This window comes from Anastrepha obliqua, chromosome 4 (genome assembly GCF_027943255.1).
Source record: "Anastrepha obliqua isolate idAnaObli1 chromosome 4, idAnaObli1_1.0, whole genome shotgun sequence".
Taxonomy (NCBI): domain Eukaryota; kingdom Metazoa; phylum Arthropoda; class Insecta; order Diptera; family Tephritidae; genus Anastrepha; species Anastrepha obliqua.
The window spans coordinates 91,114,951-91,187,039 of record NC_072895.1 but is presented as its reverse complement, the minus strand read 5'-3'; the positions used below and the strand labels follow the sequence as shown (position 1 = coordinate 91,187,039).

Genomic DNA, 72,089 nt, shown 5'->3' with positions numbered 1-72,089 from the left:
CGATGCATGACAGCCAGTCGGTGCAGTTAGTCAGTTTGCGAACTGATGCTCATTCGTCTTGTCAACGCAATATGCAGCATGCAATATGCAATGTGCAACATGATGCCATCACTGCTGTTGGTTCTGTGAAAGTTGGCAATGAAAATGTTTGCGTTTTTCCTCTTTTTTTTCTTTCCATTGGATCAACTGTCAAACTAGAATGTGTGAAAGAAAGGGGGTAGAAGGGAGTAGAGTTGAAATTTGAACGGAATAAATTGGAAATGCAAAAATTGAGTAAAAAGAGCAAAGTGTTCATAATGCCGACTGAGTGAGAGGAAACCAAACAGGAAGTGAGCCAGCATGCGTTCCGTTTAGTTATGAACCAGTTGGCTGCGCAGCTTGCATAGTAAAATAAAAGAGAAACAAAAGCAATGGAAACGCAAAGGCAGTCATGTTCAATGACAGATGGTTAGCTGAAAATACATCTGTTACTTGTTGGCATGCAAATACAGGGTGTTGGAAATATAGATATACCCTTGCGTCCGCAATAATAGCAGCACTTTGCAATATAAATTTTGACTAATAATTTATTTTTTATTTAACTTTTCTGAATTTTTTTTATAAAAATATAGCTCATATTGCAATAATATCATCTAGCTTCAAGTTTTAAGCCTTGTAGAAAATTTAAAAAAAATTTAGTAAAAATTTTAATTTTTAGTCTGAATCTTTAGAACAACTTTTGGAAAAAGTTTTATAGCTCATTAAATTTTGGCACAATAAAGTGCCAGTTTACAATGGCTTAAAACTCGCGCTGATTTTTCATAAATTTTTTGTTGATGGTTTATGAATTTTCTTCCATATAACGAATGTTTTATTTTTTTAGATATGTGAAAGTGAACGAGGTCGCCAGCAAAAAAAGAAAAAAAAAAATTTCAAAAATAGATGCGATAGAAGCTTGCACTTTATGTGACCAAAATTTAATGCTTTCATTTCATAAGTATATTTTCTTAAAATTTTGAATGAAAATTTTGAAATCTTGATGAAAATAGCTCGAAATTCTGAATTTTAGTGGTTCCATTTATGAGTTTTCTAAAAATTTCGATTAAAAATTTTGAAATTTCGATGAAAGTAGATCAAAATTCTGAATTTTAGTGGCTCCATTTCATAAATTTTCTAAAAATTTTTAAAAAAATTCGAATAAAAATTTTGAAATTTTGATGAAAATAGCTCGAAATTCTGAAGTTTAGTGGTTCCATTTTATAAGGTTTCTAATACATTTTCTAAAAATTTTAAAATGTTGATGAGAATAGCAAAAAATTCTTAATTTTTATGTTTCCATTTTATAAGTTTTCAAAAAAGATTTCTAAAAATTCTTAAAAGAATTTGGAAACTTTGATGAAAATAGTTTGAAATTTTGAGTTTTAGTGGTTCCATTTTATAAATTTTCAAAAACAGTTTTTAAAAATTTCGAATAAAAATTTTGAAATTTTAATGAAAATAGCTCGAAATTCGGATTTTAGTGGTTTCATTTTATAAGTTTTATAAAAAAATTTCTAAAAATTCTAAAAAAAATTTAAAAATTTTGATGAAATTAGTTTGAAATTCTGAATTTTAGTAGTTCTATTTTATAAGTTTTCAAACAAATTTTCTAAAAATGCTTAATAAAAATTTTGAAATTTTGATGAAAATAGTTTGAAGTTTTGATTTCCAGTGGTTCCATTTTATAAATTTTCTAAAAATTTTTTAATAATTTCGAATAAAAATTTTGAAATTTTGATGAAAATAGCTCTAAATTTTGAATTTTAGTGGTTCCATTTATAAGTCTTTTAAAAAAATTTCTAAAAATTCTTAATAAAAATTTCGAAATTTTGATGAAATTAGTTTGAAATTTTGAATTATAGTGGTTCCATTTTATAAATTTTTTAATATTATAATATCGAATAAAAATTTTAAAATTTCGATGAAAATAGTTCCAAATTCTGAATTTTAGTGGTTTCATTTTATAAATTTTTGACAGACAGCGCATCTCCCCTCAAAATCTTAACTGGCTGTCAATATACAAATTTTCCGGAATGAAATCAGTGGCTGTGCATTTGGAAAATTATTTGAAAAGCTATATTAAATACATTTTTTTTTCAGTACTAATTCATATTTCATCCTGAAAAGATTTATGCCTCTACAACGTTTAGAAATCGTGCAACTGTATTACGAAAATTGACGCTCTGTGAAGACTGTGTTCACCATGCGCTCAGGCCAAGCTACGATAATCAGCGATGAGACCCATCTTTAGCTTAATGGTTATGTCAGTAAGCAAAATTACCATATTTGGGCTGAAGAGCAATCCGAAGCCATTCAAAAACAGCCAATGCCGTTTGGTGCGGCCAATGCGCTGGAGGAATCAGCGCTTCATATTTCCTAACGAGGCTGGCATCAATGAAACATTGAATAGTGAACGCTATCGCGCCTTTTTGATATCGGAAATTGAAGTCCGTGTTCTCCACAACACTTGATTATTCCTAGAAGACGGCGCTTCTTGCCATACAGCCAGTCGAACAATGGATTTACTGCGTCGCCGTTTGGGTGAGCAATTTATCTCCCGTCTCAGACCAGTGAATTGTCCATTAAAATCCTGTGATATCACATGTTTGGACTTTTATTTGTGGAGGTATGTAAAGTCTAAATGCTTTGTGGATAAATCAGCTTCGATTGAGTCATTGGAAGCCTAAGTTATTCACGAGTTAGCGGCTGAAGTTCTCCAGCGAGTCATTCGGAAAATTGGTGTTTGCGGGTGGCCGAATTACGGCGCAGTTGTGGCGCATTTGAAAGGGATTATCTTCAAAAGATAAAAAATAATAAAGATTCATTTATTAAGCTTTAAATTTATTTCGAATCTATTTGATTTTTTCTTATTTATTATTGAATTTTGAATTTATTTCCATTCAATTTGAATTTTGAATTTATTTCAACTTATCGACATCTCTAAATTGATCGTCCTTTACAAGAAGTATTTTGGTTTCCATGGCAATGTTAAGAAACGAAGTTAAAGCCTCTAGTTATCAAAGAACCTACATATTGCACATTTACGCCAACAGTGGCATAAGCCAAAAGAAAAAAAAATGTAGATAAGTATGCAAACATTTACTCCTGCTTTTATACAAAAAAATGCATGCTGATATCTACGAAAAGTAACTCATAACACAGAAATATGAGTAACTCATAACACAGGATTTAGTTTGTTGGATTATGACATTCTCGCAGTAAACAAGTGATACGATTATCGAAAGCCAAAGCATTTGCAGTGAGTAACAATTTGGTCAGAATTTCGGAGTGATGGCATCAGTGGCCTATTATCGCTTCAAAAAATATTACTTGGGACATTTCGGTCAGCGGTGAGCGCTACAAAGTGACGAATACACAAATTTTGTGTTCTGAAACTAAAGATTTAATCTTGAGCAATGTCTGACCTCAGCACTATGTAATAGCAAGACGCTCAACGATCGATCTTTTGCGCTTTAAGCTTGATATTCGTTTTAGCATCCTTTTTAGAGATGTTAATTGTTGAAATCGGTGCTGCGGTTTGAACCACTTGGATATTTTTTGTAGTGTCACTAAATACCTATGTACTCGCCTGATCCCGAAATGATTCAGCCACCTTCATAAGATGAATATTGTCTAAGCTACTCGTGATAAAGCGCCGGAAACCGTCCACAGAGTTTTGAAAAATTGAGTTGACAGTATTTGCTACTGTGAAATGGAATGGGCTCATTGTGCTTGCAAATAATGCCTCTGTAACATATGAGAGAAAAATCCTTGTTTTTTTAATTAAAACTTGGAAATTATTCTTTTACTTGGCACACCCTATACAAGCACACTTGATAGCTCAAAAGCAGCAGCACCAAAAAACAAGCAAATCTCTTTGCAGTGCCCACAAAAAGTGCTGCGAAAGTGTACAGCATAATTGGCAGATTCTGTCCGCGAAATTTTTTACATTCTTTTATTGTCACTTTTTCAACGCTCATCTTTCTGAACAGCTGCGGTGATAAATTAAAGCGATCAAGGATTGATAACACGAAAGGCAAATGAACTCAAAAAATTGCAGGAAAACAAGGGCGCAAATTAGTGCTTATAAAAAGCAAGAGAAGAGAAAGAAGGAAGGGAAAGAAGAAAAAGAGAAGAGAGTCAAAAAAGTGAAATAAGAAAAGGAAGACGGGAGAGAGAGAGAACAAGGATGTGAACAGGTTGGGAAGGGTGTACAGATTCGTGGTAGTAAGCCGCAAAAATTGTGTTTTCTTAATTTTTACGGTAATGAATTGATGTTGATTTATGTCCTACAATAGCGGGATCCCCAAATAGATGTATTTTTGTAGTAGCGAAAATCTTAGGATCAGTTGAAGTTAGGGAAGTGTAGGAATGACTTTACACACAATCTTATGGGAAGAAAGCTGAGAGGAGTTCAGTAATTCTCATCAAGTTGGTCTCATTGCCACGGGGAGGAGGCTTAAGTGGTGGTTTAACCCCCATCTCATGGCGGCTAATTCACCATGAGCTAAGAGGGAAGCTCCATATGGAGATTGACTAACCATCCATCCGCGGAACGGTGGAATTGATGGCCATTCGATCACAATGCGGAGAGTTCCGTACCAACGCCCTCTTGTTATTCCCAAGATCGACATACCGTCATGCCCTTTCTTTGTCCTTGCTTTATTTGCACGAGGTAACCCATCTTTGGAAAATCCTCCCGTCAAGCAATAAGAGGCTCAGGCATCGGATGTGCAGGCCCGAACTCTACATCCTTTTATTACCGGAACTGACACCTAGCAGTGAAAAATGGCACATTTTTTTGTGGTGGGTAAGGTAGGGTTCGAAATGCCTTCGCACTTTTGCGGGCTTCGTCTACTGCGTCAAGTGGCCACAAAAAGAATCCATCCTCTCCTTCTGGGGAGACACCCTTTCAGGGACTACTTTCTATATTATTTCGGGAAGGCCCAGAACGGCATCCATAAAAGACCAATTCTATTCACTCACGTCCACCACATTTGTAGCCTGCTTTCATGCTTTAGGCTCGTCTTTTTGTGTCTCTACTTGTGCGGCTTCACTTTGTTGCTCTGTCGAGGTCTATCTTTCTTTTCGTAGTACATTCTCGATGTACTTTTTTACCGCGTTCCAGCTGTCGCACATTGCCTATGCCAATGGAGAGCCGAATGAGTGAGAGCGACATCCGAAGCAACTGCTCAAGCTGTGGAGGATGTGGAGAAGGCGGAATATCTCACAATAGACTCAGAGGGATCGCTGATACCCAATAAGTCACTGACAACGGTTAAGCCTGCGAATCATGAGAGTACCGGAAAATAAGCTGAAGTTACTGGGAATTCGAATGCAGATGCAGGTCTATCCGAAACGCAGATAAAACGGAGAAGACAGATGGCACAGAAAGCCGAAGCATTAGCTTAGACAAGTACTCAAACTCCATTAGCTTCATTAACTTCACTAATATTAACGGGCAACGAGAAAGCGCGACAGAACTGATGATTTCTTTGTAATGTTACAATCTTCCAGAGCCAAAACGGGGTCTATGCCAACGACCGGGAACAGGAGAAAGTCAAAGGAGAGGAGAGTCGCTAGACTGAAGTAAGAAATGCCTGTATCATCGACCCAATCGGGGCAGATAAGCAGCGTTTCCATCGCTTTTGTTTCTCTTTTTTTACCCCCCAAGGAGGTAGATAAACCTGAAAAGGAAAAGGTTAAGGACTTAAAATGTCGAATTAGACTCTTCTGTCATCATCTGGCGCATCATCATTCGCGAGAGTGGCAGCCAAGGCAATGAGGGTAGAGATACATACCGACAAACAAGATGGTCTATTGTGCAAAGGTCAACAGGACTACAGTAACATCTATCTTTGGAAAGCTATCGATGATTCGAAAGATGAGAAAAACGCTGGGAAAGGTAATAGCAAGAATTCCAGACTGCGACAACAGCAAGTTCATTCTTGTTGAGATTCCGGGATTTATCTTTAGTCCAGCAGAACACCTCACACGCATCCGTGCACAGAACAAGGCTCTTGACACGACCCTTTGGGTAGTATACCCTTGCACTAGGTAGAAATCTTCTACCACTTCGGAAGTTGGTTCCCACCTAGTGCTGGGTATCGGTCTTGGGTCACTCAAGATTCTGAAGTCGCTGCATTCATAATATTTCCCATAAACTAGTCGTATTGTATTTGCAATAAAAATTTCGAAAAATTGTACTCTTAAAATTAAAAAACAAAAACCTTCACACCTTCAGGAGCAGCGGTGTCTTCGACAAAGTGAATACCAGAGATATGGTTTTTCATAGTTATTAGCTTTCGTTCGTGTTTAGTAACCAGTGTTCGAAATTGTTTTTTAGCGATTTTATATTAAATTTGGAAAAAACGTCTTTCGCATAAAAAAACCTGACTTTGCGGACCATTCAAAATTCATCAATCGATATAAAAAAAAATCCCTTTTCTTTTACAAAAAGAAACAATTCTATGGATAGTCATACTCAGTATTTTCTCCTTGTTTGTCGAGCATCCTAATGGGCAATTAAGGCGTTCAAGCCGATATTTCGCTTCACATTTTGTGTGAAATAGTACACAGCTGTCTCTTTTGCTCCTAAGAGCAGAGCTTGTCTGATATGTGGTGCAAAAACCTAGCATTGTTACGCGATTCAGCCTTTAACTTTCTTTATCTTAACAATAATTAATAGCTGTCCAAAAGACTATCACTTAATCAGAAGTTTCAGCAACATCATCAGCAACAATCGCTGCTCAGTTCAGATGATTCTATCATTGAGTGTCTTAAAGAATTTCTGAAAAATTCATTCATTAGAGACAAAATCGCTTATGAATTTCATATTAATCCATAGAATACGTTTCCACTTCTCTTTAGTTTGAGCTCACCTCCGTAAGGTAGTTGACTTAAATCGAAGTGCCATTGATGACTGGTGCTAAAAGCTGTCCGCGATTTTTTTTCTCTCTCTAACTATCATGTACGAAATAAGGGTAGAAATAGAGCCCTTTTGATTACTAGCCAATAAGTTTTCTGCTGGTTGGTTATGCCATCTATACCATTCACTCAGCACTTAACCTTTTATAATAAAAAATATGTCAGCTCTTTAGACATCTGTCAGCTAAAGCGCATAGAAGAAGTGTTTGTTTAAAAACTTGAATACAAACGAATATCAACACAAAATGACCCAAAAAATTAAAACAAAATAGGCCAGCACTGGACCCATATACATATACAAACATATTATTTGCAAACCCACACACAGTTGGGCTAGACAGATTGATGAGTTTTTGTGGGCATTTTTTTGATTGCTCTGATTGATGGCTTGATGGACGTAAGCATTCATACACTTGAAGAAATTTAATGGGAATTTTAAGAATTTACTACAATTTCAAGACATGATTTTGGTGTTTAAGGGGTCAGACAACTGAAGGGGAGATAAAAATTAACATACAGCTCGCGAAAAAACTTTAGTACTAAACCAAATATTTTTGGGGAGTTTTTGTTTTCAACAGAATAATGATTCCAATAAACTGTGTAGACTCTATTTTCCAGAGTAATATGAATGGAAATGGCAGCTGAAAAGCCTTTCTTTAGCAAAGGGATTGTGTTTGAAGGGCGCGCACCCAGTATAATTGCACTTGTAATTTATTTACGATGAACCAAATTTATTTTTATAATACATTATTGTTGTTGTGGATATGAATAACGACAAATACATAGCGCAGCGAATAAAGATCCAGCGGCTACGTTGGCTGGGTCATGTCGTCCAATTGGATACAAACGCTCCGGCTCTGAAAGTATTCGATTTGGTACCAGCTGGTGGTAGCAGAGGAAGAGGAAGACCTACTCTGCGTTGGAAAGATCAGATGGAGAAAGACTTGGCTTCACTTGGTGTGTCCAATACGAGAAAGAAACGACTGGTGCGCTTTGCTAAACTCGGCCAAAATCACGTAAGCGGTTATCGCGCCAATTAAGAAGAAGAAGAAGAAGATATAAATAACTATAGAAGAACAGTTTTTAAATTTTACAAAGATGGCTGCTTAAAAAATAGGAGGATGTAATAAATGGTAATAAATAAACTATGTTACCAATTATTATATTTATAAGAAAATATGAAGTCTAACAAAATCCATTGATACCCATTCATAAGCGCAAGTAAAATTGTGAATGTGAGTCACAAATTTTAAATTAAGCGGTGAAGATTTGTTCAAGCTATGAGTGAAACCGACCTGAAAATTGCCTGAAAAACTGTGATTGGAAGATAATGAATTTTAAAGTCTTCGGTCCGCTAGGCACCGAACTGAGTGAAACTGCGTCAAAATTGGCAAGAAAAGTACAGACCAGGAAAAAAATATTTTTTATTTATAAATTTCTTTATAATTCTAATAAAATTATGGCCCATCGTATGACAAAAACCATATACACTTTCCAACTTCTAAATCACGATTCCACAGTTTTTAATTAAAATATCTGAAAAAATTTTTGGTATGCCTCTTTATTGCTTTTTAAATTTCGACCATTTGTTATATGGAGAAAATGAGCTATATTGTTAAGGAAAAAAAAAATTAATGGCATTTTTAGTACCTTAAAATTTGTGCTCTATTACTATATTTACTAATCTTTATAGAAAAACTCCAAAAAATATATAAAAAATAATATAAAAAATAAACAAAATAGTCTTTGGTTTTCGGGCCGAATTTAGATATTTTTTTATCTTCAAGGCCCTTGATTATATTGTTTCTAAGATGCAAGGGCGTTTTCAATTTTTTGAAAATTACACTTCACTAAACTTATAACAGTTCAGCATCTCCGGGCAAATCCTTGCCGAATTTTGTGGAAGAATAAAGAAAAATCAGCTTAAAGTGTAGAAGTACAAGCCATGAGCTCTTCACAGACTGTACCGGCGCTTTCCTTGTTGTTTGTCAAGTGGTGTTAGATCAACCACCAACTTAATAGACAATTCTTGTACCGGACGATAATTGTTTTTTATCTAAGGTGAAGCCTTTATTAAAAAGAAAATACTTAAGTCCTTTGTAGCTGTAAAAAAGGAGCGGCATATGTCAGAAGCTGAAGCTGACAGAAAAATACTTCCTAATAAAGTTTTTATTTTGTTCACCCTATTTCGAGCAGCCAGGGCGTATGAGCTACGAGCACCTGCACACTTGTTTAATGCTCAATATTAGAGAATTTTTGAGCTTGAGTTCGAGTATAACGATGCTTTTCAGGTAATTTGAGATATGCTTGTTTTTATTATTTTAATTTTTTTTCTGTTCCTTTTAAACACTAGCGTGGTTGAAAAGCTAACGAAATGCCGCCCAATAAAATTGACAAGTTTTGCCTAGCTGCTCAAATTGTTCAAAAGCTCGAAAATTCTAACAAACAATTCAACAGTTGAGCAACGACCAAAATTCGAGCGAGCATAGATCTACTTGCACTGCTCGATATCCAGAGTGAAACCACTGATCAGTCAAAGCATATGGAAATGATCGAAACGAATGATCTCGTGGGAATCAGGAGGACCGTATCGAGACTACAACGCACTGTGGCCATCTGTTGCACCGGAACTTTTCCAACTACTTCATTCCCGGCATTAGATGCTCTGGTCGATCTAGCACCACTTGATGTTTTCATTCAGGGAGAGGCATTGAAGTCATTGTACAACATAGAAGGCACGGACTTCTCTCCAACGTTCCTCTCCATGCCCCTTGACTCCATACCATCAGGAGTCATACTTCAAAAGAGGTACAGTGTAGTGCTGCCAGAGGCTCAATTGAGGTCAAACTCTGAAAATAAGCCCGGCAAACACTGTTTTCGCATTTTCACGGTGGCTCTAGGACCAAACACGGTTCCGGCTATGGTGTCTACGTGGAATCCAGTGAGAAAAAACTAAACTTTGCTCTTGGAATGCATGCATCTGTGTTTCAAGCGGAGGTGTATGCGGTTCAAGAAGCGATGAGCTTTGTTGTGAAAAAGAGATGGAGGGGCAGATCCATATGTGTCTGCAGCGACAGCAAAGCTGCGCTCATGGCCTTAAGCAGCCCTCCAATCACTTCAAGGTAGTTGAGTCCTGTAAATCCAGGCTGAACTATGTATGTAGCCATAATATTCTGATTTTAACATGAGTCCCGGGACACGTGGGTATCGCGGGTAATGAGACCTCTGACTCTATAAGCCAACTTCTTTGGTCCGAAGCCCGTTTGCCACTCACTTCTGCAACCATCAAAGCCACGGTTACCAAACGAGTTACTCTAACCCACAAGCGAGACTGGCAGGCTGAGAGAGGTTGCAGATGGACAGAAATGATGTTACCTTTCATCTCTGACCGACTGTCGCAGATTCTCCTGCCATTAAGCAGAACGAATTCTAGGAAGTTGGTTGGACTGATGACGGGCCACTTTCTATGAGCGAAGCATGGCGATACGAGTTTTCGATAACTACGGTCTCACCATAAGTGCAAGGTGGTGCAAAATTAATCATTTAATTTTGTTTTTATATAACTTTTCTTACTAAATGCAACAAAAAGAAAAAAATGGTTTTGAGTGAAGGAAATCTTTATTTTGATCTTTACCCATGTGTCAGATATGATTGCAGTGTGACAAAATTGGCAATAATTATAAATCTACAGACAGGCTGATTAATTTTGTGCATTTAAGCAGTCCCAGTTGCAGTTTTCTTCGATTGGAAGCAGAAAATTACAATTTCCTGTAAATTTTAAACAAAGAATTTTAAACAAAAACTGAAATCTTTGACACAGAATAAATTCGTGAAGAAACACAAATTCACGCAGATTGTAAATTATTTTAAATCTGTCCATTTCGCCGTGCGCTTACCACGGCGGCCATCTATAGAAAAAATGTGGAGGCCAAGTTCTACATCTACTATAAATCTCAGCCTTAATCCCACAACAATGCGCAGCCTCGAAATAAATAATCACTTTCAGTTATTTTCGCAGTGTCTTTGTCAGTATTTTATTGCAATTCTAATTCACGCACCAACTCCCTCAGTTAAGCCTCTCGACAAAGTCTGGTCTTAGCGCTACGGCGCAGTGATCAACTTGTCCAAATTTATCTGCGGGCAAATCTGTGACACATTAATAAAAAGAAGAAAAAAAGAGCATGCACACAACCATGCATACACATTTAGTATATTTTATGAATGTGTGTTTATAAATATGTTTAGCGACAACACTGTGACATGAGCAACAGCGCTGAGTCATTGCCTCTGGTGATTAACATACCTACATACCTACATGCCTCGTATGTTCATTTGCAAATTTGTTGGTATTTGTGTATGTAACTGGCGATGCTCCATAGTCACCAAGCAGAGATTGACGCTATTTGATGGACATTCCGCTGTGGTTGACTAAGTGGGCAGTGGCTGTGTGACTAACGGCGCAACAAACGCTCATAAAGGCCGGCCACTAACGAGACCATAACAATGGCGCGCTTACACAAACGCGTGTAGCTGCTAGCGGACAATTTACGTGACGTATTGCATTCATAGTACGAGGTAGAGCGTGCCAGTATTGGCTCATGGTGCTTTGTTGCCTACTGTTAGGCGTTGTAAAAAATTTAAACTCATTAAAACTTTATGTGTCGGCGAAATGAATAATTTTATACTTATAAATGAGTGCGTCCATTTATATATAAGTGTACAAGGTGAAGTCCAAAATAAAGAAGACTGAGCTAAAAAAGAAACGACCAGAACTTTGTTCTGATAACTTCGAGTTTATTTATTCAAAATAGTCCCCTCTGTTCTCGATACACTGTTTTGCGCGATCTAAAAGCTTTTCGAAACAGTGTTTCAGGTCATTGACCGGAATGTCCTTCAGGATGTCTATGGAACCAAAACATTTTCGTTTCATCGCCAAATACAATTTTTCGAATACATAGCAGCCACAGAAATTAGCAGCCACAAGGAAAAGCTCGGGAAAAATAGCCTAAAGTTTATCTAGGGTATGTAAGAAGATTATAAGATGCAGCTCTCACTCTCCTTTTCCTCTACGTTCTATCTTTTTTCTCTCTCGCGGAACGAAAATGCCCAAAACATTGCATGGCCTTGAAATTTTACTCTCCATTCCCGGTCGTCCATCGATGCCTAGGAAGTTTCACTTCAAAAATTCTTATAAAATAAAGTTGCAGTTATAGTCTATCGAGCCGGATTTTTGAATTTCGAAAAGTTTTGCAATTTACGGCATTTTAAAAAAATTTATGCGTTTTAGTCACAAATGTCGCTCTTTAATTATGTTTATACAATTTTTTAATGAATAAATCAAAATGCAAATCTATAGAGAAAACACTTTCGAATTAAAAAAAAAATTATTAAAAACTTTATTAGTTATCATACAGACCGTGCCAGGAAAAATAGTTTTGAGAAGAAGGAGTTTAAAATTGAAGGTACAGGATCACGCGGACTGCTCTCTACCTAGTTAATAGGCTGTAGAAGCTATAATATTGGAACTTTCCGCATGCAATAAATACTTGGAAAATTAATAAAAAACTATGAAAAATGTATTTTTGGTGTCAAAACATAATTAAAAAAATTAATTAAAAAATAATAATTATTTGAAAATTTTAAAGCGGAAAATTTGTTTTTTTCTGTACAGTTTTATTATTCCATTTCATTCAGAAGGTTGACCATTACCTGCTGATGGAAGTTTGCCATTTCAAAACACTTTTTCCAGCATCAGATATTTAATATTCATAGTGGGCAATGAATACGACACCCACTACCGACTAACCTTCACAGTCTGCTGTTAATGCTTGGGCAAGCACCGATAATTTTAATATATTTTAAAATGCTTATTCCCTAATTTGGTATTAACAATGTCTACATTTTAGTTGTATCCTTTTTGTTTGTATGTGCTTCTACACTTTTGGCTGCTTGATTTCGTAAGTGCCGCTTATTTTATATGAACTCCAGTAAAGTCACGCGCTGCGCTAAAGTTGGCAGTCATAATAAATTCTTTAATAAATTTCTAACTAGTTAACGAGCAGTTATGTATTTAAACTTTTCGTTGTACGTGACTCATCCCATTTGTGCTGGATAGCGCGCGACAAGTGATCACATTTTTTTGCTAATTTTGGAGTAGTTGCACTGCAATAATTAAAAGAAAAATATTTTAATCCTCAGAAAAAATGGAATTTTTACTTAGTTTTCACTTTCAAAGAACTAGGAGTCCAAGTGCCGCTTCAAGTTGCAGGGTGTAAGAATGTCACGAATGAGTTTGAGGGTTAATGCAGTACTTTCTTTCTTTTTAATCAGTACATCATTCATTTAAGTACATCATTCAGACACAATTAAGTCCATTGTACTGCACTCTGATTCTCTTTTAATTTTCTTTAAACCTACCTGACCTCCGAAGAAATCTGAGTAGATCTTGTGGTGCCAAGGAGCCAGGGTGGTCGTTTCTTAACACATCAGTACCAAGAACCTCAAGCCTGATTCGAGCGAAGGCCGGGTATATGCAAAGAAAGTGGTCCGCTGTCTCGTCCTCCTCTTCACAGGCTGGGCAGAGTACACTGTCTGAAATGCCTACCTTTTCCATGTACTTTACCAACAGAAAGTGACCCGTCATCAGTCCAATTAGCTATCTGCAGTCTGTTCCGCTTAATGACAGGAGGATTTGCACCAGTGGCTTTGATAGCTGCAGAATGGAGTGGCAGAACGGACTTCGGGCCAAAGAAATTGACCTTAGAACCCATCCTAGCTAAAGGTCTCGTTACCCGAGAAATCCACGTGTCCCGTGACCCATGTCACCACCAGGCTATTATGTCTACCGAAATAGTTCAGCCTGGATTTACTACCCTTGAAGTGGTTGGAGTCTGTCTAGAACCATGAGCGCAGCTTGGCTGTGACTGCAGACACATATGGATCTGCCCCTCCATCTGTTTACCAGAAGAAAGCTCCTCGCTTATTGAACAGCATACACCTCCGCTTGACACATATATGCAAGAGCAAAGTGCAGTTTTTCTCAGTGGATTCCACGTAGACCCCAGATGCGGAGGCATGCTCGGTCTTGAAGCCATCCTTGAAAATGCGAAAACAGTGTTCGCCGGGCTCATTTTCAGAGTTTGACCTCAATTGAGCCTCTGGCAGCACTACACTGTATCTCTTTTCAAGTACGACTCTTGATGGCATGGAATCAAGGGGCATGGAGAGGAGCGTTGGATCGAAGTCAATGCCTTCTATGTTGTCCAATGCCTTCAATGCCTTTCCTTGGATGAAAACATGAAGTGGTAGTATACCAACCAGAGCATATAATATAGTCGAAAAAGCCCCGGTGCAACAGATGGCCAGAGTGCGTTGTAGTCTCGATAAGGTCCACTTAACTCCCACGAGCGAGAGTCTACTCATCCAGATCCCTGATACATAGGTGATAATAGGTCTTATCATAGCCCCACGTTTTCCCTAAGATACCCTTTGAGTTATTGTGGGAAAATTTTGGCCTTTCGATTATTTCAAGAAATTGTGACACGGAATGGCTTCCAAGAAGTTGTGATTTGTGAACCAAGTTCCTCGGCTCCAAAACGGGTTCGTGTTCAGAAATCAGCCAAGAAGGTGTTAACAGCAGGTTTTTGCGATGCGAAAGGAATTTGTGGATTACTTACAAACTGGTAAAACAATAAATTCCCAATAATAATGCAATTTTTTAGACCAGCTGAAGGAAATGATTCGCGCATAAAGAGCCAGTTTGCAAAAGAAAATATTTATTTTTCATTAGCCCCATGCTCCGTACCACAAGAGCATTGTGACAATGACTAAAGTCCATGAACTGAAGTTCGAATTGTTATTCACAAGATTTGTCAACTAACGACTTCTATCTGCTTCCAAATCTGAAAAATTCATGCGTGGAAAGTGTTTTTCATCAAATAGTGAGGTCATAATAGATGTGGAAGCGTATTTTGCTGTCCTTTCAAATTCTCACTTCAACACTAAAGTGTTTTTCATACCATAAAATTCTGTTTTTCCTATCGAGCTGCACAACTTATTGAACAACCTAGTTGTTACCAGTATTTCGTAATGGTAAACTTTTTAAATCCACCAAAGTAGGCAAAAGCAAAACGAATGCTGCTCGTTTGAATTTTTTAAAACATGTAACTTAAACTGTATATTTTTTATTTTTATATTTGTGTTATTTGTAAATGAAAAAAAAATAATTTTCTACTATTGATTTTTTACTAATATATTAGACAAATAAAACAAAGGGTTGAAAGAAAACCATGAAAAATACATTTTTTCTTAATTTCTTTAGATTAGTGGATATCAAAATATTTCCTTGACAAGCTGAGGAGCTTCAAGCGACGCTACGCAAGTTATAGTACAGGGTGATATTAAGTGTTACCAACTTCACACTGCTTGTATCTGTAAAACAGCTCATGACATCAACGTCAAAATTGTTCTAATGACAGTTCAATATATTGTTTATAAGCCATCAAAAGCATTTGCGTCTCAGTTTTGTTGAATTTTTTTTTCTGTGATGGAACTCAAACGTAATAGTGTAATTGAATTATATTTGGCTGGAAAATCTCAACCAGCCATTGTTCGTGAGCTCAGTCATCTCAAAGTGAATAAAATGTTTGCGTAGCGCACTATAAAACGTTACAATGATACTGGTAGCATTGCAAAACGCTATGGAGGTGGCCCAAAAAACAACCGCAACAACGCCAGAAATGGTTCGGAAAGTGAAGGCTTGACTTGAACGAAATCCAAGTCCAAGTGGAAGAAAAATGGCCAAAGAACTGAAAATATCGCAAGACAGCATTCGACGCATATTGAAAAACGAGCTCAAGGTCAAGGCTTACAAGTTCCAAAAAGCACACGATCTTTCACCCCAGCAAAGAAAAGTTCGGTGCGAAAGAGCAAAGGAGTTTTTGCGCTTGCACGAACGTGGCGCATTTCCAAACATTGCGTTTTCTGATGAAAAAAATTTCCCAATTGAGCAGTTCATAAACACTCAAAACGATCGTGTTTACTTGATCGAACGCTCATACGAGAATTTGAGCCTACGTATGGCCACTCGAATCAATTTCCCATCGCAAGTAATGGTTTGTGCCGCAGTGACCGATGATGGACGCTCTCCAATCTTTTTATCAAGCCTGGTGTCAAAGTGAATGCGACTTATTATCGGGAAAATGTTTTAGAAGCTGCTTTAGAGCCGTGGACACGCAAACATTTCGGTCGTAGACGTTCTAACAGGAATCGGCACCGGCTCATAAAGCTCGTGTGAACAAAGAATGGTTCAAAAATCGCGTTCCGCACTTCATTTCGTCCACACAATGGCTTTCGAATTCGCCAGACGCAAATCCGATGCACTAATCCATCTGGTCCATTTTGGAGAGCAAGGGGCAAGAGGACTAAAAAATATGTCAGTATGGATGCGCTGAAAAAAGCGATTATGCGAGAATGGGCCAAAATACCTCAAGATCACATTCGTGCAGCATGCAACTCTTTTTTTGACCGTTTGAAGGCTATAATCAAGGCAAAAAGTGGTCATATCGAGCTAAAGTGAATATATTGCACTTGTTACGTTAAAGCGTAACAACTCAAAATCTGAACATTTTCAGTAGAGACGAAAAACTGTTTCCGTAAATATTAATAATATAAGTATTACAAGGGAAAAAATATGTAATTGCACGAAAATATCATTAAAAACAATATAACGGTTGTTTCATTCTTATTTGTTTAGTAGTTGCGCTAAAATAACAAATTTTTGAGTGGTTACTCTTTTCCTTTTCTTTTTGAGTTGTTACGCTTTAACGTAACAAGTGCTATATGTTAAAATTGTAATCATTTTTGAACAATTTTGTCTTTAACATCAATAAAAACTAATTTCACACAAAAAATTTATGGTATTTTGAATAGGTAACACTTCATATCGTTCACCCTGTATATTACAGACTTACTGAGTTTAATACAAAAATATCAAATAAAGTTGAAAATAAAATTCACAATTTAATAAAATCGACGCTTACTCGTATAGTACCTTACTTAGGAATGCACGAATGCAATCTTTCCTTCAAGAATAATTTCATGTTACCGCTCAGCTCCTCTTGGTATATATATAAATAATTGCGTGCATTTTTGCATAGTATTAAGTGCCAACTGTACTGAGCTTACTTAGCTTTATGCAGTAAAATAGTATACTATTAGGAGGTTGAATTAGTTTTAAAGGTGACACACAGATGGCGCTATTTATCACTTTATCGCGTTGGCAATACTGAATATATATTCATGACAAAGCCTCATCCCTAGGCTTTGTTTATCAGTATCTGTCATTTCGCTGAAGTATAAACAACGCAGTGTTTTCGTGCTCCGAGTATGTCGAAGCTTTGCTTTTCTGCTTCAATTTGAAAAAAAATACAGCCCAAGCCCGTGAATTGCTGCAGGAGGCCTACGCAGACCATACTCCGTCGATTTCAACATGTGAGTACTGGTTTCGACGATTCAAAAGTGGTGATTTTCACACCGAAGACAAGGAGCGTGTTGGCCAGCCCAAAAAGTTCGAGGTCGCGAAATTGGGGGAATTGGTAAACGAGGACTCGTGCCAAACCCAAGAAGAGCTTGCTGAATCATTGGGCGTTGATAAATTAACCGTTTGCAAGCGTCCAAAAGCGATGGGAATGATCCAAAAGCAAGGACATTGGGTCCCGTACGAGTTGAAGCTGCGCGACGTCGAACGGCGATTTTTTACGTGCGAATTGCTAATCGAGCGACAAAATCGGAAGGGTTTTTTGCATCGGGTGGTGACTGGCGACGAAAAATGGATCCACTACGATAACCCAAAACGCAAAAAATCATGGGGTTTGCCCGGCCACGCATCAACGTCGACGGCCAAGCAGAATATTCACGGCAAGAAAATCATGCTCTGCATTTGGTGGGATCAGGTCGGCGTCGTATATTTTGAGCTGCTCCAACCGGGCGAAACAATCACGAGGGATCGTTACCGACTGCAATTGATGCGTTTAAGCCGGGCATTGAAAGAAAAACGGCCGGAAACGGTAAAAAGGCACGACAAGGTTATTTTGCAACATGACAACGCTCGGCCGCATGTTGCTCAACCTGTCAAAAAATACCTTGGAACGCTTGGCTGGGAAGTGTTACCCCACCCGCCGTATAGTCCAGACATAGCTCCCTCCGATTATCATTTGTTCCGGCATATGAGTCTCGATTTGGCGGACCAGCGGTTCTCCTCGTACGAGGCTACCAAAATATGGGTTGAGTCATGGATAGCCAAGCAGCGGCCAGAATTTTAATAAATAACATATAAATGGGTACTGTGAATTTTAAATTTCCAGTTCTGGGTGTAGTTCGGATTAGGAATTAAAAAAATTACTACAATTTCATTTTTTTATAAAATAATTTTTTTTACTATAACGAACTGAAAAAATATTAAAAAAAAATAAATTTAAAAATATATATTTTTTATTATTAAAATATTTTTTTTTATTGTTTGCTATTATTTTTAATTAAAAAAAATATGTATTTTTAAAATTATTTTTTAATTTTTTTAATTTTTGTTTATATATCTTTTTTTTTTAAATATTTTTTAGTATTTATTTCATTTTCCCCAATTTAATAGAGGAATTAAAAAAGTTTAGTTTAAAAATAAAAAGAATTTTATTTTTTAACAAAGAATTTTTTTTATTATAACGAATTAAAAAATATTAAAAAAAAGTTCGCCATCAAATTTTTAAATAAAAAATCCATTAAAGCGCAATATCAAGTGCCTCAAAATTCGCGCACTAAGCTAAGTGAATGTGGCTGGCTAGATTTCAAAATACTTAACAGAAAAGTATAGATAATACAGAATAAGATTTGTGTTGCCTGCTGCTTCATGGTAAATTCTGTGTGTGTGTGTATGTGTGTCTAAGCACGTGCAACTAGTGAATACCCATTTGCATTTGTATGCAATATTAGGGCCAAGCCAATTCCATTAACTACTTGTCTATTGTACTTCAACGAAGGAAGTAGTTGAATATGAAGATCAGTGAGCATCTGCAAAAAGCGAAACAACTAAGCTGATTGAGGCTGGATGCGTTAGGGAAGAAGGTATTCAACATTTAGTTAATGCAATGCATGTCTGGCTTTCATGCCATGACCACAATGATATCAGATCCTCTCATTGACTTTAAAAGCTGAATTGTGTAGCGGTAATCGGATTGAAATTTATGCAATTTAGGATATTGTGAGTAAATGCAGAAATTTGTATAAATGTACACAATTGAAGGGGAAAAAGTGCCTGGTTTTTATTACAGAAAATATTTGGTCTGCAATAATAAATCGCATATTTTGAGCGACGATATTTTCCTAACTTTTTATGATAAAGTGTAGTGCGGATTTTTGCTTTTAATTTATTACTATTTTAATATTATCTTCTTGGCAACTAAAAAGCGAGGAAAATGGCTTGGATATTTTAAATTTGTGACTCATGGCTTTAATTTTCGTACATCGGTTTTCTTCATTAGTAGGTTGATCTTTTCTAAAAGAACATACCTCACGCTGCTTTAATTATAATTTTTCAGTTAAAGATTCAGTTTTTTTAACTTTTCCAAATAGAACAATCACTAATCCGTTTTTCAGATGCTATTAGGCCTGTCAAGTTGTATTTCATACACTATTTAGGAGAAATTTCATTACCTTTCATTTGCAATTAAGATCTTCCAATCGCCTTAGAAGCCAATATATAAACATCTGAATATAAATATTTTCTACTACAAATTTTTCTCCTCAAAGAATTGAGGAGATATGCGTGATTAAGTGGAACCAGTTTTTTTTTGTTGTATAACGGTAAATTACAAATATTTCAAATACCTCTGCTTAAAATAATGAAATCGATATGCAAAATTAGTGAGTGGTTCTGCATAGCAACTGAACAGTGCGCATTTTTATTGTAACCCAGTCTTATCTTGCTTACGTCGATGGATGAAAGAGCTCAATTTGAGTAGAAAACTTTTTTAGTATAATAGAAAAAAATATATATTCAGAGAGCACCGATATCAGTTTAGAGTATTTCGCAGACTGATAATCAACTTAAAAGTTTCTCTGCAGTGGAAAATAATATTTTATGTAATGCAGAAACGTCAATTGGGGCAGTTATGGCATGGTAGGGACTAGGTACATGGACAGCAAGATAAAATCTTACGAAAAATTTAGGACCTAGGGACGTAAAGCTCCGAAGTATTGAAAAGTCATACTCTATAACCAACCACCAGATAGCATCACGAGAACGGCACTGTACTGGAATCCGCAAGAGAGCTGAGGTCGCGGTCGACCAAAAAACACTTGGAGAAGGTCGATATTGCAGGAATTAGCAGATGTCAACATCTCATGGGACGGTGCAAAACCAACAGCACAGAATCGTATACGGTGGAAGCGTCTTGTCGAGGCTCTATGCTCCCGACAGGAGTGAACAAGGAAAGGAAAAATTCTATAATTCACATTTAATCATCCATATTTCATATTTTTTATTTATTTTCTCATCTAAAAAAAGATGTATATTGCGCTCTATCTTTCATTCTCATATTTCATCTCTCAACTAACGAATTTCATATTTTTTATTGCATATTCCATATTTTGTATTCCATTATTTGTCTTAAAATTTTCATATTTCATCTTTAGTCCTCCTCATATTTGACCTTTAACATTTCATCATTCATTTTCTATATGTCATGCTCCGTATTTCATATTTCATTTATTTTTCACCTTATATCTTAATTGGTTTTTTGTTTCATTTCACATTTTTCCATATTTAATGTCTCTAATAACATTTTGCGATTTTCAATCTCATATTTCATTTTTCACCTTTCACATTTCATATTTCACCTTTCAAATTTCGCATTTCATTTTCTATCCTTCAAATTTCATATTTCGCCTTTCAAATTTCGCATTTCATATCCCATCTTTCAAATTTCATATTTCACTTTTCAAATTTCGCATTTCATATTCCATCTTTTAAATTTGATATTTCGCCTTTCAAATTTCGCATTTCATATTCTATCTTTCACATTTCATATTTCGCCTTTCAAATTTCGCATTTCATATTCCATCTTTCGAATTTCATATTTCACCTTTCAAATTTCGCATTTCATTTTCTATCTTTCACATTTTATATTTCGCCTTTCAAATTTCGCATTTCATATTCCATCTTTCAAATTTCACATTTCATCTTTCATCTTTCAAATTTCGCATTTCATATTTCTTAGTTCAAATCTCATATTTCATCTTTCGTCTTCATATTTGACCTTTCATCTTCCACATTTCATAATTCTTATTTTATTTCTCATTTTTAATTTTTCATCTTCATATTTCATCTGTCATCCGCCAAATTTCATATTTTATATTTCGTAATTCGAATTTCATATTATTTATATTCATATCTCATATTTTGTTTTTCAAATCTCCTATTTCATATTTCACTTTTCGTGTCTTATGATTCTAAATTCATTTTTTGTCTTCATATTTGGACTATCATCATTTATGTTCTATTTTTCACAATTATTATTTCATCTTCCTTTTTTTATCCTCATATTTCATTTTTGATCCCTCAAATTTCATCTTTCATTTTTAAAACTTTTTATATTTCTTACTTAATATTTCAGTTTCCAAATTTAAAATTTCATACTTCAATTTTCATTTCTCCAATTTCATATTTAATTTTTCATACTTCTTACTTAATAATTCTTAGTAAAAATTTCATATTTCATATTTCATCTTTCGTTTTTATATTTGACATTTTACCTTTAACCTTTCACCTTTCCCCTTTTCATTATTCATATTCTATATTCTGTATTTCATAATTCTTATTTCATCCTTCATCCTTCATCCCTCATCTTTTATATTTCATATTTCAACTGTCAAATTTCACATTCCATATTTCATACTTTGGTTTTGAACTAGAACTCCAAGCGAAACTTTCATGTCGTTGTGACTTTGAATGCGTTGCTTAGCATAATATTTGCTAGCTTAGTAAAGGGCTGAAAGCAACAAAGCCTAAATTGCATGGCATGTAATTCCTGCTTCAGGTCAATGCCTGCAATATTTCTCAACGTATAAACAGCGATTTGCACAGCGAGCGTTGCTTGGGCATTGCCCAGGTCATTTTCTGTAATATGAATCTGGTAATTAGCCAGCGGTTACATAAGTGTGTATGTATGTGTCTTAAGTATAAGTAAGTTCATGTCTTCATCTGTTGGCGTGTACATTTGTGCAGACTGCCATTCATTTACCCACCACCTGCACTACATAATCTCTCTTCAATATGCACCAAGTCACACCCATCCAGAGCCTTTAATGCCTTGTTTATGCAAATCGAATTCAACGCAATTACATGCATTTGTGTGTGTGTAGTGTGGCTAGGTGCTTCTGTGTATTTGTTTGCTCACGTTTGCAGCAACTTCATGTGGAAAATTTACAATGATTACCAATATCGAGTTGCAGTTCTCAAGTCACTTCAAAAAACAACTCGAAGTGAACTCAGCTTGAAGTGAATTGTTTCCTATCGAACGAAATCGAATTGAAATGTAAAGAATTGCTTGCATTTTTACCACTCCACATACATCTCGATTCTTACCTCATTTATGTACTTTGCCATTCATTTCAAATGCTTAACCGCAATTTTCCCTTTTTTAATTCTTCTCCTGCATCAACAACACTTGGTAAAACACTTTCCCACTTTTCTTTCTTTCTCTCTCTCTCTCTCTCGCTTTTTACTTATAGTTTGCAATAAATTTGCGGTGAAATTAGTTTGTACATGCATACATAAATACATGAATGTAGGTGTGCATGTATGGGGGCGGGAGAGCGCGTGAAATATGTAGGGCAGTAACTACGCTGTTCGAGTTTTCGATTCACTTGCACCATCACTTCTCCACCATTAAACTGTGGGGCGATGGCAGCTATGTTTGCGGCAACTAGCCGTGTGAATCGGTTGGAAACCAAATTGAAATGTAAATTAGTTTATAGTTCGTGGCTTCAATGGAAATCAACTAATGAAGGCACTTTGTCTTACACTTTTCTCGCCACTTTGCTGCTACACAAATCCACGAATATTCTAATTATACTTTTATTTACTATCAAGCGCTTGCCACAAGCGGACGGTGGGTGTGGTTGTACAAGGATAACTGTGGTGGCATAAATTAGTTTAGCATTTATCAGTATTGATCAGGATTCCCAGCAGTGATTTAGCTCTGAATATTTAGAAGGTGTTACTATTTCTGTGAGCGGAGGAAATGAGGTGCAGAGGAAATGGAGCTACTCAGCAGAGGGAGTTGATATACTCATAACTGCGTATGCTGGATTCCGCTAGGGAGGATATCATCAATTTCGGTGGTTAAGCTTGCTTTGGGCCGTTCTCAGAGGCTACATCAGCCTTACACAAATCAAACACTTTCAAACTTTTAAAATATATAATAAACAAATTCCTGTAATTTCGATGCAGTACCTACGCGAACACAAAGTTGGGTCAGCATTACTTTATACATACGAGGCGAGGTCAAAAAATTCAAGGAATATGGAGAAGGAACAGTTTTTATGACCACCGTAGCGGAATGGGTTAGTGGGTGACTACCATTCGGGAGTGCGCAAGTTCTCGTCTCCGTGCGTAAACATTAAATAATATGATAGAAAAAGATTTTTTTTTCTAATAGCGGTCGTCTCTCGGCAGGAGGGTATACGAGGGGTGCCTTTTATATGTCGGAGGTACCTCCAAAACATGCATTCTGAATGCCGGAACCGCTTCTTCAGGTGTCGAAAAACGTTGACCTCTCAGTTTGTTTTTTACGTACGGGAATAAAAAGAAGTATATGGCGGATGACCCATTAATTCGATTTTTTGAGTGCTCAAAAATGCAATTGTTTGAGCCGATGTGTGAGAGTTCGCAGTGTCCTGGTGAAGAGTGATCCGTCTTTGGCGATTGGTTTTCCTAATTTCTTGGAAGACAACTGGCAAACAAATGGTTGTGTACCGCTCAGAATTTACTGTTCTGCGTTGTTCTAGTGGTACGGTTGCGACATGTCCAGTTTTTCCGAAATAGCAGGCGACCATTTGCTTGGAAGTGCTTCGTGCGCGAACAACTTTTGTTGGATTTGGCTCATCTTGAAACACCCATACAGTCGACTGCTGTTTACTTTCGGGCTCATACGCGTAAATCCATGATTCTTCACCTGTCACGATGTCATAGACGTGTTTCGAAGCCCCGCGATCGTATTTTTTGAGCATTTCCTTCGACCAATCGACACGAGCCTTTTTTTGAGCGATTGACAAATTGTGTGGGATCCAACGCGAACAAATTTTTTTGACAATCAAATGTTTATGCAATATTGAGTGTATGCTGGTCCCACTAATGCCTAAGATTGTCTCAATCTCACGATAGGTCACATGACGATCTTGCAATATCAGTTCGCGCACAGCATTAATGGTTTTCGGAACAACAACTGATTTTGGACGACCTTCACGAAATTCGTCTTGGAGTGAACTACGACCACGATTGAATTCACCACACCACCGATAAACACTGGTCCTTGATGGAGCTTCATCGCCAAAAAATGAATTAAGTTCATCCATGCAATGCTGCTGAGTTAATCCACGTCGAAAGTTGTAAAAAATATATTAATCGCACAAAAATGTTCACGATTTAATTCCATTTTTGGACCGAGATGAATCTTTTAAGTTACTGTACTCGTAAACAACACAAATAGCGCTGGTATTTCAAAACGTTCTGAGTACGTAAAAGCCAAAAAATGTCAAACTTTGCGATACAGCTGTCAGTTGGCAGATTGCAACACCAGGGTTGCCAAATCCCGACATATGAAAGGCACCCCTCGTATTTCTGCCATAAAAAAGCTCCTCATAGAAAACATTTGCATCTAAGTCCCTCCATTTGTGGAACAACATCAAGATTCACACGACAAATAGGAGGAGGAGCTCGAACACCTAACATACGTGTACCCGCCAATCACTTTTATTTTTTATTATTTTATTCGTCCTCTCCGATGAACGCTCATTTGAGCTTAATACACGAATCAGTTCTTACCCAAAGTTTGCTGGTACCCTGAAAAAAGGTAATAGCCATCCCCAATTCTCCATCAGCAATTTCAACAATTTTCTTCAACAGTATTTTTTTTTCATAATAGCCTTTTTTTAAAGTGGTTTGAATAGGCCAATAGGGTAGTTAAGTGCCCCGCATGCACTTTTGTGTAGGACAGAAACTTGCCACTTATGAACGGGCGTATTGCCCTGCAAAGGAAGCACAATTTAAGTCCTGCTTTTGTTATTTTGCTCAAAAGTATACTTTGTTTCTCCTACACATTTTCGCATAATATTGACACCAATTTTTATATTAAATCGATAATCTTTGAATGAGAAATGCATTCTCTTAGTAAGTAGATTATATCCTGTAGCTGTACTTTTGGTAAATTACCCTATTATTATGACTGCCGTGAAGTTGATGATGGAGAATCGATCCAGGCGTATTAGCAATTGGTGTCTTGTGTATCGACTTATTGCAGGGTTTTATTTGTTGTCTAGCAAAAAGACTATGCAGCCTATACTTTATTCGCTACTTTGGTGAATATCAATGAAAGCTAGTACTTATAACATGCTGGGGATTTGCTTGCTACAAAAAATTCTATTAAAAATTTTACTAGTGGGCGCGCTACGCAGTTTTCGCGCATGCTCCTATGATCAGGAGCCTACTCCATGCTTGTGGTGGGCGCATTGCAGTACTAGCGCAGAGCGTTTATTCTTATAATGAGCTCGTTTAAATGACCTTGAATAGGAGTTATATGATATATGACTGTTATTGACTTCATAAACGACTCTTTTCGGAGCGACGCCTGACTTGCTGACTTTGCTCGGTTAAGACCATTTTTAGATACACATAGGACTCTTTTTGGTCTTATTTACGACTAATTTTAGGGACACATTTGAAGCTGCTTTGTCATATATATGAACAGTTTTCCTCACGAACAAAACACATGGGCTGAAAAGTCTGCGACCTAACCAAGTAAACACGTTTCCACCAAGAACAACGCAATCATTCCAGCGCTGCTCTAATATTTCAATACCACTTTTGTAGAACGATTTATCTTTTGCCTCAGTTTCAGCGATAATCTCTTCATTCGAGCGAAATTTCTTACCGGCGAGTATTTTTTTTTTTTAGGTCTTCGAACAGCCACATCTGCCGAATAAGTTGGATGTGGGAGCATTTCGAAGTTCAATTCATGTAGTTATGTCAATATTTTGATTGACTTGTGACACGGTGCGTTCTGGTCAACAGGGAGCAAACGCGGCTCCCACTTTGAATGGTATTTCTTCTCATCAAGAAGTAGGGTAAAATTAAACTACGAAATTGTTTTTGACCCATTGTTTTGAAAATAATGAAGTAATAAAAGTAGCGTCACTCTTAGCATAATAACCCACGAACTAATGAATAGAATATCATGAAATTTTAACAGTTGCCTTTTTAAGGTTAATACTAACTGAAAGAGGGGGGAATGCAATAAAACTATTGCCATCTATGATTTAGGGACTTTCCAGCCCATTTGTTATATGTTAACACTATGTGGGTGTATCTCTATGGTATGAAAACGTAGCAAATTGTTTGGAAAGAGCATCATTCAAAAATTACTGGCGCAATTTTAACATTTTTTATACTAAAAGAAAGCCTATGAGTAGTAAATAGTAGATAGTTTGAGTGCCACATACATTTAGCAGGGGGTTGCCACCTGTTTGTATATAAAAATAAAAATTTAATTGAAAAAGTAAGTATTACAGCATTGGTATCAAGACAAATATTTTGAAGACGATTTATAGTAATTCAAAAAATTGTTATTTTTTTGATAGCACTGCCACCTGAATTTTATTGTCAAGTAGCAGTTTATTATAAATTTCAGTTGAATATTAAGAGTAATGTAGGGGCCAGGTACTAGATGGTTTGTGTGTCACATACTTTTAGCAGAGTGTTGCCACCTGTTTATTTATAAAAACTAAAGTAATTTATAAAAAAATAGATATAAGCATTACAGCATTGCTAACAAGGAAAATATTAAAAAATAATTATTGCAAAAATTATTTTTTTTTTGATAGCGCTGCCACCTGAATTTAATTGCAAAGCAGCAATTTATTACAAATTGGAGTTTGATATTAAATATGCGTGTGGATACGTAGATATCAAACTAAAGGATTCAATGGCCAAATATTTTCAGCTGGTGCTGCCACCTATTTTTTCGAAATTGGAGGTGGTTTTAACACAATATTTTTTAATTATATAAAAGCCATTGCCATCTAATTTTAAATAACAAATTACAATAAATTAATGACATAATTTAATTATAGGTTAAGATATGGGTATCAAACAAAATGTGTTGAAGAGAATGAACAAAATTTTAATTAAAACTATTTTTGAATGGCATTACCATCTTATTATTAAGACGAAAATAATAAATAACAATCCCAACGAATTTAATATTAAGATATGCGTATTAGGCAAATTATGATTAGGGAAGTATTTGTTGAGCCTCGTTGCCACCTATACATTAGTTCAGAAAACATTGGAGTTGTCTAATAATAGGATATGGAGATCAAATGAAATGTGTTGAAGAGAATGACAAAATTGTAATTAAAATTATTTGTGAATGGCGTTGCCACCTTATTCTTAAGCCGGAAACAATAAATAACAATACCAATGAATTTAATATTAAGATATGCGTATTAGGAAAATTATGATTTGGAAAGTATTTTTTAGGTGTCGTTGCCACCTATTTATTAATTCAAAAAGCCTTGGGGTTGCCTTATAATAGGATATGGATATCAAATGAAATGTGTTGAAGAGAATGAACAGAATTTTAATTAAAATTATTTGCGAATGGCGTAGCCACCTTATTATTAAGACAAAAACAATAAATAACAATACCAATGAATTTAATATTAAGATATGCGTATTAGGAAAATTATGATTTGGAAAGTATTTTTGAAGTGAAAACTTCTTTAGAATCGTTGGGAGTGATTTGAGGAAAAGTGAAACGAAAAAGCGACCTTCTTGGCTACGAAGCGTTATATTATATGTTGATATAAAAGTAGCGACGAACTAAATAAAAATAACTTTCATTTTTTCTTGTGATTCGAACCAAGGATTTTGGATCGGAAGCTCACATTGCTAGTCGCTCGGCTACCGCGCCATGTTGTCGTCGCTGGCCTAAAAGTTATTTAGTTACGAAGCGTTATATTATATGTTGATATAAATAATTTTTGTGAGCGTGTAATTCTCAAAAGTTTTATTAGGTTTATTATTTAAAATGTATTGACTAGGTAGTGTGGTTATCAGCTTAACATCTGATAGATCCTCCATCGGAGGACAACAAATGTTAAACTGATTTTTGGAAATGGGCGGAGTGTGTTAGGGGCTTGCTCCTTCTCTGCCACGGGTTGACCCGGTATTGCAGTACCGCCGGGATTTCGGCTTTGAATAAATACAAGAAAAAATATACTAATACATTTAGCTTTGGTGGGAAGAGCCATAAATTTTTATATGAATACATGTAGACGAAAATGGAATTTTGTTTTTTGAAATTTGCATTGTAGGACATTTCTGATTATTTATTGAAAACAGTTTTTTGGCTTTTCTATTTTTGGTTTAGATACTGAAAGTCAGTTTAAGTGAATCGGTATAAATATTTCGTACATTAATTTTTGAAGTGAAAACTTCTTTAGAATCGTTGGGAGTGATTTGGGAAAAAGTGAAACGAATTACAACATATAAACGTAGCGACGAACTAAATAACTTTTAGGCCAGCACCGACAGTATGGCGCGATAGCCGAGCGGCTAGCAATGTGAGCTTCCGATCCAAAATTCTTGGTTCGAATCACAAGAAATACAATTTTTTTTTTTTTGAAATTTGCATTGTAGGACATTTCTGATTATTTATTGAAAACAGTTTTTTGGCTTTTCTATTTTTGGTTTAGATACTGAAAGTCAGTTTAAGTGAATCGGTATAAATATTTCGTACATTAATTTTTTTTTTGTGAGCGTGTAATTCCCAAAAGGTTTATTAGGTTTATTATTTAAAATGTATTGACTAGGTAGTGTGGTTATCAGCTTAACATCTGATAGATCCTCCATCGGAGGACAACAAATGTTAAACTAATTTTTGGAAATGGGCGGAGTGTTTTAGGGGCTTGCTCTCCACCTCTGCCACGGGTTGGCCCGGTATTGCAGTATCGCCGGGATTTCAGCCTTGAATAAATACAAGAAGAAATATACTAATACATTTAGCTTTGGTGGGAAGAGACATAAATTTTTATATGAATACAAGTAGACGAAAATGGAAGAAATTTGTAAGTCTGTTTCTTCGGTCCGTTTGGGTATTTTTTTTGACAACATCGAAACCAAAGCATTTGTATCATATTTTATCTATCATAAGCCACTCGTATCATTTGTTGAAATTGAAAACATTGAGGATGAATAATGATAAAATGAAGAAAATAAAATATGAACTTTATAGCAATATTATAATGAACCTATAATTATCTTGCTCCTAATGCTGCTTTCGTCTTATTCTCTCTCAGTTTGTTTTACGGAAGGTTTCACTTCTATCAAGTCTAACCGTTAGACTGGTATTTTTTTTGGGTGTCGTTACCACCTATTTATTAATGCAAAAAGCCTTGGGGTTGCCTTATAATAGGATATGGATATCAAATGAAATGTGTTGAAGAGAATGAACAGAATTTTAATTAAAATTATTTGCGAATGGCGTAGCCACCTTATTATTAAGACAAAAATATTAAATAGCAATACAAAGGAATTAAGTATGATATTAAGATGTGCTTACGAGGCAAATTATGATTTGAAAGTGTTTTTGAATGGCGTTGCCACCTATATTTTAATTCAGAAAGCATTGGAGTTGTCTCATAATATTATAGGATATGGATATCAAACGAAATGTGGTGGAGAGAATGAACACAATTTTGATTAAAATTATTTGAGCATGGCGTTGCTACCTAATTCTTAAGTAAAAAATAATCAATAACAGTACACATGAATTAAGTATTAAGATGTGCCTACTAGGCAAATTATGATTTGAAAAGTCCTTTTTGAACAGCGTTGCCACATATATTTTAATTCAGAAGGCATTGGAATTGTCTTATAATATAAATCATGAGCATCTAGTTTTTGAATCTACATTAGACGAAAGTCTCTGTTGAAATTTATTTGTGAGTATTAAATACATTAAGTATTTCATTTTATACTCAAGTGAAGCCGCCAGTCATAATACCATTGAGATTTGTATATTCAGTATAGTATTATGAATTTTATTTATTATTATTTAAAGAAAATAATAATCATGGACGCAATGGTCACCCCAAGACTCTGGTGCTATTGATAATGATGATGATGATAAATAGTAAATTATCATTTATTACTATAAATAGTTGTTAATCGAATAGTGTTTAAAAAAATAGTTTAAGATACATTTCTTAATATTTTTTTTATCCGAATATTTCATAATAATTCGTATGAAAATATCGTTATATCCAAAAGAATACAAAAACAATTTTATATATTACATTAATTCCGCAGATGTACGATCTTAATATACGCCTTTGGCTTGCATCAAATATGGAAAATGCAAGCCAAAGGCGTATATCAAAAACGAGGAAATGCCAACAAAAGCACCCATCCACTCGTCATTGTTTCATTAAAACTCTTGTTGGCATTTCTGCATTTCTTCAGACTGATTTACCTTATAACATATCCGTAGGACTCATTTCGGTCTCATAAATTCCAAATTTTAGATATGACAAAAATACAGATTTTTAAATATTTGGCAATATTATACCGAGAGCGCTTTCCGTTTTCTAATGCAATACCAGATTTTTTCTTGCCCGCCCTAGGTAATAACACTATTTTCAGCATTTCGTAGCTATGATAAATCAATAACAGTTTCTTCATTTACTATCTTTTTCACTTACATGCAGGAGGAACTGTACTTAAGCTTTGCGTTTGTACCCCTACATAGCAGTAATTGAATTTCCCACAAACGGAAAAAGCGCAAGAGGGAGAGAAGTTTGAGAAAAAATATGCTACCGCAAACCTTTCTGCGGTAAACCAGCGATAAAATTAAAAGGACAAATGCTATGGGGGAAAAAGTAGTAAAAGTAAAAAATGCGTGAAAAAGAGAAATCAAGTGAGGGATATTGGAAATAAAAGTGAAATAAAACTAAAAACGATAAAAACGGCAAGGGGCGGTTAGTGCCGAACAAAGTGGCAATACGAAGAAATATTTCAAGTGGAATGGCAATGAAAAAGCTGAAAGATTAGTTTTGTTTCCCACTGGCACTTTGATCTGCGTTAATGATCAGCGGTGAACGGGAAATAGGTGAGGTCGTAAAAAAGGGGAACGGGAGAGATTTTTTTGTTTATGTGTGAAATTAATTGTAGCTAAAGTATTGATAAAGGGGAATTCGTACTGAAGTTTTATTCAGTGTTGTGGGGAAAGTGATGATGGTGCATTCAAGTGATGAGCAATTGGAGAGTACTAATCTTTTGTTACTGACATCAAGAAGCATTGTGGTTTAGCTACAGAAAGATCGTCGATGAGCGGCACATAAGAATGAAAAAAAAAAAAAATCTATGTAAATTTCTCAAAAGCGGGGCACAAAAAGAATTTTGGTCTGGTAAAGGAGTGAAGAGATAGTGATAGTAGGATCAAATCAATGTATGATTAAAATTAAAACGTATTTATAGCAAAGTCTTTTCAGTTTCCTTTGGCTCATTAGCGATCTGCAGGTTTTTGGCGTTGTCATGTTGGAACACTGGCTCAATTTTTTTGCAATTCGGGCTACTTTAATTGAAGTATTCGCTTCAGTTTCCTAAATTATTCCCAGGGAAGTTCAGAATTTATGTATAAATGACAGTCCAGAATATTGTTTACAAGCATGCTGAAGCATTTTGCCGAGATTAAACGCGAAAAAAGAAAATCAGTAACAGATTTGAAACGTAATAGTGTGATTGCATTATATTTGGCTGGAAATTCACAACCAGCGATTGTTCGTGAGCTTGAGCACATTAAAGTAAATAAAGTTTTTGTTTATCGTACCATTTCTGGTTACATCGACTCTAGTAGCATCGCGAAACGTCATGGAGGTGGTCATCAAAAGACTGCAACGTCGCGTGAAATGGTTCAAAAAGTGAGGAAGCGACTTGAGCGAAATCCCCGACCCCCCACAAAGTGACAATCAAATGGCGAAAGAACTGAAAATATTTGACCATAGTATTCGCCACGTACTGAAAAATGTTCTCAAAGTCGAGCCTTTCAAGATCCAAAGGCGCATCAGCTCACACCACAGCAGCAACAACTAGTCAGTTTTAGGAGTAAAGCTTCTTTCAAAACTGAGTGAGATTTAAATATTTTGCGATGCATATTTTTTGACAAAAGGTTTAAAGTTTATATTCGTATTTTTACCTTATTTGACGTTTATTAGATGATAAATTTTTGATGCACTTTGAAATGTAAAATTTTTTAATATTTTTGAGTTGTTTCAGATTCAGCAAAGCTTCTATTGTATTTAACAATCTTAGGCAACGACAAACGAGTCAGCACATAAAATCCACTCGAATATTTTCTAAAAAAGGCAATTGGCTCCAGAAGTCGCAAATAACTACTTTAGGAGATAGGTGAGGTCTCTTTCAGTACTAGCAGCTCACATTGTAAATTTTTTAAGGTATGATTTCTTCCGTTTTCATATGATGTTGTCTTATTTATTTCAGGTCTGTTATTAGTTTTTTCCAACACATCTGATTTGTAGGATTTATCGGCTTTTTTTTTTGATGTGAAACATCTATAGGCTCACTTGTAAACCGAATCGTTGGCGTGGCGACGATTGCCGTGGACGCTATACTAAGGTATACATATATATATTTTATGTGTAGTAGTATGAGAAGCGCTAAGCCAATTTAAAAGGAACAACTCACAAATGATGTGGATTAAAGTGTATTAGTATGTGTGCCATGTTAGAGAGACAAATGTAGATTTGCTAAAGAGCGGCAAGTTGGATGCTCGTGAGTGCTTAGTAAATGTTGGTGCGTTATGTGTTTTTGAATGTGTTCGGTAATTTGCTATGTAGATAATAGGAATTCGACTACAGAGAATTCATGGGAAACTGGAAGGCTGGCTAGAGTGGGCACCTTTGAGGCGCGCTCTCTGTGCGAAGAAATGACGAAGGTCAGTGTTTGAGTTGAAAAATATCAAAAGGTCACAGAAAGCAGAGCCACAGCAGAAAGAAGTTTCATTACTCAATTATTTAAACCAAATGGAACTATTTTGCAATGCCAAATTTATTGCTTTATTAATTCGAAATGAAAAGTGCAAATAAAATGAGCAAAAGTTGAAATTGAATAAAAAGTTTAAGCCTATGGAGGAAGGCATATTTTAAAGACACATTTTGATTATCATACAAAGTGACACAAAATTAATCATGCTATCGGATTATTTATATTTTTTACAAATAGTGCAGTACGTCAATCATAATTGAAATTTATGAAGTGTAGAGCTGCTGTATAAAAACAGACAAGCAATGGCGGGCGTAAAGGTCAAAAGTCATCACTCAATATAATTTCTTTATTTATTATTTTTTTAATTTTATTTAATAATTTTCAAATACAAATCTGGGTGATTAATTTTGCGCCACCTGAAAATTCAAAAATTCCATCACTCAAAATCATTTTTTTATTAAATTTTTTTTTAAATTTTATTTAATAATTTTCAAATACAAAACTGGATGATTAATTTTGCGCCACCTGAAAATTTAAAAAATTTCAGCACTCAAAGCACACTTCAAAAAGAATTTCAATTGCAAATCAACAACAATCCAAGAGAATCTACTACCAAATATGGAACAACAATAGATGCTGTATTTATGAGATATCTTGATAATATTTCATCCAATACTTTTGTAACGTACTTTAGTTATCATCGACCAATCGTCACAGTAATACCGGCAGAGGAAACATCGAATATAACTATAACTGAAGTCACGGATGAAAATATTTAAATTGTGGCTTGATATTAATATCGAATTTTGATATCACATGTAAATAAATGTTTATTAAATAAAGTTATCGTAATACTTAATTTTTTCATTAGACTATATTTAATTCCTGTAATAATATTATCTTTTATGCATATTACTTGTACACACACGATGTTTCACATCTGCCAGGCGTCCCATGACGGCTCAAATTTTTTTATCTGCGTGAGAATCGTTGATACAAATCATAGATAACAATTTGAAAGCTGAGAATGACAATTTGTGTTGACGTTTCTGTTCCATTGTGAATCGCTTAACGCCAGAATAACGCTTTCAAATTGTGGAGATTTACTTTGAAACAAATAAATCTGTCCACAAAGTTCACTGGCGGCATCATTCGTCCGTATTTCTTTCGAAATGAAAAATAAGTTGCCATCACCTTCAATGGTGAACGCTACGAGCCATGTTGACTAAATTTTTGGTTTCTGCAAATTAATCAGCAAAGCATCGATAATACTCGTATTTGGTTCAGGCAATACAACGCAAATTGCCAACAATCGATTTATTGGACTGAGCGCTTGTACCATATAACTCGAAGCCGTGTCGAATATATGCCGGAAATTCAATAAATATTGAAAAAAGTCATGAAATTATCTACCAGATTATATGTAAGAAAAAATTATTAATTCGAAGAATATTTCTGGTTTGTATTATCATTTCAGGTTTTCAAGCTTTTAAAAAAATACAATTCAATGAAAAATTCACTAGTTCTTTTTACAAAATTTTGTTGTACATAATCAGTTTATATATAAATGAATATATACATTTCGTCTTTTTATGTTTACTCTCCATGGCTTGCAAAAGCGATTACACTTCTATAAGACTTAGTGGAATTTATCAGGGAAGCTATGATGAAGGTGATATAAAATTAATCACCCTATCCGAAGATTTATACTTTTTGCGTATGGACAGACCAAACTGGATAGCTCCAGTATACAAACAGGTTTCCAACATTCAAAATTATTTTGTCATTCCAACTTAGTAAAAAAGTTATTCAATAGGAAAATTGGGGGCTTAATTTTGCATGTGTGAGTTAGCTCTACTTACTTATATGTATATAAATAGCAGAAGACAAACAAGGTGCATGAGGTCTATATATATGTATATGTATATATAAAATTAGTGCTCTTACACCTTTTTTGGTTTCAGTTATTTGTGAAAGGAAACCTACAGTTTAATGATGACTCCACGTGGCAGCTAATTTTTTATGAGACATTTTTTCTCGGCAGAAATACACTCGGAGGTGCACCACTGTCTGTGAAGGAGTGACCGCTAATAAAAAACACTTTTTCTATCATTTAGTGTTTCATGTCCGGTGTTTCGAATCCGTGAACTACGAAATGGCAGTCATGTAACCCTTCATTCGGCTTCTATGACCGCCTTGAATTAGCAATGCAGCTGCATATATAAGAGCTGTGCTTGGTTATTGCTCGATTTCAGACAGTTGAAAAGAGTTTTTTAGTAGGACTAACAATGATATGTGTACCAGTCAACCGGTTACTGGGATACACATATTTCATTACAAGTTGATTCAATCACAATAATTTTCCAAAAGGCGTTTTTTACTTGGAATTGCCGGTGCATATCAATTTGAAGCAATTCGACTGCAGTGGTTAGTGAAAATCTCAATTTTTATCATTTTCAAAAAGTACCGTTATGAGGAAAGCAGATGTAGTTTTGATACAATTTACTGATTTACATTATCAACTTAGTTTAGACTAAGAATACAAAGTGTACAATGCAAGTGAAATCTAATTTATTGTACATAGTTTGAAGGAACTCGATTTCTGGCCATTGCTTCACACAACTGGAGCGTAGTAATGCATGCCGAGTGTGTCTAACAATCAAATATAAGTAGCTTTTTAGACGATTTTTTTTTATTTCTGTCTAGAACAAATCACTTTTTTTTTAAGCACATGAGATATTTGTGTTATATATATATATAATTGGCGCGTACACCCTTTTTTTGGGTATTTGGCCGAGCTCCTTCTCTTATTTGTGGTGTGCGTCTTGATGTTGTTCCACAAATGGAGGGACCGACAGTTTCAAGCCGACTCCGAACGCCAGATATTTTTATGAGGAGCTTTTTCATGGCAGGAATACACTCGGAGGTTTGCCATTGCTTGCCGAGGGGCGACCGCTATTAGAAAAATGTTTTTCTTAATTTCGGTGTTTCACCGAGATTCGAACCAACGTTCTCTCTGTGAATTCCGAATGGTAATCACGCACCAACCCATTCGGCTACGGCGGCCGCCAAAATATTTGTGTTGCCTTAGTATATTTTGATACAATTTTTTTGTGACCCCAAAATTACTGGTTTTCGCCAGTATTCGACTATTTTTGTGACTGTGTAATTTAAAACCTTTACTAGTTCCTTTTCGAAGCCAAGATGAAAGCTAAGAAGAAATAGATGATGTTTTAAGAAAAACAAAAATTACTTAGTTTACTAGCTTTACTAGTTAAGATTTGAAAATAACAAAAAAATTGAAGAAAATCTCTTCTGAATGCCTGAAAAACGGACGAAACCAAAAAATCGCATACTGGAAGCAGATATGAACAAAAATGAATGCGAAAACTTTAATGTGAGCCTGCTTCTTTCCTTTTTTTGGGCTACTTTTCATTACGTGTATTGTTGTTGCATAATTCTCTAATTGCTAATGTTGCCTACAGTGATACGCGAGAAAAACACGCGCATTGGCTTTAAAAGTAATAGTGGTGAACTGCATGGAAATGAAGAGCATTTGAAGAGCGCATAAGTTTCATGTAATCGATAGTAGCGTTGCCAATGGCGCGGCGTAAGGTGAATTTACTTGCAGAGTAGTTAAAAATCGAAACAATGCAGTTAGCGCAAATCATCACACATATACGCACACATACACACATATGAGTATATGTAACATTACATAAACATAAGAGAGCATCGGTTGTCGGATTGTGGGAGGTTTACTTGGGTATTGAAGCTTCATAAGTCTGACGGGGTACAGGTTTTCGATGCTTCCTCTTCGTAGAAAAAAAAAACAAAACTCATACACCTACACAGATGTGCCCCCTATATATAAGTACTGTTGTAACGCTTTCGGCAACTATCGCATCAGTAATTATACATGCGTATACATGTATGTGTGTGTACCTATTTTACGTTCATGGTAATGCCAGCTGCACGGCAAACTTCATTTTAGCGTATATCCACACACACACACACACTCACTCACATCGCTTGCTGCTCATTTGGCCTTTTGTGCTACGTGCCTTTTACTTTGTGCGCATAATTGCTAGTAGGCAAAAATTCCGGCGCATAAATGACTGCTAAAGGAAACTGACGGAGAGATGGCGTTTGTGGTTGTTTCGGTTGTGCGGTAAACTGCTGAAGTCGCGTATACGCAGCGTAGCACCAGGCGTACGAAAATGCGCTCAGATAATAGTGATGCAGGTGGAATATAAGGCAACTGAAAAGCAGCAGATAAAAAAATACAGAATACAAAAAATATAGAACATGGTTGGCAAGCTTTGGCTGAAGAAAAAATATGGAGAACGGAGTGCGGAGTCACGCACTCAGCCGAGAGCTATAAAATGCATGAAAGTTAAGTGAGGCTTAAAGCGGTTGAGTGGATGAGCGTAGCGGGAAAAAGCGAGAGAAGGTGTTAAAGCTATTCAAATTTAAGAAGGCTACGAAAAAAACGAGATGATTAAGAAATAAGTAGCTGCCGATGTATATGTTGGAGGTTGCGTGTTTTCCTTTGATCGCCTGTAGGGTATTCGGTCCGTTGTTTTTCGAACTATGGTGTTGGTGCTGGTAATTAACGGTTTTTCAACACTTTAGCGGTTTTGGCAAGTGAGGTATATCTTTTATGAGCGTGCATGTGGGGTTGCTTATATTAATAGAATATTGTAATTTGGAGCTTACATCCAAGAAGACTGTATATATAATATATGGTGGCGCAAAATGAATCATCCATTTTTGTTTTTGAAGAACTTTTTTACACATTAAAAAACATTTTTTTTTTTTTTTGGTGATAGACACCTTTATTTTGATCCTTAGGTTCTCCATTGCTTATCTGTTTCTATACCCCAGCTGTTTAATTCACAAGTGTCGAATATGATTGACATACGACACCATTTTCAAAAATTATTTGTCTTTCGATAGGGTGATTAACTTTGCGCCACCTTGTACTTAGCCTACAATGATTACAGCAGAGGCTGAATGTGTGAAAATGTGACTCTTATGTGTCTTTGTAGTTTTCTAGATTTACTAAGATAACTAAGTATCAATTTAGGAACGTGTAAGTGCAATCTTTGGCAGATTTGGTATTAACAACGCCAGTGGGGCTTAACGCAGACATCTGGCTACTGTGATTTCCAAACAGCGCTTTGCAGCTCCTTCAAAATTGTGTCAGTTCGTCGCCATATTGACTTAGCTCAAAAAAGTTATCTAACATTGGTCACAATAGAACTTTGTATACACAGTGCATGTCTTTTTCCATAAAAATATCGTAGATAATTTGTGATTTTAAAAGTTAAAAACAAAAAAAAAAAATTGGCTCTTCGAAAAATCGAAAACATCAGCACGTCCTTAATTTAGGACGTCCTTACAGTGAGGTTTGATAGAAGTATAAACATCTACCATTCCCGGAGCGTTCGATTTGGTCTCTAATTTTTAAGCCGCTTTCGTTATGAAATATATCACAGAATCCATAGCAAAGCTCTTGCTGTTTCTAAATTGCTGTGCATTTGCTGTTGTTGTAAAAACCTTAACAGCGAAGGGCACAGCACAGCTTTATTTTATTGCTTAGCTTTCACTGTGCCAGCGTTAATTTCCAAATCTAAAGGATAATCGGAGTAAATGAAATGAAAAACATAAACGAAATTTCTCTTTACTCAGCAATTATTTTCAGAAATTTTAAACTCAAGCGGGTATGTGCCTCAAAACTTTTAAGACAACAAACAAGCTTACATCAAATTTGTATATTTAAAGACACAAGAAATAATACGAGTATTTATAAACAAACTAATAGCGGGGTTAATTTCTGGTCCATTACTTTTAGCTATAGTTGGCTCGAGTATCAATGCTCCTTAGGCCTTTTTCCAGCCCATGTAAAACAAACTACGATCTTAGTGAACCAGAAGTATCGATCTGCCGAGATTTGAACTTTCATTCCGGTAGTTTTATGCTCATCTTAACTTGTTAAACTCTCGGCGCAAAGCTATGCACAAGATCCTTATCCGACCAATCTTTATGTATGGATGTGAGGTATGGACTTTTAAAGCTGATTGCTAGTATGGAAAGAAAAAATTTAAGGAAAAGTTTTCAAAATCCGGTACAACTCCGAACTAAACGATCTCATTCAGAGCGACACAGCTGTGCAGCTTTTATTAAAGCGCAGCACATAAGATAGCTAGATCATGTTACCCGTATGCCTGCTGGCTGTGCCAAGAAGAAAGCCGTGACAGGAAAGCTAATGGGCGTAAAGGCTACATCGACCGCTTTTGACGCCCTCCGCGTTCTAATACTGTAGTAGTTTTAATACAGGGGAATCCCTTTTCAACGTGAAGAGAACGATATTAACCTTTCTCAATAAGTGACTGACGATGCTGCACCTCTAACTTTTTACTCAGCTGAATTTGAATGAATGAATGAATAACTTTTTCTATGGCCAAGCATTTTTTGAAATCAGCGCTTAATACTCTCCTATCTTTACGGGCCCAGAGTCAAAACAAAAAGGAGTTGTTCGTCATGCGGACTGCGCCACTCTTATCGGTTGGGCGCGAGGAAGACAATGAATGGGCGAAAACAAATAAAATATTATTGTAAAAAATATGAAAACCAAGCTCATTATCGCAGCTTCTCTTAAGTTATGCTTTTATTGTTTTGTGTTTTGTTGTTTTAAAAGGCTTTTGTTCATAAATACAAGCCGTAAGCTTATTTTCTTGTATTTGTACTTTCCACGTTTTTAAGGGGGGTTTTTTTAATATATATATTAGGCCGGGTCGATTTGTGGGGAGACAAAAAAATCGCCCATTGCTCTGTAAAAATCATATTCTAGGGATCAAAATAAGAAGCTTTGCCGAAGAAACCATACCTCTAAAACGAATTCTGATGTCCCCCAATTTGGGTCGAACAATTGCCATCTTTCAGGTAACCTGTGAATTCCTGTTTTGTAGAAGTTCTCGTCCTTGGAGTTAAAATAGTCAGCAACTGCCTTAGAAGCACTTTCAAAAGACTTGAATTTTTTTTCGTTAGATAATTTTGCAGTGATCTCAACAGTTAATAATCAGATGGTGCATTATCAGATGAATACGGTGGATGACCAACTTCCCATCCTAGCGCATTCAGTTTTTGTTGTGTCACCATTGCAGTATGCGGTCGAGCATTATCGTGGTGGAACAGTCTTTCTTTTCGGAAAGCTAATGCTGGCTTTTCTCTATGATAGCTGCATTCAATTTATCCAGCTGATTGCTGTATAGATCTGCATTGATGGTTTTTCCCTGTCCCACCACAAACAAAGCAGTACTATTCGTGGATGGAAACTGGGTTTTGGAACCGTTGCTGATGCTGTTCCTGGTTTGCGGTACGATGTTTTCCCTCTTGATATTCTCATAAATAATCCGCTTTCCACATCCAGTGATCAGCTTGTCCATAAATAGCTCTACATTTTGTCCAATCAGATGTGATCAGCTTATTCTTACATGAAATTATTTTTCGTTAAATCAGGTGGAGCCCAAACACTTTGCCTCAATACAAACCCGAGAGATTTAATGTGATCTCCAACAGTTGTACGATAAATGCCAAACTCTTCTGCAATTTCTCGACTTGTTAAATGTAAATTATTTTATGACATGGATAGAACATTATAAGCGATCTTGGATGGTCGTCCAGATCGATCATTTTCTTGGATACTCAAACCGGAACGAAATTAGCTAAGCCCTCTTGGACTAGTACATTTACAATATCTTTGCCAAATACTGCACTTAAATTTTTACATGCAACCGATGCGTTGTTTCCTTTTTGGTATTCATACGAAATGCACTTAATCCATTGACATGTTTTTCACTTTAAATAACACAAGTAAATAATGAACGGTAAAAAGGACTCTTTTTATATTATGCAGGAAGTAAACAAAAAAAAGTTCCGAATAGCTCAATAGCCATTTGATTTTTTTTATGTACAAGAACTACCAGCTTATTTAAAATGCGACAGACCCTTCCCATCAATCCAATATTTTTTAAGGTTTATATAAGGATAAACCCAATAACTAAATCAAATAAGTGTAGCTTCAAAACATGCGATAAAAGTGGTGCTTTGGACTTCTCGCCATTCCATTTCCAAACTCGAAGCTCTGTTTACCGGTCACTGGCCGTTCGGCACACATGCGGAAAAGCTGAGTTACCCTTTAACCCCATTGCAGAAGCTGTGGGGACCGTTCAGACTGTTCAACTGTTGAGCACTTTCTCTGTAAATGTCCGGGCTTGGCAGCTGGATGACTCACTGGATGTTCCTTTCTTCGACAGCCTGGGGCAGTCAGCCAACCTAAATCCCATCAATCTTCTCCATTATATGAACAGCTCTGGCTGGCTGTAGATATCTGCCGGTTGGAAGTCTCATAACGGTATCAAAACGGCGCTTTAGTGGTACTTGGGGAGTGCCAGAGTGGTAGTTCAAACATTTTACCTACCTACCTGTAGTTCTTATCTTTATTCTCTATTCTAAAAGGAGTTCCCAACATTTTTGGATTTATTTCTACGAATATACATAGTTAAAATTATCCATCAGCAAATAGTTCTTGGAAATTTTCTGCCTAATCTTAATTCCTATGCAATCGAATAAAACGATTTCCCTGATTTTATCAACATTTCAGGCTATTGACTTACCTGAACAAAGTCGTTGGAAACACTCCTTTCTAATAGGATTTGAAACTATATTCGGTGCATAAACAGCCATTTTGGTAGATGTGAAAAATATTAAAAATTTGTTCCGCCTCGTTAATATTTATTAACAGAGCCTCTCTTTTAATCACACACCACTGTTTGTGTATATGGATACAATTGGATTACCAGCACCTTTTCCCTCATTACCCACTGATTGTGAATGGTGTTGACGTCTTTAACTCGATTCGGTTAGATAGCAATTTGTTGCAGTGTTTATTGTTATTGCTGTCACACGATTATCTGTTGCTTTCAGTAAACGCTGAATTTGTTTTTGTTAGTAACAATTTCATTTTTCGCATAGATAATACTATATGTATGTATGTGTATGCATCACCGTGCGACAAAAAGTAATTTTTTTCTTACCCTGCAAAAGTTTCATATGCACGAAATCTACTTTTTTCAAAATAATTCATAGGAAATTTCAAGGATATTTATCCATAATTGAAAGAAAATTATTAAGCAAACATATTGGCTTAAAATCTTAGTCTCTAGGCTGGATATATCCTCTTTCATTTTATATTCATACTAATACCACAGAGTGAGCGTAAGCACTTAAAACCTTGTTTTGAAAACTTAGTCCTTTAAAATTTTAGTACTTTGAAACTCCAAAGTACTTTAAAAAATTAAATTGATGAGCAAACAAGAAATTGAGTACCAACCAAATCTATGTTCCATATGCATATGAAATTTTTCCTGGAAAACTTTTACTGTTGCACGATGTAGTCATTACATGAGTATATATGCATGTGTGCTCTGCTTCTAGTTAATACAATTTATTTTGTTGTTGACAAGGAAAAAGCATCGATTTCTTACAATTTACTTGTTTGCATAATAATCGAAACGGATTTGTCGTAACGATACGCTTCGAAAAACAACAACAATTTAATCAACAAGAAAAAAATTAGAAATAAAAAAATTAAAAGGGAAAGCAAAATGAAGTGGCGTGCAAAGTAAACGGTGACACGTGTTCCAGGGACTGATGCGGACGGATGCGTAAGGCATAGAGACTAAAACCAGTGAAGTAGTTAGAAAAAATGGAGCTACAATAACAACAATAGCTGAATGCAAGCTAAATGCTTGGAAACAGTATTGAAGCCGATAGCTGTAAGTTATCGAGAATATTAAAAGTACGGTGACTCCACAAGAGTGAAATGAGGTGAGCTGTGGTGTGGTGAGATGAGTTGATGCTAGCTGAGTTTAGCTGAGGTGGGGTAGTGTGAGATGGTAATTGGTGCGGTGAGGTGAAATGTGGTTAGCTGAGCTCGGTTGTGGTGAGGTTTGGCGGAGTGAGGAGAGGTGAGCGATAGATGCTCTTGTAATCTACAAGTGAATGCTTGGATATTTGTAAATATGTAACTATGTGGGAACTGTAGCTGATATTAATTGGATTTATGTTGTATCGTTTGCTTTTTCGTACTGTTAGGTGAGAGTTTGATTTGTGGACAACATGACGTATGAGTAATTAAAACGAGTGAAATATTATTTTTTCGAATTCTTCAATTGCAAAAATCAATTTAATTTGCTTGCAGCATTTATTTTTTTTTTCTTAATTTAGAAGGAGTCTACTTAATAAATAAATGCAATATTTCGATAATTTCTTTAGGCATAGAAGCCAAGTGGGCTTGTGCGTCACTATTATTCAGAGGCTGCATGCACGCAAGCCATTGTGGCTATGAATTTATGAATGATATTCCGATGACTAAATTTCAATTGTATTAACCGCTTCATCCAACCTACTAATAAAATTCATAACCACAATGGCTTTCGTGCCAGACCAGCTAAATTAGTAGGTGCGACAAAGAATTGAGAGCCAAGAGAGCTAAATATTAACCCCGCTAGGGGTGTTTGGCGAGCCTCACAGTGTGTATGCTTCGCAGACAATGTCCGGTAAGAACACTCACATAATTCTAGAGCTACGGCTTTGTTAGTCTTAGAAGCTCACTAGAATGAGTGCGTGGAGCATACGTGGCTAGAAGGATGTCGTGGCCTTGCAAGTTTTTGTACTTGGCAGCGCTCGTTGAGTTCACGAGAAACCCAACTTTCCAAGAACAGTATTTCTGAGCCTGTTTGCATTTAACATATAAATAAATTGTATGAAAAATCAAACGTGACTCAATATGGCTGGTAGAAAGGGAGATCCCACTAAGATAATACGCCTCATCGGAGCTCTTTACGAGAAATCCGAACTGGCAGTGCTCTACAGCGGCAACATGAGCGACCTATTCATTACCAACGCTAGCGGAAGGCAAGGTTATGCTCTGCCCCTCCTTCTTTTCGTCATCGTCTTCCGACGATGTTATGAGCCAATCTATCTCTTCTCTTCGGTGGCATCTATCTTTTCTCTCACAAACTCCCTGACAGGCAAGCGAAGGCCGACAAACTAGCCACATTGGCACGCACTTTCGGGTCGGCGGTCAACATCGCCAAGACCAAGTTTATGAGAGTCAACCACAATAAAGCAATACCTATAGTAGTTGACGAGTGTCCGGTGGAATTTGTCTAAGGCTTCTGCTACGTCGGCTGCACTAGCACGACAGACGGCAGAGCAGATGAAGATGAAGATGTCAACTGCAGGCTAAGCAAAGCAAGGGCGAATTCGCAAATCTTCAGGCGCACTAAAATGCGAATTTTCAGCTCATGTTTGAAGTAAGCGTTTTTGTACGGAAGTGAAATATGGCTGTCAACAACACCATCACACAGAGGCTACAATATTTCGTCAACAAATGCCTCATCTATAGAATTTTCTGGCTGAACACCATCAGCAATGACGCGCTGTGGAGAGCAACGAATGAGAAGCCCATCTTATGGCAAATCAAACTCAGAAAGTGGCGACGGATAGGTCACACGCATAGAGAACCACCAGATAGCACCACGAGAATGGCACTGGACTGGAAATGCGCAAGAGAGCAGAGGTGGCGGTAAGCTAAACATCACTTGACAAAGGTCGCTGCTACGTGAACTAGCAGATGCTGATATGACTTGAAACGGCGCAGCAATAATAACCCAGAACCGTGTACGACGGAAGAGTCTTGTCGAGGCCCTATGCTTAATTTTCATATAACCCGTTTTATTTTCACTATATATTTCTAACGCAAAACTTTTTCAAAGAAAGCGCGCTGAAGTTTTTATTAGTTAACAAGTTGTGGTTGGGACTGCATCTTCAATCAATACTAAAATGAACTTATAATTTCGTACCAACTTTCATGAGCACACGCGAATAAAAATACATAAGGCTAAAAATGTGAAAGAAGCACGCAGCAGGATACGTCTAAGTATTTACGTAATAAAACAGGTGCGAGCACATTTTAGAATAAGAGTGGAATCTACCAGTAACAAAAAAAAAAAAAAGTCATAAGAAGTCGTAAAATTTTTTGAGTATATCTAAAGTTCAGCTCTACTTCATACACATGTCCCTTCCCCACACATACACACACAAACTCGTACTTAAAAGCGAGCTCTCCAAACATGCGGAGTTGAAAAAGTTATGCATGGGAATATTAAAATCACAATCGCTGAGTGCTTTTATGTAGACACACACCCACACTCACACACATACATATACGCACCATTAACTATGTACTTCTGCACGTGAACACATGCGCGCAAACAGCTTAATTAAAACTTTGGTAAATTTATTTAATATGAGATTAAGTTTGTGTGCCGTTTTACAAGCCCGCATGCCAAATTGGAAGATGATTTGGCGGAAACAGGCACGCCTCTGAGTGGCGCTGTTAAGATGCTAGGCATGGCATAGTTACAGGCGCGCTAGCGGTATAATGGCGCTTAAGCGGCATGTGGCTGTTGAAAAGGTGATGAATGAAACGTGTCGCAAGCTCTAAGGTGATTCGCAGGATATCCATTTTGAGTTTGAGAATTTTAAACAGACGCACACTTTGCGGTAATTTAAACGATTTAGTGGAAAATTGCGTGTGGAAATTTGTAATTTTATGGTGAAAGGTTGTTTAGGTTTTTTGTTGGTTAAAAAATATTTTCGAATGGTAGCGAAAATTGATTTCCTCATAATATTCCACTATACGTACTGCTACCCTTAACAAGTATTTTTATAAAATAATGATCATTAATTACTTACGTTGGAAATAAATAAATAAATAAAAAAAATATTCCACTTGATATTGGTATCAGTTGAGTATAAAATTTGGGTCAAATTATCCATCTCTCGTTTTTCTATTTGTTTTCTGACATTGCGTTAACAGGGGCTATCAGAACTACATCAACTGCTGGTATAGAAGGTAGAAGATAGGATGATAGATAAATCTACCATCGCTACATTTAGCAATACAAGAGGAAGTGGCTATGCAAGCACTCTTCTTTCATATGAAAGTAAAACTTGAACCAAGAGATCTTACTGAACACTTCAATATCCTAAATAGGGTTCACCATGCAGTATGCATGACCCAGACGAGTGACCAATCGGGCCCCGTACTCAATTTTACTAAGAGGTACAAGATTATCTTCCCATATAGGAAAAAGTTGAACATTAGCCCGAAGGTAACTGTGCGAAAAACAACTTAAGGGGGGTCTCTTATCAGTGGCTTCAAAAAAAGGTGTTTTTGCTCAATTTTTTTTCGAGGCGAAAAAAGCGACACACAGGAATAATCTTTTGCATTTATTTGAAAGCATGATTGAAGAGTAATTAACAATTTTTAACCTAAATAAAAAAACAAAATGGCGGGCATATGAGAGATCTCGCACAGCTTCTCGTTGCGCGCTAGTAAAACGGCGTGTAAGATTGCGGTTGTAATTTTCACCTAAAACACAAAAGAAAAATATTGTCTTATTTAGAAGTCTTTCCCGCATATAATAGACTACTCTTGTATAATAATATGAAGAAAATGAACACACAATTAATTATTGAACAAAGAGCTTTTTTCGCTTTTTTTCAGAAAAACGGGTTAAATAATATTAAAAAATGATTTTTTTTTGTATTTTGTTAGTTAATTAGTTGCGCCTTTTAATTATCTTTATACAGATTATCAGTTTCAAACGATAACTTTCGTCGTTTTTTTTAAATCTTACACGCCATTTTCAAAAACATGGTTTTGAGAAAACGTGTTTCAAAGTTTTCAGAAGGTAGACAGTATACATGGACGGTACACAGGCCTTTAACTCCGAAATCACTTTGAATTCCGTTATAAAATTTTGAGGGCATAGTCTTCTATAATATATCTATCGATTGCAGTAAAACAAAAAAATCGATTTTTTGAAGCCGACTGATAAGAGGCCCTCCTTAAAACTATTTTACGCAGCTTACTACACGGCTGTAAGCAGCAGCATCCGTGCTAATCCTAAATGACCAACAAAATTTTTTACTGACGGAAGCCGGCCTCCCCACAATTGATGAGAGATTCCCGGCGAATACGAAGAAACTTATACCTAAGCTATTTCTTTGCTACAACAGCGCTTTATGTGAAGCAGAGGTAGGGGAGCTTCAAAGAAGTAAGACGCAACGTCGCAAATCGATGAATGCACTGTGCATCGATTGCGCCAGAATTTGCAGTTGCCAACTCGAAAGGAGAAACAATCACAGCCGGCCTTCTCCCTAGCTATGCCTCCGTTTATACAGCCGAAGTTGCAGCGATTCCTCATGGTATTATATTCGTTGAAAACTCTACCGAAAGCAGTAATTTTCACGTATAGCAAATCAGTCATTTACCCGATAAAGAATACAATGAACAAGACGCACATCATCTTCTGTATCCGGAGCAAATTATTAAAAAATAGCGATCGCATAAAACCCATGTGGGCTCCAAACCATGCAGGCATAAAAGGGCACAATTTAACGGACGAACGGGCTAAACTAGCTGGGAAAGTACCACTTATAACTTTCCACTATATTTTGAAAAAAGACGTGTACAAATTTATATATCATAGACACTATAATGCACAAATGGTCACTTGGGGATCCTCTTCCCCTCCATTATATCGTAAATAATCCAAACAGGATAAAACCAAACTACCCATTAAATTGTCGTTGCAACGATATCAAATCATTTGTCCGCCTTCGACTAGGGCACACAATCGCTACACATACATACGTTTTCAATGGTTCCAGCTCTCCATGCTGCCAACACTGTCACTCATCATCTTTAACGGTGTGCCATCTACTCGACGACTGCCCACATTTTTAACTAATCAGGAAAAGTATCTTCCGAAACCAAATACCTTCTACACTGAGGCGTGATAACGGTGTTATTTTTGGTCAAATACTTTCTCACAAGCAACGATGAGTGAGCAGATGCATTGTCATGATGCAAAAGCCATGCAATTACGGGCGTTTTTTTCGTATTGCTTTAGGCAAACTGCGCATAACTTCAAGGTAATACGCCATATTAATCACGCGACCTAGTGGTAAGAACTTCTGCTGCACTACGCCATGGTAATCTAAGAAAGCAGTGAGCAAAACCTTGACATTTGATCGAACTTGGCGTGCTGTTTTTGGTTTCTTCTCTCCTGGACTCTTCCATTGGGACAATTGGGGGTTGGTTTCGATGTCCTATCCATATACTCATAATTCGTCACCAGTTATGACCCTTTTAAGCAAATCTGGATCATCGTTGACGTCTTTCAACATTTTCTGCTGGTCAAAATTCAGGAATTTTGCAACGAACTTCGCAGCCACACGCTTCATGCCCAAAATATCCGAAAAGATTGCGTGGCATGAGCCAACCGATACGCCGATATCCTCAACAACTTCTGTAATTGTGATTTGACGATTCTCCATAACAATTTTCTTCACTCTCTTAACATTTTCATCGGTTGTTGATGTGCTGGTGCATCCAGAGCGAGTGTCGTCATTCACATCTTCTCGACCTTCTGTGAAAAGTTTGTACCACTTGTAAACATTTTTTTTTGCTCAGAGTGCTCCCACTGTATGCCACTGTCAACATTTCAAGTGGTTTTGAGCATTCCATTTTTTACAAAAAATCGATGCAACTTCTTTGATCGATTTTTTTCTATAGCTGAAAATCGGCGAAAACGTAAAACTCTTGTTTTCTTTATGCCTTTCACAAACAAGCTAAACCTGCTTCATTGCTAAAACCGTGAACAAATCTTCGACACTTGGGTACCAACATAAAAAATAATAATCGAAAGTCGAATGTGCGTAGACCACGAAATTTATGTAAATATGTATAATATCCTTTAACGTGGGGTGGAGCGCAGGAACATCGTCGTGGAACTGTGATATCATTCTGAGAGCGATGCCAACGGTAGCATAGCTTCTAATAAGGCCTGCCAAGTCGGTAAGTTCCGATGCTGAACACCGAAGCTAAAAACAATTCACCTAGTGCCGTCAGAGCACAGGCTAGTAGCCGGCGTCTGTCGTTCAGCAAGTGACTTGTGACATAACTATTAGGGTATGTCTATGTGTCTGGGAGTTGTAGCGTGCAATTAAAGATAGCAACTCTACCATTGAACTAGAGATCCTGGGCTAATGCTTCATTTTTTAGAAGGAAACTGATTACAGAAACCAAAAACAAAGTAAAGAAGACACATACTTCGAAACCACTTTGGCGACCATATTAAACATGAAAAAGGTTACCCGAATGTGATATTGGAACGTACATACAAAATTAACCGCCTATACATAAATTCCTGGCCGAGCTTTTCTTCCAACATGTGGCATCCATCTTCTTAGTGTCCTTTAAATAGAAAACCCTACGTACTACACAAGAGCTCCAAATGGCAGATACTCTGTGTAAAAAGTCGTTTCATGAAAAAAATGCAGGTGAATAATGCTGAACTTCCATACTTGCAATCCTCTTACGAAAGATTCTCACACAGCAATACTCGGCATACAATTTTGAGCTGTAATCAAATATATTTCCGCACAGACACCTCCTGCACACACACACACAAACGAAATGGCCCAAAGTTCCAGCAGGTAAAAGTTTGTTGTGTGCCCAAAACTATATGATGCGTTGCCGCCAATCGCATACAGGCAATTTCGCATGATTGCTTTTGCCTCTACTTTTGCTAAGCTTCGTGTGTACGATTTTCATTGGCAAAGTTCAATGAAGTTATTCAAGTGAATTAAAGCTCTGCCAATTTTGGACTAAATCTGTGGCGAAGTTATGACTACAAGCAAATTAACATATAAACTGCTATACACACATGTAGATGTGCGATTGTATGTGTATGTATTGTATGTGTGCGTGGATTGCCAAAGTTGGTGTGTGTGAGGGCTGCGAAAGTTTGATTGCAATTGAACTTCGGCGACGTATTTGAATTTTTCAAATTCTCAATTACACTGATGTATGCATTTGTAGAGATGCCTGTGTGTGTATGCGCTACTGCAAACTCGTTCAAATAATTTGCTCCGTACTGGCATTGAGTGAAATCCGATTGTGAAGCAATTGCCGTAACTCATTCGACTTGTTGAGAAATTTTGCGGCAATTTTAGTTGCAAGTTCAAAATTCAGTTAACGAGTGGGCGATGATGAAGAAGTGCATTAGTGAGGCATTCAGGCAGCATGCATGTAGCTAAATGCAGATTATGAGCAGCAAAATCGTTTAATATATAGTCTCAGTTCATGCTGAGGGAATGAGTTTTTATTTGAATCAATATAATTGGCTTAATGGAATGCAGCTCAAAAATTCTATCAGATGATTAAAGCACATAACTAGTTTGAAGCCTGTGCTTGTTAGTCCAGTCAAAAGAGCATTTAACTTCATAATTTTAGGAGGATGCGAGTTTATGGTTTTATTATGTAAAGCCCATCACTGTGAACTTAAATTTGAGTTTTCGGGGTCGGGGGTTGTGTCCCGCGGCCGCCATCTTGGAAATAAGGGTGCAACTAGTTTTTGCGATTATCTCGTGAATTTCGAAAGTTACGAAAATTTTGTAAAATACTTTTTTGTAGATAATAATATTATCTACAACTTTCATTCAAAACTTTTTTTTGTAATTATATTAAAATTAATAATAAAAAAGTTATAAACAAAATTACGCGAAAAATTAAGGGATCAATTGTTTTAAAGCGTAATAACTTCTTTTTTATAGATTTTATGGAAAATATACTTTAGAGCTTTTTTATAGAGCATTCTTTTGTGAACATTTTTGTCTATAAGTTTTTTCCGCTATCTTTATTTAGTCGTATGATTTTGAGCTGCTAAGCGGAGCAACCAACACATTAGCGAAGCGCGTACATGATTACACAGGCCGACAAAATTTAACCAACATTCAGACCCAGAAACCAGACTATATATTTCCGAAGGTTTATGATGCGCTGAATCCAAATCTGGCCTCAGAATTGCTCTATCTGCTCTGGTTTTCGAGATATCCTAACCTAAAAGTGCAAAAAACTCCATTTTTGCCCATATTTGAGGTTATGTACCCTTGCAGATGTTTTCTTTTACCAAAATTAAAGGATGGCATCTTTAAACACAAGCCTTCTTTTTTCAAATGGCGTTTTGTTTGCTCAAATATCATTTTTTTTCGCAGAGATATCGCATTTTGAAATTTTCATGTTTCGAAATTTTCCTACACCTGAAAATCGATTAAGATAACATAGACATGATATAGTCGATTACTAATTTTCTTGAATTGAGTCTTATTTTTCTTAAAATTTTGTCTCACACCATAAGTGTGTCACACACAGCCCTAACCCCTAGAAACCACCCCTATCATACCGCGAGCAGGCTAACCCACTTAACCGCAAGCAGGCTTACCCACAAACTCCAAATTTACATACTATTAATCCATATATATCAGGCCCTCAAGCCCAAGAAAATTAGTAATCGACTATATCATGTCTATGTTATCTCAATCGATTTTCAGGTGTAGGAAAATTTCGAAACATGAAAATTTCAAAATGCGATATCTCTGCGAAAAAAAAATGATATTTGAGCAGACAAAACGCCATTTGAAAAAAGAAGGCTTGTGTTTAAAGATGCCATCCTTTAATTTTGGTAAAAGAAAACATCTGCAAGGGTACATAACCTCAAATATGGGCAAAAATGGAGTTTTTTGCACTTTTAGGTTAGGATATCTCGAAAACCAGAGCAGATAGAGCAATTCTGAGGCCAGATTTGGATTCAGCGCATCATAAATCTTCGGAAATATATAGTCTGGTTTCTGGGTCTGAATGTTGGTTAAATTTTGTCGGCCTGTGTAATCATGTACGCGCTTCGCTAATGTGTTGGTTGCTCCGCTTAGCAGCTCAAAATCATACGACTAAATAAAGATAGCGGAAAAAACTTATAGACAAAAATGTTCACAAAAGAATGCTCTATAAAAAAGCTCTAAAGTATATTTTCCATAAAATCTATAAAAAAGAAGTTATTACGCTTTAAAACAATTGATCCCTTAATTTTTCGCGTAATTTTGTTTATAACTTTTTTATTATTAATTTTAATATAATTACAAAAAAAAGTTTTGAATGAAAGTTGTAGATAATATTATTATCTACAAAAAAGTATTTTACAAAATTTTCGTAACTTTCGAAATTCACGAGATAATCGCAAAAACTAGTTGCACCCTTATTTCCAAGATGGCGGCCGCGGGACACAACCCCCGACCCCGAAAACTCAAATTTAAGTTCACAGTGATGGGCTTTACATAATAAAACCATAAACTCGCATCCTCCTAAAATTATGAAGTTGGCTATTTTTTTCGTCTCTTTTGACTGGACTATGTGATTGATAAAGTAATCTAGAATTGGATCTGGTGCACGTTTGAGGCAGGTAGGAAGGCCTGCGTGACTCTGTTGTATGGCGATAGGCGTCCAGCTTGGTAGGCGTCTCGGCATTCGCACAAGATAAGTTTTGTTTAATCAAAAGTGTGAAGAGAGTCCTTGGATAACACAGTTCAACTACCATTTTGGGGCGCATTGATTCCAACTCAGAATGCAAGTACTAGAGCCATTTAGCAAAACTAGTAGCGTGCTAAGGTAGAATTCTTTTAGGGCTTAAGGGGACCCGGTGGTATAGAAATTAAAAAAAAAAAAACAATTTTTTATTTTTTCGATATTTCGAAAGCATAGTATCTTAAGAATATACTGTGAGATTTTCATGCTCAAACTCCCAGTATTATAGCTTCTACAGCCCAATAACTAGCTAGAGAATGGTCCGCGCGCTCCTGTACCTCCAATTTTAAACTCATTTATCCCGAAACTACTTTTTTCGGCACGGCGGAGATGAAAACAAAAAAACTATTAAACCGAATCACTTGAAATTTGGAGATGTTGTTCACAACATGTATCGCTATCGTCGGAACTAGAATCATAATTTGATTTAAATAATTTCCTATTTTTTAAACTAAAAAACCTAGTGAAAAAAACCCGATTTTACGAACTTTTTTTTTAAAAGTGCGCCATTTTGTCAATTTTTCATTTTTTCGATTTGTTCTAGTTCCGACCATAGCTGCACTTTTTCTGATTAAGAATGTTCTTGAATTTTATGCTTAAGATGAGTAGAAGTCTCGAAATCATCTACGCCGTCCGGCTTCGATTTTTCGAGAGGGTCATCTTCAGCGGCATTTTTATAATAATAAATATTGTTTCAAAAGTAAAAAAATTTTTTTTGTATGCTCAATAAAAGTACTAATAAGTCCGAAAAGTTGAAACATCGTTTTTTAAATTTTTAATGGCAAAACAAAAATCGTGAAAGTAGGTGAAATTTTCGTGCTCTAGACCACCGGGTACCCTTAATTTATTTTTCCATTATCTAACTGAGCGCTTTTCGAAAAAGTGAAAATACCGGTTAAAATATTTATCTGAGTGAAATAACACATGCGCTGAAAAGTCCTGGGCCTAAACCATGGAAAACACTAGGTTTATTGCAATCACCTCTTTTTCAGTTAATACTAACCTTAAAAAGGCAGCTGTTAAAATTGCATGACGTTCTATTCATTAGTTCGTGAGTTATTTTGCTAAGCGTGACGACACTTTTGTTATTTTCAAAACAATGGATCAAAAAGAGTTTCGTGTTTTAATTTTGCACTGCTTCTTGGTGGGAAAAAATGCCGTTAAAGTGAAACAATGGCTTGAAAAGAGTTATGGTGACTCTGTTCTAACAGAAACAATAATAAAATGATGGTTTGCTAACTTCACACGTGGTCGTAAAGACACTGATGATGCACAACGCAGTGCACGCCCAAATGAGGCGGTAACACCAGAAAACATCAAAAACATCCGCAAAATCGTTTGAAAGATCGAAAAGTGAAATTGCGTCAGTTAGCTGACATCGTAAAGATATGAAAAGAACGTTTTGGCTTTATACTGCATGAGCGTCTGGCTATGAGAAAGCTCTGTTTAGAGTGGGTGCCGCGTTTGCTTACTGTTTTATTTCGTCAATACAACGCACCGTGTCACAAGTCATTCAAAACAATGGCAAGAATAAATATGTTGAACTTCGAATTGCTCCCACATTAAGGGGGGGGGGGGGGGGGCGGGGGGTAGGGTCACAAAATCGAAATTTTTTTTCTTCACTCATCTTATAGTAAATCATTTCAAGAATGTTGTGTCAAAATTTTAAGTGGATCGGAGCAGAACTCTCAAAGTTATAGCCTTTGTAGGCACTCTACCTCGAATGCGGAGCATCGATAATTTTTCAGAGTCATTTTTTCAAACGCGTTTTTCCCGAAACGACTTCTTAAAAGTCGGTGCCAATCACAACTCCGAAACTATTCAACCGATTCTTTTCAAATTTGGCACACGTTTTCTAAATCAAATCATCATTACGTCATACTTTAACTGAAAAATTCGACTTTTTTAGTTTCAGATGATTCTACGACGAATGCCGATTGGCACCGCAGAGCACCTCTCGAAAAACATATCTCCAAAAAAACTCTGTCATGGGCTTATTTGTCAATATTTTATTATTAATATTTTTTAAAAACTTATTGAAAAGATGTACAATAACACGCAACTGATTTTATTAAAGTATCTTAAGCCATATTTCTGTAAAAAATTAAAAAAAAAGTGTTATTTTTTTTAGCGCTAAACCCTACCACCCCCTTAACCGATTCGCCAGATTTGGCTTCCAGCGACTACTGGCTGTACGTAGACTTAACAAAAAATGCTCGCCTGTAAGAAATTTCTGTGCAACGAAGAGGTTCTCGCTGAAACTGAGGCCTATTTTGAGGCAAAAGATAAATCTTCCTACTAAAGTGTTTTGTTCTTGTTGAATATTACGTTGCTGAATAATGCCAATTTGATAAAAAACGTATTTTATTTGTTAGGCCCAGGGCTTTTCAGCCCACTTGTGTTATTTGGAGTCAAGATCATTGTTGCTTGCCCACTCGTTGACTAGGTTTAAGTCTCTATGTTATGTGCGTGCAATTGAAAATCATCAGCGTGTATCTAAATATGCTTGGACTTCACCACCTTAGGCAGATCGATAATATACAAAAGACAAAGTTAGATATTGTGTGGCCAGGGCTGACTGCTTGCGATTGACCAAAATTATATGAGCTAATTATTCTTACCGCCGAATATGAAAAGTGAAATATCAGGTCAGTCCATAAGTTCGTGCGATTTTTAAAGGTGGTTTTAAAATTAATAAAAACGATGCTTAAAGTATTTATTAATCCATAATAATCCGAAAGCCTCCGATGCTAGCGCTGCACTACTTTCAGTTTGTATAATAATTTTATTGTTATGTAAACCTTTATAAAATAGAATAAATAAATAATCCATAATATATTTTCTTTCATTATTTACAATGTCTTCCCAACGTTTAGACAAATTTTTAATTCCGTGCTCAACAAATTTTTTGTCCTTGGAGCCAAAATACGCTTCGATATCCCTTTTTATAGCTTCTTTTGAGGAGTAGTTCTTGTTACTCATATGGGATTGAAGTCCACGAAAAAGGTGATAATCACAAGACGCAATATCCGGAGAGTATGGTGGATGCGGCATTAGCTCCCATCCGCGCTCGTTCAGCTTGCCTAATGTTTGCCTTGCGATATGAAATCTTGCGTGGTTGTGGTGAAACAAAACTTTGCGTCTCTTCACTAAAGACGGTCGATTTCTTTTAAGTGCTTCATTCAGGTTTGATAGCTGATGGGAACAATAATCAGCAGTTGTCGTCTGGTTTGGTTCCAGAAGTTCATAATAAACAATACCGGCCATATCCCACAAAATAGACAGGAGAATCTTCTTGGGGTGAAGGCCATTTCTAGGGGTCGGCTCTGGTTTTTCATCTTTATCTAACCACTGACGTTTCCGAACAGGATTATTGTAAAGGACCCATTTTTCATCACCAGTAATGATACGGTTCAAAAAACTTTCATTTTCACGCCGTTGCAGTAGCTGAGAAGACACATTCACTCTCTGCTGAAGGTTGGCACGGAAAGTCTATGCGGAACCCATTTCCCCGCTTTGAAACCTTTCCCAACTGAACCAGATGCCTGTGAACTGTTCCATGCGATGAATTTAACCTCTGAGCTATCATATCGACTGTGAAATTTGGCTCAGCTTCCACGAGTTCGAGCAAGGCGTGGGAGTTAAAGACTTCAGGACGACCAGCGCGCGGGACATCCTTCACGTCGCAATTACCACTTCGGAATTTTGAAAGTCCTTACGTACTCCTTACATTCACGGTATTCTCTCTGTGAACAGTGTTTATTTCTGCAGCAGCAGTTGTTGCATTTTTCCCACTTTTATAAAAAGAATGCAAAATATGCCTCTTATACGTGTTCGAAGATTCCATTTTATTTTTTAGCAACTTCTATCCGCGTTTAAAATCAGTTGTTGAATGCACAATATGTGACCTGGTCTATGAAAAGGTACCTTACGTGTCAAAAAATCATTTTTCACTTTTTTGTTGATTCGAATAGTTTTTAAGGATTTGTCAAAATTTTTGTCACGAATTGTGACATTATTTCAACATCAAAACTTAATTAAAATATTTAAAAACGAGGTCGCTGAATATGAATATGAAGTGATTTTATTTAAAATCAAAATATGTTAGTACTAAAGTGTTAGAGAGAAATTTGGTTACCAGCTTCTGTTCCTCCTCATCCACAGTGGATAAATCTATCTCAACGAAAGCTTTTTCCATATCAATCTTCTTCAAATATAGTTCACCATCATCATCGCTATTCGAACTAACATCATCGCCTTCATCGTTTTTAGGAAAATATTTACTGTAAACGGCACTAAACTCTTCGTCAACACTCATTTTTCACTATTTTGTGAACAAAAGACTAACATAAATGATTACATAAACGTAGTAACAGAAAAGCCACGAAGTAGCATAAGGAGACGTAACGCAGCTGTCAACTGTAAAATTGTCAATTTGACATCATATTCGTAGTCAGTGGCTTTAAAAACCTTTACAAACATGTGTCACTTATTTATAGTTATTGTTGCTATTTGGAAAACTTAAATTATTTTTTCTATGTTTGGAGCGCCATCTTGGATATGCCATTTAAAATTTTTCAAATTTGATACCAGAATCGTATTCAGTACTTCGAAAAATCTTTGTCACCGGGTCGTATAAGTTTTTTTTTGGCATAGATGTCGGTACAAAAGCTAACTTATTTTTTAAGACGATTTCTGCGATTTCCATTAACTTTTTCTTATTTATTTATATATAAAAAAAATGTTTTTCACTGCTTCTGTGATTTTATTAATACTGTGATCTATGCTGAAGAAAATAAGCCAAACCGGATTGAAAAATATTAATATTTAAAAAAGTTACAAGGGTTTTTTAGAAGTTTTAACTTTAACTGCTGTTTTCTCGAAAACTTGTTTTCGCATGTAAGGTACCTTTTCGTAGACCAGGTCACATATATCAAAGAAAATCTAAATAGTTCCGTTATATTAAGCGAATAATTTTTTGTATGCAAAAATCGTACACAAGTGAAACTATGGGTAAAATACGCACGAACTTATTGACTGACCTGATATATTCTTTAACTTCAGCCACATTTGCTTGTAATTGACAGTGTCATAAGGATGGTCAAGAAATGTTAGCAAGGTAAGGTAATTAGGTCGTCACCCTGTTCTTAGTTTAAATTGTCATTTTATGCTTATTTCATTTTATTTCTTACCACTCGTTTAACAAAACGTTCTGAGCACGATTGCGATTAAAAAATTGCAACTTTATTGTCATCACCGGACTTGAAATAGTCACACTACATCTCAAAACCTTCCTTGCATTTATTTCATATTTTAATAAGTATGCGCAAAAATTCGTTAATTTCCACTATGATGCGCGTAAAGTGACAGGAAGCTGCGAATGTTTTTATCTTATTTTTATAGTTGTATATTCAAAATGTAATATTTCCATAATTATCCATTATTTCCATACAGTAAACTTTTTGCACAATCTTTAATTAAATCAGCGATCCACCATAAGTAACTTTCCCCTCACGAATTTACGCGCCACTTAACAAGGAAAAATAATTACATTGAGTAACAAAAGAGTGTAAATTTAATTAGCCATACGTAAAGAAAATCATACAAGCTACAATCAACCTCGTGCACAAAAATATTGATGTGAGTTAAAAAAAAATAAAAATAGAAATTGAAGAATATACAAATGAGGTATGTACGAACCTTTTTTTTATTAATGATTCAAAAAATAACAGGCAGAAGTAAAAAAAAACGTTGAAATTTAAGGAATGTGAAATGGGTACTTATTGCGCATTTGCTGCTGAAAATATTTCCTCTCCTCTTCACATTGATCTAAATAATTGTATAGAAGTACAAGCAAATTTGTGAATGCATAGCGCTGGGGGAGTGTGAACAGGTGCAATGAAATGGCACATGTCGAATTGCTTGGCACATCTACGGTTGCGCATTTCTAATTGAAATGAATAGAGGGAAAATATTAAATTACTTGTATAGTATTGCATACTATGGAAGACATTTCCAAATTTAGAAAGGGGTAACATGCCCAGATGTTGCCTTGCATGAGTTGCACATGAATGCTGGGCCTTTCAAGAGACGCGCGTAGATGTTGCTTTAAAATAAAATATGTAAAAATGTATATTATTTAAATTTTCACAATTTTTATTCAAAATGCAGCGCTTAACAATTACGAGTATATGTGAAAAAGTAGGTACATAATTTAAATGAACAACTTGAGCAAGTAAAATCCGTCAAACAGTTGAATCACGAATGCCTAGTTGTTGAGTATGCCAAGATATCGATGTTCAAGGTTGTTCAGCAACACTTGGCGCGACAGCAACAATATTCTCAACAGAAGTAGTTTTTAGACTCCCGGTTCTTTTTCTATTCTTGAATCAGCTCTTCAGCAACCTTTGACGACTCACTAGGATGATTGGTTCAACCACAAAAATTAGAAATTTTGGAATGAACCATTTTCATAATAAGTTGAATTAATTAACGCGCTGTTCCATGATGTAAAATTGTGTGTTTGTCTACTAAACAATTATCAAAGATGACACAAAAATAGATACCCTCTAGGAATTATTCACTACTGACATCTAAGCGTCACTTTTTAAATACCTTTCAAATGAAAAAAATATGCTTTACGTAGTGCATGCGAGTACACTTACATGTATATAATATATGTATGTGTGTATATTAGGGTGCCTCTCCAAAAGAAGTTGCAGTTTATTCACCAAATTAACAAAATTTATTATATTTTAAGACTTTCTTCCTGGAAAATACTTCCGAAAAATATTAAAATTTGCGTGAGCTGAACTGATTTGGAGCTCCCTTATAAAATTAAGCAATTTTCCGTCGCAAACTAAACCAATTACAAATGCAAGTACTCATGTAGAATAGTAAGACCGCAACTGAGTTTTGGTCTAACGGGTCACAATTTTTTTTGCAGTGTATTAAAATAGCCATATTACATAATATAGTAAACCCAGTATAGATATTGATTTTTCTTAAATTGCGTCTTAGAAGATTTTAGTAAAATTCAATGATAAAGTTTTTGTAGAACATTTTAACCCGTTGAACCCCTCCGTTATGTGACTAAGTAACCCATTTGTTGGAGCTAGAAGCGTTTTTCTAGCTCTGAATATTTGAAACTTTATTACAATTTATTTCTATTAATTTTAATTTATAGAATTAAATCTTTACAATTAATTATAACGATCAGGTGCGTTGAGCGGTCAATCGAGGAATGAATTGTGTCTAAGCACTAATAGCAGTAGGTAGGCGATGACGCAGAATGGTGGCTGACGAAGACGAAAAACAAAACGGTGATGTATGGTGGTGTGAATTTTCGCAGCAGCTACTACGATTAGTGGCGTGATGTTTGTCGTGCCGAAATTACATTTTTTATGTACGCACTTTTGTATTGGCTCCTGATTAGCAGGACATCTAATCGAACGACGACACTGACCTACCGCTAAGTATAATGAACTCAGTGCACTGCTGTAGTTCTGTGTCTGCACCGCTAATGTGTTGCGTTGTCCCACTGGTAATTTCTCTGTTGCGTTATCCCAGTAAGGATTTCTGTGTTTCAACACCATTCTTTTCAAAAATTGTTCAAAAACCCTCTTAAACTGGGTGTTAAAGGGTTAATATGTTCTACAAAAGGATTCTTTGGAAAATTTCACTAGGGGTTGTCTAAGACATTGAGCACCTAAGGGTTAAGCGTACTTGAAAAAAAGTAACAAAAACGAATGCATGTATTTCACGTACTCGAACTATTTTAAGCCATCAAGTATATAAAGGTTGTCAAAAAAGTCTTGCGGTAATTTTATTGAATTTTCAATTCTTCATGAAATTGGTTATAATAATGCGGTCTAAGTCAAATATGCGCCGTTTTGTTCGATGACGAGTTCCCAACGAGATGCCAACTTCATAATGCCCCTCTTATAGAAGCTCGCTTCCCTATTGTCAAAAAACTCGGAGAACCAATTTTCACAGGACTCTCTTGTGGACAACTTCCGACTACCAAGCTCGTTCGCCATGGAAAGAAATAGGTGGTAATCACTTGGTGCGAGATCCGGACTATACGGTGGATGCAAAAGAACCTCCCATCCGAGCTCCCGGTGCTCGGGGGGGGGTCGATTTTGTTGCGATTCAGAAGCGATTCGCATGCATCTATAGGGGCAACAATTTTTTTTGCGTCAAGTCGTGTGGCACCCATACATCGAGCTTCTTTTTGAATCCAAGCTTCTTCAAATGGTTTATAACGGTTTGATGACTCAAGCCCAGCTCTTGGCCGATGCTACGGCTGCTACTATGGCGGTCTCTTTCGATCAATTCAGCGATTTTATCGCAATTTTCGACGACAGGCCTTCCGGACCGTGACTCATCTTCGATCACCTCTGCACCAGAACGAAAACATTGAAACCATCGTTGTGCGGTGGAAATGGAAACTGTATCGGGTCCATAAACTGCACAAATTTTATTGGCAGCATGAGATGCATTTTTGCCTTTATCGTAGTAGTACTGTAAAATATGCCGTATGTTCTCTTTATTTTGCTCCATGTTTGCGACGCTATAACTCACGAACGACTAAAAGCAAACAACAATTAATCAAATACGTGTTAGCACGTGAAAAGAGCTTTCCAAAAAGCTCTAGCGTGAACCGATGCGACGAATACAACTAGAACTACGCGCTTGCAAAGACAAGCTTGCGGAAATACCGCAAGACTTTTTTGACAACCTTTATTAAGCAATAATAAAAGCAAACAAAATGTTCTATGATTAAGCAAAACAAAAATTTTCTATGATTAAACAAAAAAAAAAAAATGTTCTATGATTTTACCAGAAAAAAAGATGTTTTCATGAAGTCGATATACTCATCTTTCTCGTGGGATAGTAATTTTTGCACTTTTCAACTATTTTCTATAGTTTACAACTAGTTTTAGTATATGGTTCCGTCAAACAAAACAAAAACAATATATAAAACTTTTTGATTAGTTTTCTTTTAATATGTCTTATTCATAATTAAATAAGGCCCTTCCCACCGTAAAACAATGTTTTTTTTCAACTAATAATGTGTTTTTTTTCGATTACTAAAGCATTTATTTCTTTTTGTTTTGTCGGGATAGACTAGCAAGTATAGCACTCAGACGCAATTAAGTCCATTGTACTCCACTCAGGTTCCCTTTTCAATTTTGTTTAAATCTACTCGAAGAATACTCCGAAGAAATCTGAGTAGATCTAGTGGTGCCAAGGAGCCAAGGTGGTCGTTTCTTAACACATCAGTGCCAATGACCTCATGCCTGATTCAAGCGAAGGACGGGCATACGTCTCCACATACTGGGAAGAATGCACTTTCAGAGATGCCTACCTTTTCCATGTACTTCGCTCACAGACAGTGGCTCGTCATCAGTCCAATCAGCTGCCTACAGTCCCTTCTGCTTAATGACACGGGAACTGTGACGGTCGGTCGGATATGACAAGTAACATCAGTTCTCTCCAATTTTGTAAAGTTTTAACGAAAGTTCGACTTCTTTTTATGTGGAAGAAAAGACCTGAAACATTAGGAAAAAGAAATTGTTAAAAATTAGCGCTAATGTGAGCCACTTCAAACTTGCCCTTTATTATACCAAAATGCAATAGGCTATAACTTTGCTTACACGAATTTTTGCTAAAAATCCTAAATAAAAAGTTTTATGCGTTGACGAAAATATGTGAATTTTTCTTTTGATTTGCATAAAGTTTGAAACTTTCGTGTATATACCTCTATTTTTTTTTGTAGATAGTTTTTGTTAGAACTATGTTTTCATAAAAAATATCGTATTAATAAACGGGAAACAAATCACTTTTCAAAATTTGTAAAATGGAACTTGCGCTATAATTTTTTAGCTTCAGTTCTCATAAATGCACAATTTGCTATCATTTGGGGATCGGTTGGTTGTTTGGTTTAAGTGGTGAGTCTCTAAGCTAGCTCTAGGAGGCTTTCTAAAAGCGGTGTTCCAAAGGTTAACATTCTCGCCTTCCATAGGAAGTCGAAGCTAGTTTCCGTATTTTCCGGTTGATTACAACTATGACATTAGAAATTTTAGGGGATACCCATTCTGGCTGCTTACTATCACTGCCGTGAGTCTGCAGGCATCCCTTCGTTCCATATTTGTCCATGTTGACGATTGTTTGTGATTAGGGTGGGCCATAAGGTTCTGTTGACTTTGTATGTTATCTGGGCTCTCCATCTATAATCCGTGATTTGCTGGTATTTTGAAAAGATTGTATTCTTGATGGCACCCAGTTGTGTGAATACCAATTCTGGAAGAACTTTGTTCATGGAGGACCCCCTCTTGCCAGTCATCTGATTTTTCATTACCTTCAATGTTTCGATGCCCCGCATAGATTTTTCAATTCTTAGTCAATGAGAACTGTTTCTTTCAATTGCCAAAGCGTAGGGCGCTATGAGTTCCTTACATCGAGCCAGACAGTCATTGACGAATATTATTTATCAGTTTTGAAGCGTTTGAGAGATGCTGTACGTCGCAAGCGGCCGGAAATGTGGGCAAATAATTCTTGGATTTTGCATGATGCGTGCAAGCATCGCATTTACCTGATATGGCTCGGTGTGACTTCTTTTTGTTTCCCAAGTTGAAGTTAATACTTCGTGGAAGGAGATTTCAGTCTATAAAGGAGATGAAAGAGAATGCGACAAGGGAGCTGAAGGCCATCCATTCGTCGGCCTACCAGGGGTGCATGGAGGACTGGTGATAAAATAAATTTGCTTAAAATTTAACTCTGTTTTGTGTTATTTAAATATTCCCGGTAATTTCTGATCATGGGGTATGGCAGCTCCAACACCACCATCCATTTTTGAGCCATCTATATGGGCTGCAGTTGTTTAGTGAAAGTCCATTATTCCATTCCTCCCGAGATGGAAGGGGGGTGGCAAAATCCATGCTAAATGCCAGCGTTGGGATGATGTAGTCAGTCCTCTTCGAGATGTACTGAGCTTGCCTCATTCATATGAGGAAATTTGCTGAAGAAAATCTCAGATTTATCATAGCATGCTTGATTTCTAGCGTTAATATCAGGGATATGATTTGGCTCTTAAATGAACCTCTGTTGAGCCAAAATATTTTCAAGGAAGCAATAAATCATAACTGTTTTCATGTCGTGCTGGGTCTCTCTCTCAGTACAAATTTTATATGTAAAGTGATACATCTTAATGCATCCTGAGATGCAAATAGGCGCCACGTCCTTAGCGATCCAAAAAGTAGTGAAATACGTAGGTATTCAAGTTGACTGCAGCCTTACTTTCTGGGCCCAGATATGGCATGCGACCACCAAAGTAGCAAAGGTTACGGGAATGCTAAACAATGCTAATGAAAAACATCGATGGGCTACCACAGAGTACGCTAATTATGACAGCACGCGGCCACAAATTTAATTCTCCTGACCCAGAACGGGGAGTTTCGATAAACTTCAAACCCAAGCGCAGGTTTGGAGTTGTCTTAGCCTACCGCACTGTCTCTGGCACTGCAGTCCTTACGATCAGCAGGGAGATCCCCGTCTACCTCATGTCCCGGCAACGAATGGTTGCGTGAGAGGAAGAATTACGTCATGACTGGCGTCGCAGAATGGAGATGCCAAACCTTTGATTTGAGGGTCGGTTGATTGGTTGGACTAAGTGGTGATCCTCTGATAATCCCATGCAACGGTGACAAAGCCCATGGAACACTCAACTGATTGGCGGTTGGACTAGGAATTTATTCCATCAGGGGGCAAATGGGTCCAAAAGAACTTCGTGAAGTGAATCATTTCTTAACTCAGCTCCTCTCCGCACACGAATACTTCCGGAGATACATACACTGTATGGGCAAGTACATTTACTGCGAAGGGCCGAGCGATGACGCTCAACCATGGTTTTTTAGATGTGATAAATGGCTTGCGGAAGGAGATGGTGATATCGTGCCGCCCAACGAGCAAAATGCCCGAACGCGAGGATAACTGGAACGCGGTAAAGAAATACATCGAGAATGTACTAGGAAAAAAATTGGCCTCGACGGAGTGCAACAAAGCGAAGCCTGATAGACAGAGATATAAGAAGGCGAGCCTATAGCATAAAAGCAGGCTACATATAAGATGGACAGGCGGCCGCCGTAGCCGAATGGTTTGGTGCGTGATCACCATTCGGAATTCACTGAGAGGTCGTTGGTTCGAATCTCGGTGAAAGCAAAATTAATAAAAACATTTTTCTAATAGCGGTCGCCCCTCGGCAGGCAATGGCAAACCTCCGAGTGTATTTCTGCCATGAAAAAGCTCCTCATAAAAATATCTGCCGTTCGGAATCGGCTTGAAACTGTAGGCCCCTCCATTTGTGGAACAACACCAAGACGCACACCACAAATAGGAGGAGGAGCTCGGCCAAACACCTAACAGAAGTGTACGCGCCAATTATTTATTTTTTTTTTATATAAGATGGACTCAGGCGTGGGTGAATAGAATTGGTTATTTAAGGATGGGTTCTGGGCCCTTCCGAACGAATGCAGAAATTAATTCCGGGCACAGTGTCTCCCTAGCTTTAGTGGTCACACCCCTCGACGCAGTAGACGGCGGCGGCTGTAATTGCGAAGGCAAGACCCTACCTCACCCAACACAAAAGGAAAGAAAAGAATTGGCATCCAAGGTCAGCCAGTGCAAATGAGTTGGAGTGAGAGCTTGCATGGTCGTGGTGAAAAATTATTCGTTGTCTGCGATAACAATGCGTTTTTCTAATATACACCTTCTTAAAAAATCAATTAGCAACCCTCGTATCTCTTCCGCGCTTACATTAGAAAACTGTGTAATTACTGCAAATTTATTATAATTCAATTATTTCTTGCTGCTGTAATTTCGTACTATTCCTTCGCATCAACTCCTTGCAATTTTCGGCATATAATTAGAGAGATTTTTTATAGCTTCTTTATTTCTTTTCTACTGCTTTACTGAACTCTAATTAACTTCAATCAAAAAGCTGTCAACTGGCTGAAGTTGACAGTGAAGCAGTAAAAGCGCAAGCAACAGGTAGCACAGAATATAATTAACAGCGCGGAGAAGCGAAGTGCAGTGAAATAAAGTGACGCGAAGTGAAATGCTCAGCATGTCGCTGACAGACTGACTGACATCGCAGAAGTTGTGAGCTTGTGTCGCAACGATGCGAAGAACTGCGAAGAAAATAGATGATGGGAATATTTTTATTAAGCCCTTGTGCATCCACACGTACACATACATGTAAATGTGTGCGCTGAAGTGTGCTATTTAAGTGAAGGTCTCATCAACGTGAATGGGTAGGCAAACATATTTTTGAAAATCTGTTTTAATTAAATCGGAATCGCAGTCAATTTTCGTAATTTATTGAAGGTGTTTTCCTTGCTTAACGAAAAATGCAAAACGAATTTAGAAATTTTAATACTTTCTAATATTAGCGAATATTTAGTTAACACACACAGTTTTTTAGCGTGCTTTTATTACTTTCATTTTTTTCGGCGCTGATGCAACTATTCAACCACTTCATAGAACCATTTTATATTTTAGAGCCTTTTCATGGCAGAAAAATACTCGGAGGTTGTTCTGCAAAAGAATGGGGAAAATATCGAGTGAAAAGGGAAAATTTGCCAAGAAATCGACTACTCTTTCCCTAAACCCATCTTCGACAGGCTCTTCAAGACTAACATCCCGTCAAGAAGAGAGTGGCAAACTCAAAGAAGAGAAGTGCTGATAAAATTTTGTTTTGGCAGCTCCAAATGATATTAGCACCATCTTTAAGATCAGTCTTATATGGGTTCCTGGACATAGAGACATTGAAGGAAAGTGAAAGGCCGATGAGCTATCCAGAAAGGGCACTAATATTTCATTACAGAGTTGCCCATTTTCGACGGACCCATCTGGCAGCCCTGTATCTTTTGACAGAGACGTCAGATCGCTTAATGACATACCGCGTTGGAAGCGTCAGTCCAAGCAGATTTTTACCATGGAACAGTATACGCCACGCGAACGCTCCCAAATTGTTAAAATTTACATTCAACAAAAGAAGTCAAAAGAAGAAGAAGAAGAACAAAATTATCATTTCCGATGAGGCTCATTTCTTATTGAATGGGACGGTAAACACGCAAAATTGCCGTATTTACGCCACTGAAAATCCTCACGAAACTCAAGAGGTACCTCATTACGACGAAAAAGTCACTGTATGGTGCGGCGTAAGTGCGAAAACGATTATTTGGCCGTTTTTCTTCGAAAATGAAGATGGTCAAGCTGTTACCGTCAATCAGAAGCGTTATCGCGATATGATAACCACTTTTGTGATGCCAATTATTCGTCGAAAGCGTATGAGGCAGTTCTGGTTTCAACAAGACGGCGCTCCACCACACACAGCTCGCACCATAATCGATTTTTTGAAAAAATTGTTTCCTCGTCGTTTGATGTCGAAACATGGCGATTTTGACTGGCCACCGCGTTCGCCCGACTTAACGCCACCTGACTTCCTCTTGTGGGGATATTTAAAATCAAAGGTTTATATTAATAAGCCAAAGAACATAGAAGAGCTCAAGAACAACATCCGTGAGGAAATAGCCGTTATTCCAGCCGAAATGTTAACTGAAACTATGGAAAATTCTGCAAAACGGGCACAATACGCCGTACAGGCTCAAGGCGGCCATTTGAGAGATATCATATTCAAAAAGGGATGTCAACAAATCTACTTGAACCAAATAAAATGATTATTATCGTCAAAATTAAAAAAATTGTGTTTTTCTTTGATTTAAAAAAAAATACACATGGGTCCGTCGAATATGGACAACCCAGAACTTGAAAACAGAAGCAATATTAGAATTCCTAAGGCACCTTGCAAATTAAGGATAAAAAATAATATTCTCCAAGAGGCCAATAGGTCAAGGAGAAAAGAAAATACATACTTGTGTTACAACCAGCCTAATTTGGCCACAAATAGAAAGAAAGGATCGCGAGAGTTGTTTAACCTCTCAAGAGAGAATATTTCAAAGGTGCTAGCTTGACATTGGCTATTAGGTGGACACTCTTCTAAGCTATTTTCGCATGAATACTGTAGAAGTTGTAGAGACGAGGAAGAGGAAGAGACACTTTATCACTTCCTCTGTAATTATGCAGCCCTAGATAGGAGTAGAGCAATGTTTTTAGGGAAATACCATATTAATTCTACGGAACTATCCGGTGTTGGGATAAAACCTATTCTATACGCTTCATAAGAGAGTCGAAATGGTTCAACGAAATTAAACAGTAAGGTTCCCTTGTTACACAGTGGTACCACAACGGACCTACTTGATCTAAGGGAGTTGGCTGCTTTAAGCCGACTGCCACAAAAACCTATCCTAGCAGTGTAGTTAGAAGATCCAATATACAATTAAATATACCATCATATTGGTTGTTGTGCCCTCTATATCTACGAGTAAATAAACTGTCCTTTGTAGGATGCATTGCAAAAATCTCTAGCAAGTGGGCCACAGACCCCTACTCGCGCGTTGGCTCCGCAGTTGGGTTAATGTGAAAAACTGGAGGCCGCAGTTGCTGCTATGTTCTCTAGCAAAGGAATTTAAGTAAAATGAATATAAACAAAGAATTTCTAGTATTCAAAAACCACATTCAGATATATATGTACATTTTCTTCCAAAAAGATTAACAAAACAAAAATTATTGGGAATTAATACATAAAACTTAAAGTAAGCTGACTCGAAATCCATTTTAGAGGTATGAATTCCGGGGTTTTTTTTTTCAGAATTGCCAGTAAATTACCTTGGTCGCCTGACGACAATACATAAAAATGGGTCATGGGTTAGTTCTACGTAAGAATGAACAACCATGGCAATTAAAAATGAGTCAATTATATTTTATATAGGAAATTGAATTTCAAATGGCAAATGAAAGTCTTGGGGAAGGTGTTTTGCTGTCGACAGTTTCTTACAAACTTTCTGTGCAAAGCTGATAACGGATGGCTGCCTTCGAACTCAAGCCAAACGATTTCACAAATCAGCAAACAAGAAGAAAATATTTAAGTGAAGAAGAAGTAATAAATCCATGTAATTGAAAAGGGAGCTAAAATTAACAATACTTTGCCATAACTCCAAAATCGCCACCTTAAATACGTACTTTACTTCGCTAAAGTTTACTTCCCCTCCTTTCACACCCTGTATATTACTTGTACGTTGCTTCTATAGAGCTATCACAAAGTTATCAATCAAGCATGGCCAGCTGGCCACTAATACTCTTCGGCAGCCAGTTTGTCTATATTAAGCCTCAAGGCTTAACGCATACACACCAACCTCTTTTGGTCTTTTACACACAGAGGCAGTGAGCGCAACATATGCACGCAGTTAAACGTATGTATTTATATTAATTAGCAGAATAATGAGTACAGTCTCTCTACAGTCTCATCTGAGTGTATGTGTGTGTGTGTGCGTATATTTTTATGCAAAGGCCTGTGTGTACATATATACGCCTGGGGCCAAGTAGTATGCCTGCATGTCGGATGACATTTAATTACCTCAATCATTCTGCTTAATGGCTACATATTTAATAAATTACGAGCTGTCAACATGTGTTGGTATTTATGACTAAAGGCGCACATCTGCATGTGTACAAGCACAATATTGCTTACGCACAGATATGTATAGGAGTGCACGCACCACAAAAAAAAGTAAGCTACAATTTATGTTTCAGTGGCGCAACAATTTATATTAATATACACAGAGGTTGGTAAAAAATTGTACAAATTTGCTACAAATGTACTTATATGCGCCCATAGCATAGCCTCACGCACACCCACACACACACATATATATGCAGTGGCGTAGTTGTAGTTGCAGAAATGTGTAAGATAAATTTATGCAGAAAAACAATATTTTATGAAATTAATTTGTAACATTCATATCCACCGCTGGCTGTTGGGCGGGACGTATACGCAATTTCGTGGCTTGTAGGTGTGAAAATGACTGCTTTCACACATACACGATTTACAAGTATTTATACTACATGCATATATGGTAAATGTGTACACATGCAATTTTGCTTAGTGACAAGCCCGAACACGGTTGGTTATTAATGAGGTTTGAAAAGGTTTATCATTTGACTTTTTTTCAAGCACTCAATTCACAGTTTTTACTTCTCATTCCTCACTCTTCATGTTTCACTTTTCAAAAGCTTCTGCCGCAGGTCATGCTTTACAGCGCATTAATATATATTCACGGCAACGTGAGTAGTTGTTCCTTCACACTTGAGGTGCTCAAACGCGTTGCCGCTTCATTGGCGCTCCATCCACTTAGGCTCTCTCGCTCTCCCACCCTCCCTTGATTTCCCTCAAATAACGTTAGATATACTTATTGTACCCTCATTTCTGCCGTTTTATTAATTCAAGTGGCCAGATATTTGAAACAAGCTGCTGTAGTTCTTTCCAGCCGCACATCATTCGCTTCTCATCCACTCAATGAATTATGTTACGTATACGCGCCGTAGAGCTACCTGTAGTGTCTCACCTTTGCTAGCTGAAGCTGTATAGTTTGTTATTTCGTGGGTTACACACAAATTTAATTAGTCGCCTAGTCAATGCAAATAACTACTTAGTTATGTCGTTAACTTTATTTAACAGGCAAAAAATACGAGCATTAATGAAATAGGCAGAATGTGTTGGCATGAGATGTAGCGTGCAGCGTTAACTTTAGCAGACATCGTTATGTAATTAATTATAAAGTTAGGCGTACATGAAGTGCCTGAAGGCTCATCGCTGCTTGTGAAATGGGCCAGAAGTAAATTAATAAATTGGAATGAAACTGAATTTGCGTATACGCTGTATAGGCATCGAGTAAGTGAGTATGCGAAGCTTTAAAATTTATATGCCCCTCAGTCAATGATAATAAAAATAGTTGCTATGCACTCAGATAAACTATATAATATAAGTTTGGATAATTTAACTATTATAATTATAATTTGTTTCTGAAAATATAGATATCGAGATTTTGAGACTAAGTTTGGCACAATTTTTAAATTATTTCAAATGCTAAACACTAATGCTCATCATTCGCTGCGAAAATTTTAAATTTATTTGTGGATGTAGATGCAGATGTACGCTGGAAAACGTCGTACGAGAATAGGCGTCGTTTAAGCAGAATTTTTGTTGATCTCGAGCTCTAGCAGTCGTAGAAAACCTGAGCGGAAATGCAAACGTAACTACACATGAAATTTTATTTTAGTTTGGGTTGTGTGGCTCTGCACACATAAAAGCATTAAAATCTCGTTTGCTATCAAACGTTCAAAATTTGCCAATTTACAGTTACAAAGCGCTTGTGCGCCCCATACTAACATACAGTAGCAAGGTGTGGGTACTTAAAACAGCAGACATCGACAGAATACTGAGGTTTGAAAAAAAGATATTGCGGAAAGTATATGTTCCTTTTCGCCGAGATGACGGAACATATCGGATAAGATACACGGAGAGGTCGAGCGAGACAAGACAAACGCTGAATTGATGTGGTCACAGCCGACTTGCGGAAAATGGTAAGGCGCAGAAGGGGATCGATCACACTGGAGAACCTTAGTTGTGGAAACAATGGACTGCACAAGATTGTTGAACGCTTGATGATGATGATGATGATGTGTGGCTGTACCTAAAAAAAAGGACTTAGACCGTAAGCCTCTTGAAGGGGTGAAACTTATCTCTATCCCTAAAGCCAATCGGTACCCAAAACTAATTTTATTAGGTTTCTAATACTCGTGGAACTGAGATCTTCAAGTTTGATCCCTTCACATAGATAGTGCCGTAAAGTAACAGGGATGGCTTTGGTTAATCTTGTCTTCCTTTCCATCATAAATCTTGAACAGAAGTCATACCAAGGAACACGCATTCTGGTAGCATATAAGCCAATAAAGTAATATATGCCAACACCAACTTCGCTCAGTAATCATAGAAAGGTTTTCATTGATTTTCATGTCGCGTCTCCGATATCGGAAATGGTTTGATCGGATCACCAAAATTTTATTTCGTATTTTTTTTATTAAAATTTATGTTATTATGCATATCTGCCTTTAGTCTAAGTTTAATTATAATAACTAAATTTCTAACTTATTTTTATTTTTTAGTAATTACTGAGCCAAAAAGAGAGTGATATACCTAAGAAGGCACCTTCTCCTCATTCTTGTTTTTTTTTGTCTTTGTAAAAATAAGTCAGTGCAAAGCGGAATAACTTACTTTAATGAAAT

The 72,089-nt window shown here is 36.6% G+C and overlaps 2 pseudogenes; both read left to right on the top strand.

The window, feature by feature from the left end:
- The first annotated feature begins 28,294 nt into the window (after positions 1 to 28,294).
- Positions 28,295 to 28,478, top strand: LOC129246543 (U2 spliceosomal RNA; annotated as a pseudogene).
- A 587-nt stretch (positions 28,479 to 29,065) lies between these two features.
- Positions 29,066 to 29,251, top strand: LOC129246519 (U2 spliceosomal RNA; annotated as a pseudogene).
- Positions 29,252 to 72,089: the final 42,838 nt, after the last annotated feature.